Source organism: Ricinus communis, chromosome 3 (assembly GCF_019578655.1).
Source record: "Ricinus communis isolate WT05 ecotype wild-type chromosome 3, ASM1957865v1, whole genome shotgun sequence".
NCBI lineage: Eukaryota > Viridiplantae > Streptophyta > Magnoliopsida > Malpighiales > Euphorbiaceae > Ricinus > Ricinus communis.
Window position 1 is genome coordinate 23,554,710 of NC_063258.1, and position 72,089 is coordinate 23,626,798.

Sequence of the window (72,089 nt, forward strand, 5' to 3'; positions counted from 1 at the left end):
GAAACCTGGGAGCTGGTCTGGTCTCAAATCTCAAGTGAAGTGCGTCTGAACATTATCCTGGCAACAGCTATTATTACATAAACTTAAACTTGGGTTTAAAGCAACTGTTGCTTGTTTTGAGTAAGGATCCCGCCTCAGCTAACCACGCAGCCGCCCTATTATTTATGTTTTCCCCCCGCCCATGCATACATACATACATAATAAGCACCCAAACCCTAACTTGTATTGCCTCTTTCCCGATTTCAGATCTATAAAATTTATTTATAAATTTAAAGTTTATATATTTTAATAAAGTAAAAATTAATTTATAATCCTACATAATTAAATTTATAAAATTAGCTATAATTAATATAATTTCTAATAAAATATATAAAATTTTCAAAAAAATTCTTCATTACCAAATCAATATATTTTATAACATTAAAATCTGTCAATTTTATTATTTTTACTTTATTTTCACTCACATATATTTTTAAATATAATAAATTATTTTATAAATTTTAACTAAATATAGCATTAAATATCTTTAAAAATTTAAACAAAAAATTCATTCTGGTTCTCTTTTAATTTTTAATTCTCCTTCAACTCAAACAGTAAAAGGGAAAGTAAGAAAAATTTCGTATTGTCTGACTCTCAATTTTATATTCTTAAATTATTGGCTAACATTTGTAATTGGTTATTTCATTATTAATAATTAGAACACACTTTTGCTTTTTAGTTGTTCCAAAAGATGCCCTCTATTTTTGCCAAAAGAAATGCAGAAAGAGCTGTTAGATGACAACAACCCATCATAATTCATGGGAAAAGAGATTCAGTGCTTCTGTCACCCCTTGACCCACCAACCTAATACTGTGTGATTCTTGATCATAGCAACCTTCCCTCTGTGTCTCTTTATATAAGTAATCCAATAATATCCACCCTTCAGAATATTTCAATAGCAAAGCAAAGCCTGTCTAGAAAATGGTCAGTCCCAAGTGGGAAATGGGTCTTCTTCAACTTTTCATAACCATCTTCTTATTATTCTCAGTCAATCTTTATGTGGGTGCTAGTGTTTTTGAATCAACTTTGACTGACCCAGTTGCCCAACAAGGACTAGACAGGGTTCTTGAGCTTCCAGGTCAAACCTTCAACATTAGCTTTGCACACTACTCAGGGTACGTCACTGTTAATCAAGAATCTGGAAGGAATCTCTTTTATTGGTTCATGGAGGCTGTTGAGGATCCTGATTCTAAGCCCCTCATTCTTTGGCTCAATGGAGGTCAATCTTTCATATCTTTATTATTATATGTTAATACTTTTTATTATTCTAATCAGTGTTCCTTTTTTGTATTAGATGTTAAAGTTTCACTGGTTTATGTGTAAATTTGACTTTTTAGTAGTTTTAATTGTTTGAAATAAAGTCATTACTTTTCACCACTAAGTGAGGGTTATTTGCTTGTGTAGTTCATTTCTGGTTATCCTATGTTTAAGTGGAAAAATCTTGGTGGTTATTGCTATATTTTCTCCTTCATTGAGGCTGTTGATGACCCACATTCAAATCTTTTCATTTTTTGGGTTTCTTTTCTTTCTTTAATTGGATATCCGAGTTAATCACTGTCAAGTACTGTTCCATTGAATGCTGCTGTCTTCTGTGTTAACTGGACTCAGAAAGATAACTTTGTGATCATACGATATGACATATAGCTAGTTTTGATTTCTGAATTTTTGAGTGTTTGTTTCTTTTTGTTATTCACGTCCTTAGCTGGTTAAAATGAGCAAGTCAATTATACTGGAAATGTCCTCAACTTGCTCATTTTTTATTTACTGTGTTGAAACTATTCAGTATTTATACTCTGTTATATACTTTATAATACAAAAGTTTCCTGAATTAATTTCTGACGCAAGAAAGTTCCTTTTAGGACCTGGATGTTCCTCCATTGCTTATGGAGAGGCAGAGGAGATAGGTCCATTTCATATCCAGAGAGATGGGAAGACCCTTTATTTGAATCCATATTCTTGGAATCAAGGTAAAATAGTAGGTTCATTCTTTTCTTTTTTTTTCTTCTTTGTGGTTTTATGGAACCTTGCTTTAGCCAATCAAATGTTTGTACTTCCCCAAACACATCCATGCTCAAACAACTTGTAAAAGAAGTATATGTGGAATTATATGAAGGGCCAGCACATCCTTTTTGTTTTTGGAAATATTGATGTGTTTCCTTCTGTTCTTTACAGTTCAGCGTCTTGCCCATTTTTCCATTTTCTAAATGTAATTCCTGGCATATGAAATCATGCTTAAATAAGTTCTCTTTTTAAATTGATGTCTCTTCTGTTCAGGTGGCTACTTTAGGTGCATTAGCTGTGAAATTTGGGTTTTGGATTTTTCAAAGTGAAAATACCACTACAAAGTCCTTGGAAATATAATCAAGCCATCATGTCTAAGCACCTTCACTCTTTTGCAGTTGCAAACCTACTGTTTGTTGACTCCCCTGTTGGAGTTGGGTTTTCATACTCAAATACTTCATCTGATTTGCTGAACAATGGCGATAAAAGGACTGGTACTACTTCATCACTTTGTAATTCATATCTTAACATTGTACTTTTGTCTTTATTGCCAACTTGTCCACTTATTCCTTCCTATCCTGCTTGCAGCTGCAGACTCACTTGCGTTTTTGCTAAAGTGGTTTGAGCGCTTCCCGCAATTTAAAGGAAGGGACTTCTATATCACAGGGGAGAGCTATGCAGGTAGGTGATCACTTTCTTTATAGGTGATCACATCCTTTCTCTCGTCTCTTTTATTTTTATTTGAAAACTTATGTGGCTGTATAACGACTAAATTTTGTTTCTAAATTATTTGTAATGGCTATAATAATGATATAGATGAAAATAATGATTTTCTGTAGTCCTATCTTTGTAGGCAGAGGATTCATGCGCTTCTTTTTATGGTTTACTCATTCATTCATTTTCAGTTAAAAATTGTTTGTGACTTTAATCAACGAAAGTGTGAAAAACCAAGAAGCTATAGTGCAAAGAGAAACAGAGAGATGGATATATTTTCTTCTTCATTTTCTGAGTTGTTTTGAGATTGTAGGAATGTAAGAGAGAGAGAACTGTTACTATTTCCATAACCTTGTAAGTTATGTGCTTCCATTTGTCTGCTGCACTTCTGTTTTGTTATTATTATTTTATTTTTGAAGAATGTTGCACTTCTATTTGATCCATCTAATTTTAAAAATCCTATTTGCCTTCAAAAGCCAATTTGTATAAAGTGGTACTTTTGCCTTTTTTAACTGCATGAATAACAGATTGAAACATTGAAGACACTTCTCAGTCCTTGCAAGTTAAACAAGTTTTCAACTTATCAAGTATTGATGTTTCTGATACATTCTCATTGCAATCACAAATGGATTCTACAAGGCTCAGAGTCTATTTTGGACTGAGTCTAAATTTATTTGCGCTGGGCTTGCTATTAGATTAAATGTGAAGCCCAGCCATGAAGGATAGAATTGAGTGTCTTGATTCAAATCACTCAGATATTTTGAATGCTGCAGAATGTGCCAATGGTGCAAGTCAAAATGACTTTCAAGTTTAATAAGTTCAGTTTTCTTTTTTCTTTCTAATTTTTTGAGGCCATGATCGTATTGTGATTCTAAACATTGAAATGTGTTTTCCAGGACATTATGTTCCTCAGCTAAGCCAAGCCATTGTAAGGTATAACAAAGCAACAAAAGGGAAGGCAATTAATCTGAAGGGTTACATGGTATGGACTGTGGATATTCTTGCAAGTAGTATTGCTTAGCTGAAATCTGCAGCATTTGGAAAAAATAAAAATTTATAAATCATATAAATATTAAGTGCAGGTGGGAAATGCTCTTACCGATGATTACCATGACCACTTGGGGATTTTTGAGTTTATGTGGGCAGCTGGTTTGATTTCTGATCAAACATACAAGAAACTTAATCTTTTCTGCGATTTCCAATCCTTTATCCACTCTTCAGATTCTTGTGATAAGATTTTAGACATTGCCAGCGAAGAACTTGGAAACATTGACCCATATAGCATATACACTCCTCCCTGCACTGCCAATGTAAGCGGGTCAAATCGGTTGCTCAAAAAGATGCATGTAAGTGCGCACTTCATCAATTGCCTACTCAGCTTTTCCTTTGTTCTCTATATGTGGAGACATGATTTGTCACACAAAAAGTATTGTATATAACAGAATATGTGAAACAAGAAAGTTAGTAAATGGACTTGTTTCTCAAGCCATTTTACATACTTTGTTTTTGATTCCCTGGCTTTTCACCTCATTGACTATCACTTTATTTCTGCTGTACCATATTCTGGTGGTCCTTTTCCTTTAAATGTAGCAGATGTATAAGAACTTCACCCTTGAAGGAAGCTTCGATTTTACTGTTTCCCCTGTTAATAGAAGTAACCCCGGTCTGCACTAAGTCAATTGTCCTATATGATTTAGCATCTTCTCAAACAGGCATCTGTAAACCCATCCAATTTAAGTCTTAACCCAATGCCTTAATTTACTACCCGTCTCATGATAAAGGACTCCATAAATCTCCACCTATGTAGTCTATATTTTAAATGAATCTAGAATTCATGTTTCATTCTTGTTCCTTCTCATTGCCTAATTAATTGGCCAAATTAATGGTTAAAGTGTAGTTTCACAATGCACTGAACCATAGGATTATGATTGTATTGTAACTAATCATAAATCCTTTTGTTACATGATAAAATTTCCTTTTTGAAGATTGTTTATGCATCATAACATTAGTGCAATGTGTCATCATTTTACAGAAGGTTGGTCGTGTCTATGAAAAGTACGATCCATGCACTGAAGCACACTCAACCGTCTACTTCAATCTGCCAGAGGTTCAGAAGGCTCTACATGTTTCAAAAGAATTTGCACCATCTAAGTGGGAAACTTGCAGGTAACATCTGTTAAAATAAGTGAAAAATATGCAATAGTTTTCTTGTTACGTTTATCTGGTAACTAGATTTTGGCAAATATACATGATCTTTAGTTACTTGCATGCTGTTTACATGGATGGAAATCATGAGACTGATTCCGCAGTGGAACCAACATATCTGCATCTTTCAACTATGGAGTTCATTATTCATAGGTTTCTGATCAGCATGCGACCTATGTGTGTTTTCTACTACAAATATACACTAATAGAGAGTGTACAGTTTGAATCTGATAAGATTATTCCGGTACAGGTGTAGAGCAATGGAAGCACAAAACTGAACGGTGTCTAACTGTGATTTGATGTCTGATCATAAGGGAAATTTCAGTGTCCTAACCAAGATGGTAGGGAGAAATTTCTTATTGATTAGATAATATAGAAGACAAGTTTAGTGATAGTAGGAGTAGTGGAAGTGGTGGAGTTACCTTGGATGGGGTGACAGTGCCTCCTAGTACCCACTTTAAATATCTGGGCTCAATCCTCTAAAGAGATGGTAGGTGTGAAGAGGATGTTAATAAGAGAATTAAAACAAGATGGTGCAGTGGACGAGCGCACAGGAGTTTATGTGATTGCAAAATTCCGAATAAGTTGAAACACAAGTTCTATTGCACTATAATATGGCTTTATATGATGCATGGTAGTGAGTGTTGGGTGATGAAGCAGCAACATGTCTCTAAGAAAAGCATTGTCGAGATGAGAATGCTAAGATAGATGCATGGGCATACAGGAATGACTGAAGTTCGTAATGAGCATAATAGGGATATGGTGAGGGTGGTTTTTATTGAGGATAAATTAAATGAATGTAGATTGAGATGCTCTAGCCATGCGAGCCTGTACCTATTGATGCCCTGTTTAAAAAGATCAACCATATTAAGGTAGATAAAGTGAAGAGAGAAAGACCTAAACTAACATTGAAAAAGATGGTACAGATGCTCTAGTGGCTTTGCATCTTTCCAAAGTATGTGCCACAAAATTATTTGGAGTGGAAAAGGAGAATTCATATAATTGATCCCAATTAAGTTAGGATTAAGGTTTATTTGAGTCGAGTAGAGATGCTGTAGAAATTTGGACTTTAAAATGAATAAACAGCTTCAATTCATATATCCTTATGTTACACCTTTCTTGTATGCTTTAATTTTCTAGAATGAAATATCAAGTATGATAAATGCATGTCCCTATAATATTTCTCTTTGCTTCCTATTTTACAGTGATCTTGTAAATAATAACTGGAAGGATTCACCTAGGACAGTGCTGGACATTTATCACGAGCTCATACATTCTGGAATCCGTATATGGGTATTCAGGTATCCACTGCAAACAAGTTGCTTTTGACTTATAATTAGAACTATCATTTCTAGTTTCTATGCCTCTTATGTCATGGTTTAGCATGGGAATTATCGCATTTTGTATGAAGTTTTCGTACTCAAAAGTTCTCACTAGTCTTCTTTTGTAGATTATATGAAATATCAAATTATGTCATAGGAAATTCAATAGCCATAGGCTTAGCTCTAGCTTTCATTTGATACATTCTGCTAAAGTACGTGGCTGCTTTGTTCTGCATTTGAACATGACCACGTTTCTTTTTCATGTGCTAAAGGAAAGCATAAGCATATTCCACCAGCATGAATTAGTGATGCCTCGATCTAGTGGAGGCTTAAATGTGAAGGGCTTGGGGTATAAGCAAGAGCATATCCAAGTCCCATATTCAGTTAAATCAGATCTAGTAACGCTCACTACTTGGCAGTGATAAAAGGTGCATGGAACTGTAGACTGGATATTTGAGAAATGAATATAGGATCAGACAATGAGATTCCAAATTGTGGACCGGGATAAGAGAGGGTTCTTTGAGTGGTATTCTCTAGACACTTTCTCTTCATTTTTTCTGTCCTCTTTTGCCTTTCCAACTCCAATTACTTGCATTCTTTTTAAGCAATTAATGGTACTTGTGACAATGGTTTGGAGTTGGATGTTTTCAGTTCTATTTTCATTTGGTATTGTATTTCTCCACCTTGTTACATACTTAGTTGCAAGAATCTCTTGTTTTCAGTTTCTTTTAATAATTAATTATTATGTTCAATTGATGAGGAGGAATGGGGGGAGAGGGGGATCTCTTGCACTTTGGGCTGGCCAACGACTATTTTGCTATTGGGCCAATGGTTCTTTGGGTATATATATGTTGAAGATTACCTTGGCTGAAAGAAAAAGTTTATGCCATTCTGTGTTGACATAACTGACATTGTGATTTTTATTTGTTGTCACTTGAGAACCTTCATAATGAAGCATCAAATTTCCGTCAAATTATTATGAACATTTGCTGTTGGTGCATGTCTACAGAATTAAGAAGCATTCAACAATGACAATGAGATGACTATTTTTTTTTTCTTTTTTTACTCTTTTCCACCTTGTATGACAGTGGTGATACGGATGCTGTTATCCCAGTAACATCCACTCGGTACAGTATAGATGCTCTCAAACTTCGAACAACAAAGCCTTGGCATGCTTGGTATGATGATCGACAGGTAACTTATTTTAGAAAAATGCACATCACCCTTCACTCTTCATCTATATGGACATTCTAACTTCAACTTCGATTTAGTTACCATTGCATTTAAACCGAAAAAAATTACTGGGAATTTCTTCTTCCAAGTTATGGCAGTAACCTGTAGGAACTAATGTGATATGTATGAAACAGGTGGGTGGATGGACCCAAGAGTATGCTGGACTTGCATTTGTCGTGGTGAGGGGAGCAGGGCATGAAGTCCCTCTTCATAGACCTAAACTTGCTCTTACACTCATCAAAGCTTTCTTATCAGGAACATCAATGCCAACCCTTGAGCCAGTCAGTTCCTCTTGATTGTCTCAATATTAGGGTTTAATTTTCAGAACCTGATGGATGTGCTAAAAGGAAGTTGTAATGCTTGCAATTTCTGGAATTTCTTTTCTTTGTTTTCCAAACAATAGATGTGCTTTTCATTCCATTTCTTCAAATGGCTGCACTAGACTAAAATACCTTTGCCGGAAGAGATAATCAGAATTGTAGCTCTGAAGATTAAATGCATCTCCAATCTATAGCATGATTATGGAAAGAGAGAGGCTGCTCCAGTAAGCCTAGAAATTGGGAAAAGAAGGAGCAATATCTCCTCCAAGCTCCATTGTTCCAAGCTAACTCTCCGTTGAACCCACTTCCTAGAGCAAGATCAGAGAACCAAAACACCATTTTACTTTCTTGCACTGCAAATTCTGAATCCCCCCTTGCAAAATCTAAAGGTTCCATCATAGGGAGAGAAGGCTAATACAAAAGCTCCATGTAAAACCTTGACTTGTGTGTTTCAGGACGTATGTTCCTCAGCTAAGCAAAGCCATTGTAAGATACAACCAAAGCCAGAAAAGGAAAGACAATTAATCTGATGGGTTATATGGTAGGTACTGATCTGAGTACTTTTCCTAAATTATAATTTTATTATTAATATTAATTACATTACATAATTATTAAATATTAATTACATATACATAATTATTACATTAGTTATTAATATTAATTTAATTACATAATTACAAGTTTTTATGTACATAGTGAAAAGATAAAGTATTCTAACAATTATAAAAAAAGGTAGTATTTTTTATCTTGATAGAAATAAAAAAAGAAAGATGATTTTATCGGATCTTTACTGGATCAAAATAATTATTTTTTTTAATTTTTATTTTTATTCAGAATTATTAACTAGTGGATTTTGGAACTTATTTATTGTCTTTCATTATGTTTATAGAAAAGACTATCATATTCGAAACTTTTCTTTTACATAACACAGCTTACCTGTAATTGTGTATCATCTGAAGAAAAAAAAAATATTTAGGTAATTGATTCGATGTAAATACTCATGTCATATGCATTTTAAGTTATTAGATTTATTAAATTTAATGATAACCGTTGCTAATAGAATAATAGATTGCTTTCATTACTGATACAAATAATATTGGTAAGAAGTTCAACAATACTGATTATATAACTTGCTAATAAAATAATAGGTTGCTTTCTTTACCGTTACAAACTATATTGGTAAAATGACAACATTGATTGTACAAAAGCGATAAAAGAATATTTTTCTTATCATTTTTTTTTTAAAATAAAAGATAAAATTTAAACAATCATGCGGTTTGGTGCTTTTACACCTAAGAGACAGATGTTTTTTTTGTATTAAATGATTAATATGTATTTCATTTTTTTAGCCTTTCTTTAGGTACATTCAATGTTTTTTTTTTCAGATTTTAAATATTAATTGAAATAATAAATATTTTTTTATCATTTAAACATCTAATTAGATATTTTGTGATTATAAAGAATTATTAAAATATATATATTTTCAATTTTAATCAAATTTAAGAAATAAGTTTTTAAAATAAAATTTTAATATGTTTATGAATTATTTGATGCATTATTAGATGTCATATTACTTATAGAATCATAGTTCATATTAAATACATGCAAAATTATATAAAAAAATAATAAAAATATAGTATGTACCTAAAAAATATTAAGAAAATAAAACACGTGGTATTCTTTGATACAAAAAATACCTTTGTCCCTCTCTCAAGTGAAAAAATTTAAATTATAAAATGATTTTTTGAAATTTTACCCTAAAATAAAAGTTCATTGAATTAATACATTTTTTTATTAAATATTTTATTCCAAATTATTATATATTTTTCAATAACAAAAAAATATTGATTTTACCTTCACTAATTTTGTGATACATTGTCATGTGATACCAATTTATGGGTAAATTGCTAAAACCGCCTTGGAGTTAATGGAAATTCATTAATCGGCCCCCTTAATTTTAAAAACAAACACATGATTTTAAAAGTGGTATTATTAAACAGCAAACAGCAAAGGCTGTGTAACTTGCAAAGTGAACCAATTCCTTAATATTTTATGTCTGTACTCAAAAGCCTACACCGGCTTTAGATTTTAATTTATTAACTAAAAAAATTCTTTCCTTAGAAAATTAAGAAAATTGGTTCAAAAAAAAGAAAATTAAGAAAATATTTAAAAAGTATCCTTAAAATATTATACTATTTCCCCCTCAAATATAATGTTAATATAGTCATAGGTTCTTATAATTCTAAATTGAGACTAAATATATATGTGCGCGCGCGAAAATAAAAATACCTACTCATAAGTTATATTATTTTATTTTTTTAGTTGTAATTCCGGACAGCTAGTTATCTAAAAATTTATATTTTTTTTGAGTTTATTTTAATTTATCACAAATTACTTTGATAGAGATTAATTAATTAATTTTTATTTGACATGATAAATTAAGTTTTTTTTTTTATCCTTAAAAAATTTTGATAAATAAGGATTTTAAATAAAGAACTTCCTAATTTCTTATAAACTCTCCAACCTACCTAAATATACAAGAAAAAATTAAACTATACCTAATATATAACCTATAAATCTAGGGACTAAAATGCATTTTCTTCTCAAAATTAATAAAACCTCATACTCTCCTCCCTCTAACTCACGCCATCTTCCTCCTCTCCTGTTGTCCCACTTCTTTCTCCCCTCCCTCTGTAATACCTATTTTTTTTTTCAAAAGAAAATAAAAAAAATAAATAATAATAATAATAATAATAAAACATTCTTCTTCTTTCTTCCTTTTCCCTCCCCTCTCTCTCTCTTTCCTCTCCTCCTCTTTCTTTTCCTTCCTCCCTCTCCTCTCTTGCTCCCCCCTTTTTTCTCCTTCTCGCCGGCTGCCCCACCTTCCCCGCCGCCTGCATGCCGCCGCCAACGCTCTCCTCCCCTCCCGCTGCTCAGCAGCTCCCCCTTCTCTTTCCTTTCTTTCCGCCAGCGTCGACAAGGGTGAGGAGGCTGCCATCGTCGGTTCGGCCTCCTGCTGACGTGCTTACGGCGATCCGACGCCGGAAATGGACTCCCCACCCCCAAAAACCCCGGAAACGACTCTCCCCCGTCGGAAAACCCCCGCCGGCAGCCTCGGGAAGCGTCACCGGTGCAGCCTCTTTCCGGCCCTGATCCGGGGCCTTCCGGCCGAAATTCTTGTACTTCCGGATTCCCTACAACTCGAACTTTACGTAGGCGCTTCCGGATTCGAATTCCGATACCGTTGGTAGGATTGGCTTCCGGACCCCGATACGCGCGAAATATTACAATTTCGACTCGATAGTCCAACCTTCCGCCAGCTCCACCTGAGGCGTAGGAGTGGACTGCGGAATGCGTTAGAACTGTGAGTTAAAGTCATATAATCTCTGCACAATTGATAAGTCTAAATTTAATATGCTATTTTATAAATTATGTTTAACATGATTATTAGTATCGCAATATAAATAATTTTATTTAATTATTAATTACTGAAAATAATTTTAATATTATTTATCAGTAATATTATATCATTATTTTGATAGTTAATATTATATTAATACAATCATTATTATTATTTCCACACACAAAATGCATGTTTGCTTTTTCCGAGTTTCTAAATCTTTATTTCGATATGTGTTGAATGATTTTGTTAGACTATGATTATTATTATATGTGTTGATTGTGATGTTGGGATGAGGCTTCAATAGAACATGCCACCTGATGGGTTACATCAGGAACGCGTACGCACTGGTAATGATTAAAGATAGGTAACAAGGTTATTATGGATTTTTGCCCTGGTCGAGTATAACTCTCTGTGCGATGAAAGTTGACTGCCAGAAAAAAGTCCTTGGTCGAGCAATGCTCTCTAGGCGCCGGCTTAGTTGGGAATCAAGTGTTCAGGCTGGATGTAAGGGCCCTGGTCGAGCTTCACTCTCTGGGCGCTAGACCTGTTAAAATTAAGAGAGTCTAAAGGCTGCTACTAATTGGAGTTAGGATTCTACTGAGCCACTTGTCCCATAAATATGAAAATGTATTTTATTTTTAAGATTATGGTATGATTATAGTATGACTCGTATTTGAAAAAAGGGCATCTGATTCGCACTCTTCTGACAGGAGAACCATCGAGATGGCTGGATTTTCCTTGAAGGGGATAGCATCTCAGTGGTTCAGAAATTATATCCGCTCCTTTCTAGAGGGATTGTTGTGGAGGCAGTTCAGAGACAGGTTTGAGGAGTACTTCATTCCTTTTAGTGTAAGGCAGGAGTACAGAGAGAGATTTGAAAGGCTAATTAAGGGAGACCTATCGAGTGAATACACCGTGCAATTTGTTCACCGAGGTGTATGCGCCTACGTGGGAATCATGAGCGAAGAACAACAAGTACATTTCAAGACTCGGTCCAGAGTTTGTCTCCTTGGTTAAGTCTAGGAGGAGCAGCTTCCTAGAAGTGACTAACATGGCGAGACAGATGGAGATGATCCTGCGAGGATTTGGTCAGGGGACTGACGATGGTAGGAAGAAGAAGACCAGGGTTGAGGGACGGTGGAGGCTACTCCGAGGTTACCGATCAGCAGACTGGACAGAGAAGCCACCGTATCCGTAAAAGGGATAGGCACAATCAGAAGGGTAGCCAAGGATTCAGACCTGGTCAGGGCTTCAGTAGTAGTGGGCATTATGAGTTTCTGGTGATGTCGTTTGGACTCACTAATGCCCTGCGGCTTTCATGAATTTGATGAATCGAGTGTTCAAGCAGTTTCTGGATCGTTTTGTAATCGTATTCATTGACGACATTATGTTTTAATTTCTAGTAGTTTAGAGGCTTACTTGCTAAATAAATCTTATTTTTTGTACTTATTTTCAAATTGATCATATAGTTTTTATCTTTGTAACATTAGCCATATATTTTAATATTAATTTTAATTTTAATCCCTCGTAGACTTATCAACTAAAATGTACCCATTAAACCACAGATTTGGTGATAAAAAATTTGAGTTAGCATTAAAAAAATTTTCTTTTACTATTGTTGCTTGAAATCCTAAGAATCTAAGGTTTGAATGCTCTTTGTCGTTGTAATAAACTGATAAAGAGAAAGAAAAAGCTGGAAAAGGATAAAATGTGAGATTATTACATTTTCTTCTAAATTCAAATAAAAATAGGTAAAATATTTAAAAAAGATATTTGTTATTAAATCATCTATTTATTTACTTAAATCTAATTACATAAGGTCTTTTTTATTATGGAATGAGTCAATAAAACTCTTCCTTTATATTATTTTCAAAACTATAGCTACATCAATGAATTTTAATTAATAATTCTACCAAAGACTAAAATCAAAATTATTTTTAAGATTTTAATGTTATTTAATTATAAAGTTACTATATTATGCATTTTAAAACAATAAAAATAACTGAAATTATATATTATACTATAAAAATATAAAATAAAATACCTTATGAAAAATTTCAACATACTTCAACTCCACCAAAAGAATAGATAAGTGTTACCTTTCTGAGTAGTAAAAAGAAATAATTTATCATTTTTTGTAAAAATAGAAAGAAAAGAAAAAGGAGAAAGAAAAGGTAGATTGTTATATATGTATGTATATAATATATAAATAGAAAAGGAATAATCCATATTTGCACCTTGTACTCTTTTTTTTTTCAGATTAGGTTCTTACACTTTTATTTGATGACATTAAATCCTTATACTTTTATTTTCATAAAATTTAAATTATTTACTAACAGAAAGTATATAGTATGTTAACTCAATGTGCACAATATGCTATTTTGTCCTTATATTTTTTAATCTTACTTATCAAATCCTTATATCTTAATATTTAACAAATCCTTATAAATTTAATCTTACTTATCAAATTCTTATATTTTAATATTAAACAAATCCTTAGAAATTTTAACCAATTAAATCCTTAATTATTTTATTAAAGAATTTTTACTGAACACTAAAATATTTAAAATTAATCTAAAGTTAGTTCTATAATTTAGGAATTTGACTAAATTATGTATTTTATTTGAAAATAAAAAATAAAAAGTTCATTTTTGAGATTTTGTAATAATGCAAAATTCTAAATATTTATTTTATCATAAAAATTCAAATTCAAATATGAAAATTTATAGAAATCTATTTTATAATAAATATTTAAAAATTTTGTCTTAGTTCCTTTTATTATTTGTTAAAAATTAGAATTATTTTATATTTATCTCTTTATAAATAGTTTATGTTTTTATTTCTATTAATTTATATTTTATTTTTATTAATTAAAAATCATATTTTAATTGATATAATTTATTTAATACAGTAAATTAAAATTTTAATTTAAATAAATTAAGATCAAAGTAGTATCATTTCAATTAAATTAATAACTTATTATTAAAATAAGAACAAATTAAATTTAAATTACAATAAATTCTTATCATTCTTATAACTTCAAATTTAAATAATAATTCTCAAAAGTTAATATTAATAAAATAAAAGTACATAGGTCTAATGTTATGCCTTTTATTTAGATTCACTCTCATAAAATCAAAATACAAAAATTTCTTCTAACATCTGTGCCTTTTAACTGTCGTGACAAATGGTGCAAGAAGAGTCAAAAGGCTCTAAAGATATTCTCTTAATTTTGCTCCACTGCTTCAACTTCCGTTATCTCTCTCTTTCTATCACAAAGGTATGCCACTCCTCATACTCTTAACTCTTTCTTGAATTTCTTTTATCTCATCTTTGTTCCTATTAAATACAAGAAACTTGAGAGAACAATGGCTTCACTTAGATTAACCATTTCTTTAGATACATTTGATTCAAAGAAACCTAATTTCTCTAGAAACCCACTTCAATTATCCACTCATACTTCACCTTTTTCAATTTCTAGTTCTACTCCTTCACCTGGAGCATGTATAATCACTACTTTGACCACATTTAGTCCTGTTAAAGTCTCCAGAATAGAAACCGAGTTGTTTGAGGATGATGTTGTTTTATCCACAAGTAATGATTTGCCTCATGAGTGCATAAATGAGGGTTTGATTGACCGAAACCCGAATTCTAAACGTGAAATTAGGAAGAAGTATAGAGGTGGTGCAAAGAAAAGGGGGAAAAGAAAAGTGGGTTTTAAGTTTAATTACAAAAGAAATGGTATTGAACAAGAAATTGAGGACCTTTTCGTGGAGGGTGGTGAACTGGATGTTAATTACTCTGTTATTCATTGTAATTTGAGCTTAGAACATTGTAATTTAATTTTGAAACGGCTTGAAAGGTGTAGTAGTGATGACAAATCTTTGAGGTTCTTTGAATGGATGAGGAATAATGGGAAGCTAGAAAAGAATTTGAACGCTTATAATGTGATTCTTAGAGTGTTGGGTAGGAGAGAGGATTGGGGGACTGCTGAGAGGATGATTGGGGAAGTGAGTGATAGTTTTGGTAGTGAGATTGATTTTCGGGTTTTCAACACTCTCATTTATGCTTGTTCTAGACGTGGGAATATGCTGTTGGGTGGGAAATGGTTTCGAATGATGTTGGAACTTGGTGTTCAGCCCAATATTGCCACCTTTGGCATGCTTATGGGGCTTTACCAAAAGGGTTGGAATGTTGAAGAGGCAGAGTTTGTGTTTTCAAAAATGAGGAGTTTTGGAATTATTTGTCAATCTGCATACTCTGCAATGATTACTATTTATACGCGTTTAAGTTTGTACAACAAAGCGGAAGAGATTATTGGCTTAATGGGAGAAGATAAAGTGGCAATGAATGTTGAGAATTGGTTGGTCTTGCTCAATGCTTATAGTCAGCAAGGCCGGTTAGAAGAGGCTGAGCAGGTCTTGGTTGAAATGCAGGAGGCCAGCTTTTCCCCCAATATTGTTGCATTTAATACTCTAATAACTGGGTATGGAAAGTTATCAAACATGGCTGCTGCTCAACGCCTCTTCCTGGACATCCAGAATGCGGGACTAGAGCCTGATGAAACAACTTATCGTTCCATGATTGAAGGTTGGGGTCGAACTGGCAATTATAAGGAGGCAGAATGGTACTATAAAGAGCTCAAGCGGTTGGGATACATGCCTAACTCATCTAACTTATATACACTAATAAACTTACAAGCAAAACATGATGATGACGAGGGTGCTATCGGAACACTTGATGATATGCTGAAGATAGGATGCCAGCACTCCTCAATCCTTGGAACTCTACTGAAAGCATATGAGAAGGCCGGAAGGATAAATAAGGTCCCTCTTCTTTTGAAAGATTCTTTTTATCAACACGTTCTTGTAAACCAAACTTCTTGCTCCATTCTGGTCATGACTTATGTGAAGAACTGCTTGGTTGATGAGGCTCTGAAAGTATTGGGGGATAAAAAGTGGAAGGATCAAACTTTTGAGGACAATTTGTATCATTTGCTAATTTGCAGTTGCAAGGAGTTAGGTAACCTTGAGAGCGCTGTTAGGATATACACTCAAATGCCCAAGTCTGAAGATAAGCCAAACTTGCACATTTCATGTACTGTGATTGATATTTACAGTGTTCTTGGTTGCTTTGCTGAGGCAGAGAAGCTATATCAGCAACTAAAATGTTCGGGGATTGCCTTAGATATGATTGCCTTTAGCATTGTTGTAAGAATGTATGTCAAAGCTGGATCACTGAAAGATGCTTGCTCTGTTCTAGCAACAATGGAGAAGCAAGAGAACATAATTCCAGACATTTATCTCTACCGTGACATGCTCCGTATTTATCAACAATGTGGAATGATGAGCAAATTAAAAGATCTGTATCATAAAATCTTGAAAAGTGAAGTTGATTGGGACCAAGAACTGTATAATTGTATCATAAACTGCTGTGCTCGTGCTCTACCAGTTGGTGAACTTTCCAGACTTTTCAGTGAGATGCTTCAGCGTGGTTTTTCTCCTAATACTATCACCTTTAATGTCATGCTCGATGTTTATGGAAAAGCTAAGCTTTTCAACAAGGCTAAGGAATTGTTCTGGATGGCCAGAAAGCGAGGCTTGGTTGATGTAATTTCTTATAACACTGTCATAGCTGCTTATGGACACAATAAAGACTTCAAGAATATGGCTTCAGCCGTACGGAATATGCAATTTGATGGTTTTTCAGTATCCCTTGAAGCCTACAATTGCATGCTGGATGGCTATGGAAAAGAAGGTCAAATGGAATGTTTTAGAAATGTATTGCAGAGAATGAAGCAATCGAGTTATACTTCTGACCATTACACATACAACATTATGATCAATATCTATGGAGAGCAGGGATGGATTGATGAAGTTGCTGGTGTGCTGACAGAACTGAGAGAATGTGGATTAAGACCTGATTTGTGCAGCTATAACACATTAATAAAGGCCTATGGAGTTGCTGGAATGGTTGAAGATGCTATTGATTTGGTCAAGGAAATGAGAGAGAATGGGATAGAACCTGATAAGATAACATACAGCAATTTGATTACTGCTTTGCAAAAGAATGATAAATACTTAGAGGCTGTTAAATGGTCCTTGTGGATGAAGCAATTGGGATTGTAAAACACACACAACTGGTATAAATACAATTTTTCTTTTTGGATGTTCTCTTCATCAATGCCTCTCCATACCCTGAAGAAGGCTGCCTTTAGATACTTGAGATTTCTCAACATTTTACTGCCTTAGGTGAGGTCTTATATTTACGCATCCTATACATCTCTCTCTCTCTCTCTCTCTCTAAGTATGAAATTATCATAATAAAGTGACTTTATTTCTGTGCTTTTGATTCTAATATTAAGTACATCCTCATTTCATCTAATAATTGCGTTTTTGTACTTGCATATCTGCTGTAATGGAGAGATCTATACTGTTGGCTCAGGGTTTTAAAATGTGCCTTTGGTAAACCTCAAATTTGAAATCATGTTGCTTCATGCTTGCAATTCTACAAGCTCCTTGTACTGGATTCTTTCTGATAGAAATCTGGATATTACTTTTCGACAAAGTTGCTAGTCTTCATGGTATGCATATTGAAATATGTGAAGAATATTTTTCTGATAAAATTTGTTGGAATCTAGTGTTTCTTCCTTGGAAACCATCAGCATAAACTTGAAAAATTCTTGACACTTCTCTTAAAATTGTTATTTCTGCAAATTACATGGCTGGCATCAGATTTCTTTATCAACCTTCTTTTGATATCCCTGTTTGTATGGCTAAAATAAAGCCCTCTCATCCCAGAAAGAAGATTGACTTTACTGATTCATACAAACTCCGGATTGTTTGTTTTATTCTTATTCAGAGGTCTAATTCTAGCTGATACTTTAATATTCTGAAACAGATTAGAGAGATTCTGGAGGATCCTTGCCTGCCTTACATGGAAGTGAAAAGGCGCGTATCTGCAGTCTGCTGAAGTAAAAATTGTCACATTCAGCACATACAAGAATCAAGGACGTGCAGCAGCATCAGGCATTTCAACTTTGAAAGCATGCTTTGTTGTATAGTAGTAGTGTGAATAGTCCAACATAGGTGTTTGCACTTATCAGATTCATGCACATATAATGCCGAAATTTCCTTTCACCTTTTTATCTTTTGGCAAAATATATACGCAGAGAATCTTACTATCCCCTCCCTCAAATCCTGTTGTAAATGGAAAAAAAGAAAAATTCCAGTGAACAATAATATTAAAGCTAAAATGTATATATTCTTAAATTTTTATTTCATAATTCTCATATATAAAATAATATTTTAATTAATAAATACTTTATAAATTGTACAAAACATGATAAAGTTGGGACCCCTCCTGCCACTAGAACAAAACAAATCCAGCTCTTGGGAAAATCCTTGATTACTTCCTGGAGCGATTACAAGGGAGAAATGAAATCCAACAACACGGTCCAATGAATCCCAAAAACAAGAGAGAACAAAATGATGAGATCAAAACTCAATACACTTTTTTGTTATTGCATTAGTATCAAAACTGTTCCGGGTTTGCATTTTTCCACATAAGTATTACATTTAGCATCCTGTTGGTAAAGAGAGGATCTGTCTCTTCCTACGCTGATCAAATATCTACAGAGGATGATACAAAAATTGAAAAAGATAGCATCATCTTATTGTGACGAGCTTCGAGAAAAGGATAATGGCTGCTGCAAATACTATGCATGTATTATATACGTCATCTTCATAATAAGGAATCTATGATCATATTTCTGCAGCCGATGCAGTGGCAATGATCAACGATCTTGTTTTAGGGGAGATTCCTTCAGTATATATACTTGAGTGGATCAGTTGGGACTTTGTCCTCCCGGGTAGGATCAGTCCTCAAATTTCCTGTCTTTGGGAAAACCTTCAAGATTGTAGGTTTATCAGAACCCTTCTGGGTCTTGGGAGAAGCAATGTTAGGCTTCCAATCCCCGCTTCTATTTTCAGCTCACCTCTGGACAGATATCCTGTAGAACTCTCGTGGTGTTTCTGGAGCTGAAAGTAGAAAATCTAATGCTTCTGATCAAGGTATACCAGGCTGCTGGTTGGTGGAGACTCAGTTGAAAAAGTACGGAGATCTGAGAACTTCTTCCAAGTCAAAGTTGCCTCTCTCTGGAAGAGGAGGAAAGTTCAGTGTTGGATATGATGTCTGGAAGTCCTCAAGCAACTGGGGACGATCAAGTCATTGTAAGTTTAAAGAAATCAAATAAGTAGAACAGTAGAAGCACTTAAATAAAGTTAGTGAACTTGTATCTGAAGGATACAAAAGAGCAAAAATAATTAAGAGATTAGATTTTTGGGAACTACATGTTTGAGCCCATCTTTTAGGTTCAATTTACTATTTTTACTTTTAGCAGGCCGCAAGAAAGCAGATCCAGAAGTCAATTTACTATTTCCTTCAAAGACCCCCGAAAATGTTTCTCTTTGAACCATATGTTTAATCAATAGAGAGAAAGGTAAAAACAAACTCACATTTTCAAGTATTGACATGCTATAAAGCTCCACAAATTTTTCCCTAAGAATTCGATTCATCAAATCCACATCACAGGCATGTGTCCAGAAGGAGTCATGCACACCTGCAAAGTGACTCATTTGATAAGGATGTCAGATTCATGAAATATCTGAGAACAAACCCAAGATGCAGAGATGCCAAACAAATGATGATAACAGTATTCCATTGTAACAAAGATTTGTTTCTCAAGCGTGTCACATAGGTTTTATGCAAGACAAACCTGATGCAGCATAATGGCATATTATTGTCCAAGTCAAACATCATGCAAAAAAAATGGCATTTTAACGGACATCATTATGAGACAATGGACATATGCAACAAGTTCAAATGAATAATTGTGAAGATAAATAGGCTGACTAGCAAGAGAACTGAAGAAGCTACCGTGCCATGGTACCATCCTTTTCCAACATTATCAAAGTCATCAGTATACCAGGCATTGTCATGAAACTCTGACGGTATTCATGGCAACATATAGCAAGTTCAAGGGCATCAAGCCTAGAGGTAAACAGGATAACCAGGCGTTTCAAAAGAAGAAAAAAAAGGATAACCAGCACCAAATTGAAAAATTCATCATCATCCTTTGGTTGTTCAGAAAAGGCAGGAGAAAGTATTGCACTGATGTAAATTATTAAGGAACAATATGAATTTTCCATGGAAACCAATTTAAAAAAGCCAGGGAAAAAATAAAAGTGGCACTGATCCAACATCAGAACCTTCAATAGCTTCTTGGGAAACAAAATCAATGGGATAAATTTCTTGTTGAGCTCAAACAGGTTGTATATTCAGATATGATGGACTCAACAAAGCTTTGATAACTCCAGAACAGAGATATACTTATTCCTTACTCGATGCATTTGCAACAACGCAACAAAAATAACAAACATGAACAAAAGGTTCAGAACTAATGTCAATAGATATGCTGCAGTCTATCTGATAGATTTGACATCTACAGCAGACCATAAGACAAACCTGCAAATCGCAAATCAGCATCCCGGCATGCCACAGCAGTCATCATCATGTGTGAACCATCAAGGGAGTGCACAAAATTTGGAGGGAATGCAGTTCTCTGTTTTCTAACCTCTACCTGGTGCATGAAATTTCTTGATATGGTAAATGCTTAAAATAACAGGAAGGAAAGAGAGCAGAAATAACAAAGCAACTTACCGAGCTACCCTCCCGCTGCAGGGCCAAAACCTGAAGGGAAGTTCTTATCTGCAAAATTGAATTTAATTACAAAGTGCCACTAGATGAAGTCGAATGAGAATTCTGAAAGTTTTCATAGATTAAATGTGGTTTTGGTACGAGTAATCAGTTTCCATTACAGCAAATGTAGAAATTACATATATCCTCTGGAAAAGGGTGCTCTCTCTCATAGAGTAACAATGAGTGTCGCTCTCCTAACTCCGACACACCCCAAAATATCCCACCCACCCCTCTCTCCCTCAAAATAAAATTCCTGGCTCTGCCCAACAGTATGTAAGAAAAAGTTAAGGTGGCTTCACTGTTCAGGTCATGTGGAGGAGAAAACATAATCATGTAGCATAATGTTTAATCTTTTGATGGTAGCTAACTCCCCAGCCACATGGCATGACTTCAGAGCCAGCCTATATTCATTGGAATTATTACTAAGAAATCTTTCCTTAGAGCAGCAAGATGGGATCCCGATGAATTTCCTATTAAAGAATTCTTTTCACGACCAAAACTTCCTCTCTACTGCAAAATCCTCAATACCAAATTCATGTTTCTCTGCATCTGATAATTGAAGCAACAAGAAATACTGCCCCATGCATGAGTATCAGATTTTGATCAACAAAAGCACAGACACCATGCATGTAAGGAATATGACATAATTGCCTGTTAAAGGTGCAGATTCTCAACATCATATTGAGATCAGACATAAGGATGACACTCACAAGATGTCTTTCGCTCTTATAGTAGGGTTGCACAACAGGAAGACCTAAAGGCGTTGTCCACTGTACGGGTTGATCTTCTGAAGCAATAACCTGCAACATTTTCATAATTGAAGAACATAAGCCATCTCGAGCAAATGATTAGGTCACCAAGTTGATTCAATTGGTTTGATTTTCACATGTGAAACCCATACCTTTGCACAATCACCTAGCCAACCCATTATGTCACGTGCAGCTTGGAATAACTCTCCCAGGGCAGTCAATGTTACCTAAAGAAGATTTGATATAAACTCATGAGTAATCCACCCAACAGAAGCATTATTTATATTTTAGGTGGATGCACCATATTAACATAAATTAGACAGCTGCATATGCACCTGTGACAGCCCAAGCCCACGTAGCCTGAGTAAACTTGGGAAACTAGGTCCAAACAACTTGAGCTAAATGGCTAGCCAAATTGAACCTAGTAGTTGGGCTTAGGTAATATAAATCACATACATTCCCCCCACCACCCAAAATTGTGGGACTCTTTGAGCTGGTGGGGTTGATGATATCAGATGACTAAATAAATTAAGAATAAGATCTATCAAATATATTGACCTTGAATCACCTGATTAACTTTCTAATGAAAGCCAAGTTAATTTACTAATTAAATATCACAAGCATAACCTAAGATAGACACTATGCTCTGGAATTTCAACCACCTAATTCTGTTATATTAAGAAAATGGTCACTTACTTTAGCAGTATAACATGATGCACTGAACAGCAGTCTGTCGTCTGTGATTTGGCCCTTCTCCTCTAATCTTCTTTTTATTTGTTCACGTGCCCCAACATAAGTGACACCATATACTGAAGTCATCACTGTTTGTTTGACCAGTTTCCGATCCACCTAAAAGCTCCAAAAATGTCAGATCTGGTCAAAACATTTATGCCACATTCATTTATTAGGAAAAACAATAATCCAAAACCCAGAGTAACAGAAATAATACCAACCTGATCAATTAAGAGCTTGGCTAATAAAGCATTTGGATTTGTAGCAGGGTCCTTGTTGCTGTCTCTTTCTATTAATTCATGGACCCTGCCAGAAAAATCACTCTTATTATTTCCAGAAAGAAATACTAAATGCACATCCAGATATAAATCAAAAAACACTTGCATAGAGAATATATGACTGTAATTTTCATGCTCACAGAATATATTATAATACCTGGCAGCAATTTCCGTATAAACATCAGCAGGCTTCTCTCCAGCAACTAAGTTAACTGCTGCTGCTTCCGGCTGCAAAACACATTCACCAGAAGGACATCAATCAGTTTGTATCAACCATCAAAAGAAAGGGATTGGATGCTAAAACTCTAATAGTGAATTGAATATTGGAATTATGATGACGCAGCAGGTTCATCATCACATCAATAAGGTCTTCTGATAGTAGGAGGAGAGCTTTCAGGGGATGAACTTTTGTCCTTATTACCCAGTTCTATATAAGAAGCAAGGAACATAATTTATTGCCCAATAAAAGAAGCCGTGATTGGCAAGACCCATTTATAACAACACCCCCTCCTAATATATAATTATATCATGTGCTGCAAGCAAAGTTATTTGAAAGGAGTTTCAGGCGGTTCAAACTTAAATATCCTGTTTGAGTAGTTTAAGAATTTAAAAATCAGGTATGGTGATTTTCTGAAAGGAAAACCAGTTCCTTCTCCTTGATGAGAAAAATCATCAGCACATAAGCATGCCGTCATGACATAGGCTACAAATTGACAAATAAATAGGAATTTGGCATGACACAATCTTTAAGGCCCTAACATTTTATTACGAAAAAAATGAGTAATATGAGAAAAGCACAAAAGGTATTTAAAAAAAGAGTGCCCAAGTTTGATCAACAAATTCCCCTTTATGTCATGCCACAAGAACAGACTACTATCAGGATGATTCATGCACCACAAGATCAAACAAGACTATAAGGGATAGGTGAGCCTTCACTGAGGTTAAGAAGAATTTTGAACAATAAGAATGAATCATGATGATTTGACCAACTAGGTTTTCTAAGAATGATGCAACATGAAAAATAAACAAAGACATCCAGAGAAAAACTCAGTGATTAAAAGAACATTAAGCAGAAAGAGAAACAAATGCTGGTGAAAGAGCAGACATACACTGTTTCTTCCCAAGGCTGCATAATGCTGTAAGCCATTGCATGAACCATCCTATTTGAGATAGAGAGAGAGAGAGAGAATTAGTGCTCCATTAGAATCATAACACACAACAAAGGTAAAGCAAGTAGTAAATGGAATAAGATTCAGATATGTGCAGGCAAAATCAATCCATAATCCCTAATGCAATGGGAGAAGTCCTTGCCTAATGTACTATAATCATGCATTTCATAAGAAATTACGATCGTGAGTTTAGCATAGATTCTTCACACGGCACTATAGAGGAGAATTATTATAAATGACCAATACTGAACTTCATGAGAGGTGTGTGTGGGAAAGCTACAGAACTATCAAGTGAATATATAATTCAAATGGGTGAGCAAATATCTATCTAATGTGAAGATATAAACATATATCTGTTTCCTTGCACAAATCAGGTGAAAAGGATGTTGACTTTGACATTGAGTGTTAAAACTTGGCAGGCCTGGGAGTGTTGGGCTCAACTCACAAGCATGGCCATTCAAGATGCCGTTGGAACCTCTCTGCACAACAACAATTGGCTTGTGCCAAGGCCCAATCTTCTCCACTTAGATGCCACTCTACTTTTTTGTATTCATTCCATGTGGCATTATTTTCACTTCCTATCTTCAATATTCTCCAACCTTAAGCATCTTACGCTTATAAGGGACATGATATTCTCATCACATGCAGCCAGTATATGGTGTTTATAATAGGGTCATCACTCTATTTAGATGAGAATTAAGAAAACCAATACTAAAGCAGTGAGGCCTTTGGTGCAGTTGGGAATGATATTCCAAGAAAATATCTTGAATATACACCATATAATGCCTACATATGGATGCTTCCAGCAATTTTTCATTTTTCTTTCAAAGTTTGATGAACTCCATCACTAGAAAAGCTCAATAAGATAACTTAGTTTCTTTACTCAGCAAGTAGAAATAATGCAAGGATGTCTTCCAGAAATGGTATCACATGCTAGTTCAAACTTATTCCCATTAATTCAGGCATACTTAAGTGAACTAGCCAAATCAGAATTGCATAAGGATTTGAATCATCCAAAAGTTTTATGCCCTTGAACAAGAAATTTAAGATACAAATCTGATGGATTTTTCCTACATGATTGAGCTCTCCATCAAGTTCTTATAAGTACAATATCAACACGATTGGAATAGTTTGGTTGAAAGGTAAGGGGAAAAAAATGATGCCTACTACACAAAGGGAAGAACAGGTACCTTGGACTTATAGTATGGAGTCAGAAGATTAAATCCCTTTCAAATTATATTTCCTACATGCTAAAGGATGTCAACAAGTCCAAATGATATTTATGACATCTTTTACTCTACTTTAGAGAAGAACTCTATTAAAAGCATCCTCTTAGCTAGTTAAATGAGGCTGAGTTCAGTTGAACAGAGTTGATTTTGACTGAATGAAGACCATATATAAAGTTTCTAAAAGCTGCAAGTTTCTTTGTGCTGCTAAACAATGTTTCTGATTAACTGTTTACCTGATGGATTGGCAAGTGGGAGATGACAGTATGTGGTGATGAGCTCTTTAAGGCTTCTGAAAGATTAATACAAGCAGCTAAACACTGGAAGGGATCCTCTGCTGTTAACCACCAGTGGTTGCCATTGACAGGGTTTTCTGCTGAATCAAATATGTCAGCCAAATGATCTTCCACAAATGCAAGGCGCCCATCATGAGACAGTTTTTCAACCCCTCCTGAATACAGGTTTGCCAAATGTATCTTCAGCCAACGTAACCCAGACTTTCCTAATGGTCGTCCTTCTGCAAATTCAAGAATTCCTCGACAAAGATCAGAACTTAGATGAGTCAAATGTGGATGCATTGGGTATGCACGTCCGCGAAAATCAAGATTGTGAGGATAATAAAAGCCTTCCTCATCTTTCAGTTTTCGAGCCACCTGTTTCACAAATACGTTTGTTTCAGAACACATGGTCATGCTATGACATGTAAGCATATGCATGAAAATTACTAGGCAAGCCTAACTCAATCAGTGATTACATGGTCAATTTCCATGGGTTATTAAGTGAATTTGTAGTTACAGATTGATCCCTAGAAATAGACCTGTGAATGTTGGAAATATGATGACCTAACTATGCTCATACATATGCTCTCATCGTCTCATTTCTACCTGGTCATTCCATTCAACAATTTACTCAATGCTGCTTATCATCCTGAAAAAAATAGTATAGAAAAAGATCTTACAGAAAGCTTAAGTTCAGTGTCACATCGTTGAGAATGCCGCTCACGGTTTGTCTTCTTTGCCTTCCTTGCACTCCATCTCCACTTCTGAAGTTCTATTAAATCCTCAGAGAGTGGTTTCTCTGGTATCGGAATCTGAAACCCAATTGCAACAAGAAAAATCAGGGAACATAAACCTAGTATATAGGGAGATACTATCAGTCTATATTAATAGCTTTAACAAAGTTATTAAAAGAAAACAAAAAAAACTACTGAAATCTACATTTGTAAGTAGCCAACCAACAACACTCAAACTGACAGGCTGGATAAATTTATCAAGGGAATTGACTAGATGGCAATTAGCTTGCAGCATTATATTCATCAAGCTTGACACATGAAAGTTATTTCAGAAGAAATCATATTCCATATGGTACCGATCGGTTTTCATAAAGAGCATAAGAACTGGTAAAAGAGCTGACTGGTGGCAGCCTGCCTGTCCCAAAAACTCAAAAATTGCTGTTGAAGGTCAAACAAATAATTCACGATATTTAATTTCTAAAGATATGAAACTTCAAGAAATACTAACATCTTTACGGTCAACCAAGCCTGCAATGTTGCCACCCCTTGCCCATATGCTCTCCACCACATCAAGGACTCTTCTGTTCACCCTCCATTTAGTGTTTCCAAGTGTATCCAAGGCCTGTCCACATGCCATTTTAGAACCACATAAATTCATACTGCAATTTGTCATGCACCAAAAATTAATATCATACTTGAATTGAATATTGCAATAAGATTCCAGCTATGGTCAGAGGATATGAACACCAAAATGTCTAAAACTGCATACCTCAATCCTGGTGTAAATTTACAAAACTCAAAATGTCTATATTTATGCACCTCTGATAGAAAGAGTTATGTTCAATCAATAACCCATGAAAACTCAAAACCAACGCTAATCAAGGAAGAAACTATATCAACATTCAACCCCAAAATAAAATAGTGACATGTGCTTACCGTAAGATCCCTAAGAGAATTGAAAGTTATTAGTAAATTATAAGACTTTTGATGACTTGATTGATTTGAGCAGAGGAAGGGGGAATGGAGCAGAGTTAGAGAGAGAGTTAAGAACTGATTAGTACCTCCTAAGATTAGAGAACTAATTCAAGTCAATTTTCTCTCAATGTTAAACAATTCTGACAAGTGTCATCATCAAAACATACAAAAAAGTTAATAATAATTGCATAAACTCCAAATTTACTTGAATGCTGTGTATGCTCTCTTGCCAATAATGCTCTAATAGAGATTTCCATATAAAGTTGTGCCAATATTAGGATTAAGAACACTACTACTGATTAAAGTACTGCTTTTGCACATATGCTTACAATAACTCAAAGCTAACACTCTTGCATGCCCCAGAAAATGTACGATATATATATCTTTAAGGAATTTTACTTATTCCTATAGTTGGGTTTCAACTGGCTAATGATAAACAGTAGCAGGAACTGGGTGGTAAAGGAACACCATAACCATAAAATTAGCATCAGAAATAAGGATGCTAAGATGGCCGCATAGAAAGACAAGGACCGGATAGATAAAAAGCTGGAAGAGGCCAATTCAAACTACTTGCGGTAAGGTGATTTAAGCATGCCCATCATAGACTAATGGTGTGGAAGATAGAGTATACTGAAATTGTAGAGGGGAAAAAGATGAGGAGGCATAAGATGACTTGAGGCAATGTAGTGAAGAAGGATGTTATAGTACTACACTTTAGACCTTTCTATTGATGTTCTCACAAATTAAGATTCAAGAGAAATATCAATACAACTGACCCCAACTAAACTGGGAATAAGGCTTAACAGAGTTGAGTTTGAGTTATTACTTAATTACTAAGCAGAGTTGATTTTTTCCTTCTTAAGTAACATTATTGAAGGGGAGACTTCAATTCGAAACAACCTCTTTAACTTACTAAATAGACTCTATTCCTTGTTTTAACTTTCCACCAATCAACAAGCGAGAGATGTCCCCTTGTGATGCATTCACCAAGAATCCATAAATTTTAGCTCAAAAGCTAGCCAAATTTATGACCAGCACCAATAACCACATGGGTGAAAGGTAAAAGAAAAAAAAAAAGGGAAATAAGTAAAGAAAGAAGCCAATATTTTGTCACCTCAAATACTTTCTGCATATGATTCCTTGGAACATTCTTAAGTGCATCTTGTTGCTTCCTAGATCCATGAGTACGCATAATATACGAAGGCAAGAAGAAGTGCCCACCCTTGTTGTACCTGCCAGGAGTTTTAAACCACTATAAATAAATCTCCAAACTGCATCAAAGATACATGTTGCTCAGCATGGCCAAGTATAGTCCACATTCTACCTCTTGTTTTTCCAGTAAGAAACAATGTGGAAAGTTTTGAAGAAATAGGGACTAGTGTTGAGGTTATGACTCACATTCAGTCAAACCATGAGAGTTACACTATTAAAACTGTGAACTTTTCTTTTTTAATACGATAAAAAAATTACTTGAATATAGGTTAACCAGAATATTAATTAAGCATGCAACTTTTTGATGCATCTGTCAGACCAAGTAAGTTTCCTCTCTCTCTCTCTCTCTCTTTCTCTCATTATTATATCGTTACTGTTATCGTGCAATACACATGCTCTGTTTCAACCCTTCAAGAACTAGCCTCTACTGTGACAACAGTGTATTCCTTAATACATAGGAGACATATTTAAAAACAGATAATTAGGTATTTCCTGTAATCCGCAAAGTTATTATGTTTATTTCCTTTACTGCTCCAATTTCTGCTTCAGCCCAATGCAGGTGTTACGCAAGTCAAGGAAACTTAAGATATACAGCAGTACATGAGTACGCTCCTCCAAAGATAGGGCAGACTTAATAAAATATTCAACATACCCATGTCATATTCATATGTGATACCTATATTGAACCCAGGCACCATAGGCTATTTGATCCCCTTTCTTCTCCCGCCCCTTCTTTTTCTTCTCTATAATTTCAACTATCATGGTCATGCTCATGTAATCAGCTTGTTGACCTTTAAAGCCATTAATAGTAAGGGTAACAGCAGTCTGTGAAAGAACATGCAGTATCTACAACTCTACATCACCTATACACTGTATTTTCATACATACCCTTTCCATTTTTTCGGAGGTACCAGCATGGGAAAGTAAGGAATCAACATATGCTTAGCCTGCATTAGGTAAAAGGAATTATATTAGTCGATTAGCAGAGAGTCAAGAGATAGAATACGTATCAATCCCCTATACTTGTGCTATACCAACGAAATTTACAAGCAATAATAAATGCACAATGACTTTGACAATCAGAAACGAAGATCTGAGAACTGTCAGACCACTTATATGCACCCAAGAAAAGTCACTCTGCTCGAAATATTTTTTTCCCATGCAGTAGGAAACATAAAAACTCATGATGACATATGGTTAATTATTTCGGATGCACAAAATTAAAGTGAGATAACAATAAGAACCATGAAGATTATAACAAGGAAATAACAGATATGTTTGCTCAAAAACATTTAAAGTAAATTGAACATGCAGGCTTCGAATTAAAAAATGCAGTTAAGAATTACATGGCAGTGTAAAAATCAATTTTAAAAGGACCAAATGAACAAGTTCAAAATGAAAGAGATGTCTTAACTCACAGATCCATCAAGCCCCTTAAGGACGAGGGGATTACATTCTATAACTCCGTACTTCTTCACGATTTTCTGCCTACAGCACAAAATGAAACTAATCATGATAACAGTTTTAAGAAAAAAGAAGTACAGAAAATTGCATCATTCAGATCCCACATAAACGCAGGGGTATGACAAATAGCTAAGAGTATGGGCAATTTCTTGAATGAGACAATGCTCAAAAGGAAATCAATTGAAGGGACCTAAGAATCAGATACTGGAAAAGGTTCATTTCCCAAGTAATTCTCCAATTGAAAAGAGAAACAAAAAATCATACCAAACACTAGGATAAAAATAACTTTCTGGAAGAGATGGGAAAAGAAATCTGTTACCCTGGATTATTTTTTACAATTCTAAATCTGTGTCTAAATGCTGGTCGAACATCTGGTGGAACATCTGCTGACTGGTTAACTGGAGGTTGTACAAAAGCTGTTTCAGTTAACAATTCTATCAGGCGACTTCCCAGCTGCAGAGTTGCATTTTGCATCAAAAAGGAAAAACAAGGAAAGGAGAAAAAAATTAACAATCCAGTATATGATCAAGTCCAAACAAAAATAAAAGCATGGGTCAATTAGATATTTCAAAAAGACAAATAGAAAAGGCCACAAACCTTAGCCTGTGTATCTCGACCCCAAGGTTTCATTTCTTCATTTTTCACTAGCTTCTGCACCTCAATGAGCTTTTTCCTTCTAATCAAGCTATTAACACGTTTTCTGAGTATCTCCTTCTCCTTACCCAGAGACTCTTGTGCACCAGATATTGTCTTCTTCCTCTGATAATTCTTGGTTTTTTCCAAGAAATTATGAATCCTAACCTGAGGCATACAAAAAAGATGATGCTTAATACTAGGATAAAATTTAATAAATTCAGAACATTAAGTTCAACTTCTACGATACACGAGAGGAGTTCAAGCTAGCTTGTAATATATTAAACCTGCAGTGGGGAGTTGTCATTTAAGTCTAAGAGACACATGACACTCTCAATAGCACATAACTGAAATGGCTTATGTTTAGATAGGATGATGACACATAAACAACCAGTGGCCAATTTCTGGAGCTTATTCAGGGTCCATGCAAAGGCTTAAAGATCATTTGTTGCTGGGCGACATCAGACATCTGATTTTATTTTATTTTTTAAAAAGGGCAGGCTGCTGCCCCAGTTACACAATGTTATGTCCAACAAAGAAAAAGGACTATATTGGATTTTGACAAGACATGAATGCGTCTTTGAACGGAACCATAGTATTATTTCAGAAGTCTTAACTCTTAAAGTGTGAACTACCTAAAAGAATTGAATCAAACTGACAAGAAAATAATTATCAAACTGGCAAACTTCCATTACAGAAACTGAGGAAGTCAAAGGTCGCTTACACAAGGTTATTTTATTAAATTAGCATGCATGCTTCATATGCATCAATAACATAAGAGCCAATTAAGCATCACATAGTCAATTTGATAAATTAAATTGAGAGGTCATGAATGTACATCAAATGTAAACCAAGAAGACTTCAAATTTCATAACTCACTTTTCAAAGAATCAAATTTCAGATTCATACTGTGCACAACCGAAATGCTATGTATTCTACAAGGCTCAATTACAAGAGTCCAGCAGACCATATTGATTAGATAAGTAAGCCCCTTTCAGGTTAGCTATGCCATTACCAGGAGGGTTCTAGCTACAGTGATCCATTACGCAGATATTGATTGAGGCTCTAGCAAATCTGGCTACGGCAGCTATCAGAACCATGAGGTATTTCTAATAAAAATTTAAACTGAGCATTCAAAGTGCAACATAAATTAAGCAATGAATATGACTGATGGACAACAAGTTTCCTTGAAACGACTCTCCTCCTATTACGGCTAAATTTAAGTTACCCTCTCTCTTTTTTTCTCCCTAATGAACAGGTTGGCATGCTCCTAGGCACATGCTACAAGTCAATCTCACTAATCTGTATAACTCCCTATATGGCGTTGTTAAACGATCACTTTCAACAGATCTAACCACAAATTATAGCCATCTCAACCAACTGAACAGGAACAAAACAGAACCACGTTCATGCTAATTATAGTTTTATTACAAATTCCTAAGATCTAAGTATTTCATTTTATTCACTATCTAACTATGAATTTATAGCATTGTTCACTCGCCGGGTGCACTACATACTCATAACTGTTCACATACTAACCACTCAGCCTTGAGTAAATATTTCTCAAACCTCCAGCATAAAGTCACTTATATATAAAGTCAACTCATTCAAAAACCCTATGTACCTCTACAAAACAATTGAGAAACCAATTTCAGAATATCAAACCTATTACTCAATAACACTCACCTCCTGCTCTATAGCCATGCCAATTTGAACTGCAGCCTGGACTAAAGGCACACACCCATCTTCATGGCCAACCATCAACAGTCCAACCATCTTGTGCATAACAATCACAGCCATTTTATCAGCTGGCAACAACTCAATATGGGGAGCGAATGCTGCCTTATTCTTCTTTGATCTCTGCAAATTCTGCTCCGATTTTATACCTTCTTTCAATGGCTCAAACCATCCTAGAAACAATCCCTTTACATACGGCAAATTTGGAGCCAATTTCCTCTCACACATTTCCTTCACTAAAGCCTTATATTCCTCCACCATTCTCTCCCATGCTTCAGTTTCTTCTCTAATTTGCCTCCTCCTTAATAAATTATACTTCCTTTTCTCAATATCTTTAAACTCCAGTTTCACTTCTTTATTAGGTATTTTATAAAGACCCTTTAAAAAAAGAGCTGAAATCCAAGGTGGGTCTTGGATAAAAACTCTTCTAGATGATTCTTCGGGCAAAACTTGATGATTATGGTTAGTGGGTAAATCTAATTTAATCAAAGTTTCAAGCTTTTGGTGGTTTCCAATTGCGTTTTCTACTAGGTCTTCAAGAAGATGTTCTTCAACAGCATCGTGTAAGGGGTGAAAAGGAAGTAAATTTCTAGGGAATTTGGTGATTAGAGGGAAAGAAGAGGAAGATAGTGAATTGGTGAAGAGAGAGTGAGAAGTTGGCACAGAGAGAAAGTGGAGATTTTTATGATTTTTTTGAGTTTTAGTGATTTTTGGAGGTTTTGTAGGCCAATTTTGGTACTGGAATTGAGCTCTGTGGCTCATGGGTACTGAAGCTGTGGAAGCCAGTTTCTCTTCTGCTTTTGTTTTTGTTGTTCAAGAAGATAAGGGTATGAACAGAGAAGAGAGTGAAGATGGAGAAAGAGATGAAGTGAGGGAGAAAGAAGGGGAAACCTCTCTTAAACCTCCCCCAAAGGAGTTTGTGGTGGCTATTCTTTTTTTTTTAATAGGTGGTGGCTAATTTTGTCCCTTTTTCTGTATAAAAATCACATTATATATCAAAAAAATAAAAAGAACAAATTGACAGATAGATATAAGATATTTATGTTGTTCAGTTTTTTTAATTAACTGTTTTTTAAAATTTATATTTGAAAAGAAAATTAATTTATATGTTTTTAAAAGAGTAAATCTAAATATTTAAAAATAAAATTTAAACTTGAAAAAGTATTCTTCCAATTTCAATACCCAACACATTCTTAAATGCCACATATTTTATGTATTTAAATAAAATTGTATTTCTATTTATTTTTATAAGTATTATTGTGTGAATTTTGAGTTTGCAAGTGTACCACTGATGGAAACTACAAGAAATGTTGTAAAAGTGTGCTTGTTTAACTTCTAAATTCTTAAAATCATCTTATTACAATTTATTTGAATTCTAACTATTGCAATATAAATTTAAATGCAAACAATAAATGAAAAGTATATGAAATATTGTAAGAATGTGCCTCCTTTTAGCTCTTAAAATCAAATTAATTTTGAATCCTAAATTCTTTTACCTCAAGTTTGTTTGAATTCTAACTGCTGCAATATGAAAAAGAAAATGAATGCTATATGCATGGTGGAGAAACTGAAAGCTAAGGAATTAACAAATATGCAATATGTGTTTTGCCTTTGGTTTTGTCTATGTCTATTTGGAGCTCCAATAATAATAGTTGCCACTTTCCATGATGGCACATCCAAACAAATTCCCCAAAATATGATATCCCCATTTTCATCTGTGACTGTAACTACTCTTAACTTGCTGCAATTTCCCTCTGTTCCATTTCTTTTAACCACCCTGAAACCAAATAATTTCCATTTAATTTATAATTTAATGGCCAATATATTATATATTTATCATTTATTTTTAAATCTAGTACGTAGTTTTTATTTTCACTATTAGCTATGTATTTTGATATCAATTTTTAAATTTTAATTTCAGCCTCCGAGAAAGTTATCAGCCAAAATTTATTAATAACTCATAATATATTATCTCGTATCAAAGCCAAAGTAACTTTTTATTAATATTACATAGTTACATTTGATTAAAAAAAATAAAACTTTGAATGCTGAAATTGTTAACACATTCCTAGATATTCTTTTAAAATTTTTTATTGTCATTCCTGTTTGAAATCCTAGCAATCTAAAGCTTAAAATGCATTCAACTCTTTCAACAAATGACAAAAAAGAAAAAAAAAATGTTGGATTGTTAGACTTTTTTTTGAATTTTAATAAAAATAAGTAAAATATTAGAGAATAATTAGTATTGGTAGTCATTTATTTATTTTTACTTAAATAACATTATTTTCTAGTTATGGGATGAGTAAACAACTTTAATACTAACTCAATCTCTTTTCTTTTATTATTATTATTATTAAAAAATATAGTCAAGACAGCAATTTTAATTTTTTTAGGGTCTTTTACATAAATATGTGTTTTAACCATTTTAATAATAAAAATACCTCAAAAAGAAATTGCTTATAAAAATACTCTTTCCAAAGTAACTTGTTTGCAAAAGAATACACTAATTTATTTGTTTGCTTAAATAACATTATTCTCTTGTCCCTAAACTGTGAGATTTTATTTGTTTTTATCAACTTCCAAGTTACTATGGAGACACTAATTTATCTGATTACTATATTATTATAGTAGTATATATTTTATCTTAATTAATATTAGAGAACTAGTCTTAATTATTTATTATTATTCTCTTTGACAATTCTTTTTGTACATATAAATCTTGATAATAATCAAGAATCAATTTTCTCTTATTTGTTCATGTATTTTTCTTTCTCTAATTTTTGAGATTTCATTCAATTATTATTTTATTTTTAGATTTATTAAGCTATATCAATAAACAGTTGTTGCAATAAGTTGGATCTTTGTGATGTAAAAGCTAGTGCGTGTAACCAAAAAATTTAAAATCTGGAAGATGCTTCTCTTGCTTTAAAAAATTAAAATAAAAAATTGGTACTAATGAATTTATATATGTTTAAATAAGAAAAATGATATTTAAAAAGATTAAGAAATACACCTATTGGATTTTTTTCTCGATTTTAAGAGTGATGGCGTTTAGGTAATTAGATGGATTATGAGGGTTAAAGATCATGTTATTATTGTTGCTGTTTCTTTTTTTTTTTTTCGTTTTCTGAATTTAATGATGATTCGACCATAAAAATTTAATAAGTAATTCATTAGTGTAATTCAATAAGTAATTGATGATGATTTCATAAAAATCAACAAGTAAACCATCAGTGCAATTCTACAAGTAAATAATAATTTAAAAAAAAAATTGAAGACAATTCCTCATAAATCTAAAAATAAATCAAACATTGAGAAAATTGAGAAATTATTAAAAAATTTATTATATATATAATAAAAGATTATTATTGGCTAAAACTGTTTGCTAATTTCATGGCAAGACAACTCCTAGAATATCTAGAATTAGTACGTGACTTCACTATTTTCTTTTATTCTTTAATCGTTATCGGTATTAATAAAATAATACATAAAAATCCAAATAATCTTATCTCAAAATGTTCCCTACCTTTTTTTTAATTTTTACCTTTGAATTATACCGGAATAGAATAAAAAATGCATAAGAAGCCAAATATTAATAATTTAATATTTTTAATCTTTTCCAATAGGTAAACGACAATTCAAGAAAAATAAATTAAAAATAAATCTTTATATATCTAAAAAAACCAACCGAATATTAACTAAATATCAAGCAGATCTAGGTTAAAATCAACAAAACATCAACCAAATATCAAGAAAATCGTTTAATTACAAAAAAAAAAAAAAAAAAAAAAAACTAAACTTTTTACTGAGAGTGATATCAACAAAATTTAAGAAAGTTTGTTAAGAACAATATTACATAAAAAAATTTGAAATAAGAGACATCAAAATAATGAAGAAAAAAAAAGTTGGGACGCACAAAAAAAAAATATAAGAAAAAGAATTAAAGATAACTTTTTATAGATTATAAAATCAACCAAACATCAATTAAATATAAATTATACCATCTTAACATCAACTAAACATCAAACAAACATAAATTATACTATTTTAACATCAACTAAACATCAATCAAACATAAAAAAAAATATATTCAAAATAACTGTGTAATATTCTAAATTTTTTCAACTCATTATATATACAGGACTTGATTTCCAAATCAAATAATAATATATTCGTGGTGAAATATTTTAGTAATTACATTATTCCCAATTTTATAACTTCTGTATATAATTAAATTAAACAATTAATATATAATTTAGTAACATTAATGAAAATGAAATATATAATTTTATATTATTAAAAAAAATTTAAGTATGATTAATATTAAATTATGATAATAATTCATATAATTAATTTATTGGATCTTTTGATCAAATTAAAGCAATAACTGCATTAAAGTAATATTTAAGATTTGAGTAGTATAAACTTAATTTTATGATTGGCTTGGTGCCTTCATAGTTGTAGACCAGTTAATTAGTTGATATAACTCTTTAAATCATGTGTTAGAGATTTCATATCATTAAAGAAAAGAAAGAGATTCAACTAATTTACCAATGTTAAATTTTAATTAAATGATAGCTTTAGTTATTTTCATATTACTTGGAATTAATTCCAATTCCGTTAGTAAACTCTGTATTTACCTGATTTATTGATTTTCTAATTTTCTATAGGGATGGATATGTAATTCCTTAATTTCTTGACTTTCTTTTTTGAATGGTTATCCAGTCTCAGTAGTTTAGTACATTGGTATATTTATGTTTCAAATTAATTTAATATTTTAGAGGAAAAATTATAACTTAAATGACAACTGAATAGTAAAGTTAAATTTGCACTTGATGCGTAAATGTGGAACTCTCATATGACTAATAGATAAATAGTAAAATTAATTTATAAATGCTAAAGTCTAATATACCAAATGACTAGTTTTAATCATTTTGGTATTAATTGGACTAAAATGGACTTATTTTAATATGCTACACTCATCCACTTAACTCCTCCATTAATTGATTATTCAAATTCTGATATTATAAATGTCCTGTCTAATAATACTAATTAAAAATTCTCTTCAAATTAAATTAATAATTTAATTAATATCTCTATTTTTATTTATAAAAAATTGCAAATAAGTTTTAAATCAAAAAATAAATAAAAATATTTTTTTAATTTTTTTATAAAATAATATTCTTTAAAGGATTTGCTCCTTTAGACTATAACAAATATTAATAAACATATTCTATTGCCTTTCCTCTCGTACTGTTCCATTGCTCTTTTCCTTATACATATGACTTGCCCTGTAAAAGGAGAAAGCATAAAAGAGTAAGATAACAGAGTAAAAATATAATGAAGTAAAACAATGAGTATTTTTATAATTACTTTCAAAAAAAGCATATGGAGTACAATGTTTTTTTTTTTTTTATTCATAAAAAGTCCAATGGATTATAGGATACACAATAAGAAGCAGCCATCTATTTAAACTCTCGATAAGGACGTGATCTCGTTTAGTATAAAGGTGGAGGTTTGAACTCAAGACTTTCAACCCCAAAACAATCATTTTTATCCCTTAAAGCTATATCTTAAATGTCAAAGTCAATAAATTTTAGTTAACCCTCTTGAAAGAAAAAAAAAAATAAATCTTAATTGATAATTTCGTCAGAGACTAAAATTAAAATCAACATAAAGTATTGACTAAAAATTTTAAAAAATTAAAAACTACATGCGAGATTTAAAAATAAATGCAATTTACAATATTTATTTGACCATTAGGCCTTAATAAATTAACAAAAATTTCCTAATTTTATAAGATTCATTGTCAATTATATCTTCATTAAATTGTTACAGTATATATTCAATTTAGTATTAGTGATCATATAAATATTTTTAAATAAAAAATCAATTTACTTTATGGACTAAAATATTTATGCCAAAATAATTGCAACCACCTTGCAATCGGATATGCTTAATGTAATTTGGTGGTATTGGCTAATAAGCGAATATTGTATATTGTCATAGTTACATGGCCAATTACTAAACAATTTCATTTACTTATTTAAGGTTAGAGAATAGAGGGACTTTATGAAGAGGGACTTTATGAAGTTGGTTAATCATGTTCGACACATCACTTTCAGCAGTTACTTCACCATAATTCACACTCCTATGCAATGGATAAACCATAAAAGGATGGCTTAGTCTGACCAAATATCAAATGCCTCACTGACCCGAAGCTAGGTCTGGTTGTGGGTTCGTTCATACTTTGAGTCGGATTGCTAAAGAATGACCAAAATCGGTTAAAATTCAATTCGAGCTCATACCGACTTTGAATCAGTTTAGAACTGATTACCCTCAATTGAAACCAAACCCATTGGGTCCATTTCATGAACTGATAGTTTCGGTTCTAAATTATTAGAAATTTAATCATTTCATTATTTTTTTAAAATTAATTAAAACCAATCAAAATTAGAACTGTGAATCAAAACCGGCCAATTTTACATGCCTGAAACTAGTGAACTAACAGTTCCTAAGCCAAAATTGTCGATTCACGAACTGTGACAGACTTGCTTCTGTTGACGAACTGTGGCTGCCTACTTGAAGCATTATATATTATGATACATAAACCTAAAAAAACCGATGGTTCTATTCACAATTGGCCAAATTATATCCAGCACCTCGGTCCACCTTGTAGTGTGGGCCGAGTGCAGGGATGTGCATGGGACATCAGTCCCGCTTCTTCAATTTTTTGTTTTACATTTAAATTTATAATAAAATTAATTATAAAAAATTAATATTACATATTTTAAAATATACAATAAATAAATATTTTTATATTTATATTCATATATTGTATAATTGCCATAATTATTTTAGTTTTAAATAATAATATAAATTGAGTTTATAAATAAAATCAAAATAGAATTTTTAACACTATAAATATTTATAATTTTTTTACAAATAATAATAAATTAAATTTCTTAATTTTTTATTTCTTTTATACATAAATTTAAATTCTATATGTTAAAAATAAGTACATATGTCAAAAGGTGTCAAAATATAATAATACATATTAAAGAAATTTTAAATCTCAAAATTATATATATATATATATATATTACAGGTAAATGAAATTTAAAATTTAATATAATCAGTGACACATTTTTTTTTTCATGTAGTCATACTCTAGAGAATTAAAAATCGATATACTTTTGATAAATAATAAAATAAATTATCTATTAAAAATTAATATAATATAATTTTTTAAAATTTTCATATACTAAAATTTTTATATTATTAGTGAATAAAACTAATTTTTTTGAAAATTTTAAAATTTTAAAATTTTTATCTATATGTAAATAATAATTTCATAACTAAAAGTGTTATATTTTTATAATGGATATCAATATTCATCATTTATAAAATAAAATTTATTGTTTACTATAACGATATTCATTTGGTATTCCATCAATTTTTAAATACTTATTATTTTAGTGAAAAATATTCATCATTTATGATCTGCATGTTCATTAATTTATATTGTCAATTCAATAGTTATAACTTTATATATATTTCTCAAATCATTATAAAATATTTATTTTCAGATGAAAATGATATTGATTCTTTACGAAATTCAGATTTATTATTTTTATGATGTATATTAAAATATTTTTATAATTGATATAATTTTTAATCATTTATGGGTATAATATTTATATTTTATTAATAAATATTTATTATTAATGAATATCATATTTATTAATTTATTGAAACATACATATATAACATATACATAATATAAATCGTATTTACAGTTAGTAAATAAAAAAAAGGTCAAGCTAAAATTATCTTACAAATATTTATATTGTAATACAAATATCTTTGTAATAAAATAAAATAAATAAAAAAATACACATTCAATGTTTAAATGATAAATGTTTAGTATATGTTTAATGAACATAAATTGATGGATATTCAGTACTGAATTAATGAATATAAATTTAAAAAAAAAGTATGAATCGTAATTATGACACATACACATCAAAATTTTAATGTACGTCCCGGATCTAACCGGACCATTATTATATGGTCGGAAAGCATGATATAAGGCCCCAAAATTGAGCTTTACAAAGTCACCCGTTGGGGTGACCAGTCCACTTTTAATTGGGTTACATATCTATAAATGTATTCAGACTTTGCGTTGAACTCTGCTAGAAAACGTAAAGCTAACTAGAAGCGAGCAAACCAAGGAAAAATTAAACTGCTTCAGTTTTGTTCATTTCTTTTTTCTTATAAATGAGATATGTATTTAGTTTCTTTAGAAATCAAAACTATTTCAATGTTCATTTGAGAAAAAATCAATTTAATAAATTGAAATAACCATTATTTAATTTATTACTTAAAGCATTAAACATATTAGAAAATTTAATTTTTTAAATAAATTTTTGTAATTCGATTTATTTAGTTCATTTTTTTTATTTAGCCTCGTAATTAGTCTAATTCAAATTTATATTTCTATAAAAATTCAGTTAACTCGATTTGTTTTGATTCACTTAAAAAAACTCAATTTATTCGGCAAGTCTGATATAGTTCGATTCAATCAAATACTGAAGCTGACTACAAAGTAGTTTGGATTATTTGGAATTTTTTTTAAATCTATTTATTCAAACTCAATAATTAATTAGTTTTTGAATAGTATATTTGAAATCTAATTCAAGTGGTAAGAGGTTTTACTTTTGAGAATAAAAGCTATTTTGTTCGAATTATTTTCTCTATATTAAGTGAATTTTCGTCTATATAACATAACGAGCGTAAAAGGATGATTATTTATATGAACTATTAGTCCTCTTTTTTTTTTTTTTTTTTTTTAAGTATTCTTCCTGGCAAATTATACCCTACACCTCAAATCACTTTGTAGTGTGGTATGGAGGTAGGGCCATACGTGCGGGACAACAACCCTGCTCATTTAGTTTTTTCTTTTTTAATTTAAAATTATAATAAAATAAATTATGAAAATTAATATTATCTTAGAAAATTTGTATATTATGTAAATATCTTTATATTTCTAAAAATTAATTTTTACCTACATGTTGTACAATTATTATAATTATTTTAATTTTAAATAACAATATAAATTGAGTTTATAGATAAAATTAAATAATTTTTTAATATTTTATAAGTATTTATAGCATTTTTATACATAATAATAAATTAAATATCTTTAATATCTTTTTTAGTTTTTTTACATAAACTTAAAATATATATATATATATATATATATATATATATATATATATATATATATATATATATATATATATATATTAAAGATATGTGCATATATCCAATGTGTCAAAATATAGTAACACATATCAAATTTTTTTTATATCTCAACATATATATGACAGAATAAAAAAAAAAGAATAGGTGCAGAGACTCAATGGAAGCTGTTCTAACAAACGGAGTTGACTGCGTTGCATTAGTAAAATAAAGAAATTTTTCGGTCAAAATTCCAGATTTCAGAAAGGATAAAGTAAAAGATAACCATATATCCATACAAATACGTACTGAAATAATATCTCAGATGATTAATAGGGGGCTGAATCCGTATTTTTTATCTTTATATGAAAAAAAAATATTTTGATTTGAATTGATTCTAAGTTGAAGAAAGGACTGAATATTAATTGATCATATCATTATCTCCATAGTCTGATAGATAACTGATAGATCATACGAGAATAAAGATAGAGTTCCATTCTATATGTCAATATCGACAACAAGAAAATTTATAGTAAGAGGAAAATCTGTCGACTTTAGAAATCGTGAGGGTTCAAGTCCCTCTATCCCCAAAACAGGCCCGCTCGACTCCCTTATTATTTTTATCCTATTCTCTCTTTTTGTTAATGGTTCAAATTTCATTATCTTTCTCATTTATTCGATTCTTTCACAAACATATCCGGGCTGGATTTCTTTTCACAAGTCTTGGGATAGATATAATATACATTTTTAATATATATATATATATATAGGTAAATAAAATTTGAAAACTATCACTCTTAGTAACACTTTTTCTATTTTTTTTAATTAGTCATACTCCAAAGAAAAATAGTTTAAAAAATAAATTATCCATTAAAACTAATATAATATAATTTCTAACAACTCTTCATATACTAAATTTTATATTATTAGTGAATGAAATTAATTTTTTGCATGTTTGACAATTTAATAATTTTATTAATCTATAATTGATAATTCCATAACTAAATGTGTTACAATTTTATAATAGACACTAATATTTATTATTTATAGAATAATATTTATTATTTACTGTAACGATGTTTATTTGTATTCCATCAATTTTCAAATGCTTATTATGTTATTGAATGATGTTGCACGCGCAAGAAGACTGCTTGTGACTCCCACTGGCACATATTGACAGATCAGTTACACTCTACTATTAAAAAAATGACTGATCAAGCAGACCCCGCTTCGCTGCTCTTGTCTCTGTCACTAGCTTTTCAGATCTATATTGCCATGAAGGAACATCTCTACAGCACGAGAGTAGCATATATTTTGGGTCAAAAACATCTAGTCCCTGTCCGTTAAAGGAAAAGAGAAAGGAAGATTAGGCTTGTGAAAGGATTGCTGTCATGTTCATCATTTATGATTTTATTAATTTGTTATTGTTAACTCAGTAGTTATAACTTTATATATTTCTCAAATTACCATAAAATATTTTTTTTAGATGAATTTGATATCGATTTTTTAAGAAAATTAGACTTATTATTTTAATGGCGCATATTGAAATATTTTTGTGATTGATATAAAAATTCATAATTTATAGGTATAATATTTAGTAGTTTGTTAATGGATATTTATTATTAATGAACATCATAATTATTAATTTATTTAACGGACATATATAATATAGACATGATATAAATTGTTTTTACAGTTAGTAAAAGAAAATGTCAAACTAAAGTTATAGTATAAATATTTATTTTATGATACAAATATCTTTTAATAAAATAAAATTAATAAACAATTAATATTGAACGTTTAAACAATAAACATTTAATAATATATTTAATAAATATAAGTTAAGGACATAAATTAACCGGACCATATTCCAATATGGTTGGGAGTGCATGATATAAGGTCTCTCCTTCCTTGGTGTAAATATATATATATATATATGTTTTTGAATGATTTCTTGTTTGGGCCTCACACTTAGGCTCATACGCCATGATTTTCTTAGTGTCTAACATACCTATAAAATTAAAAGATTTGGGCCTCGGCTAGATTCTTTCAACAAAAAATGCAAAAGAAGTGAAGAATGGACCAATTCGTCCTTTTCTTTTGTTGGGAATATCTCATTTTCAAAAACTTTTCCTTATGTTTTAGTAGTGAAGCAATTAAAAAGAATTATGATATATTTTGATCTGGATAAAGAAAATTAAACCCAAATCTTAAGGAAATGTTTCATGAAAATTTCAAATAAGCTATTTGATAGACTATTAATTTGATCTTAATTTTTTAAATATTACGTCTTTAAAGAAATTGCATATGAAAATTATTTCCTACAGACACTTATAAATGCAGTCTTACTTCTATTTTTTAAAAAATAATAGTCCTATTACTACTTGGATTATCCATCTTTGCTATTATTTTAAAGTTAAGTAATTTTAACTTACATCCATAATTCTCTATTTAAATCATAATCTTTTCATATATGATTGACTTGATTATCAGAGTACAAGTTAGACGTTTATGTTTAATTATTTTTATTTATTTATTACGCATCTTATTATAAGGACAATTATAAAATTTTCGCCTTAAAATAACAAATTTTTATGCTTTTCTATTAATAAAATTAACTGTATTTGATCAATCATTGCTAACAAAATTTTAACATATATACACATGGGTATTAACTATTATAGCACATATATAATTAATCTTGTTGATGGAAGGAATTTCTTAACATTTAAGCACTGAGAGTTTATTGTATTGGCAGGAGCCAGACCAAAGCTTCCTTTTCATTTACCATTATGAAGAATTCCAACATTCATTACATTTGCAGGCATGTGTTCTTTCCCAAACAAGAATGGACCTTACACAAACTTATGTAATTTATTTTAATTTATTTTTTTCTAACAATATTGTATATTTATATCGAAAAATAAGTAATTTAAGAGACGATTTGGAAGAGTCTAATAGATATATGTTTTTTTTTGTCTTAGTGTTTCTTGTTAGTACCATATGATATTCCACTACTTAATCATAAATAAGACATCTCTTTTTTCTTTTCTTCATTCATAAAATGAACTTTTCAAAGATTTCAATGGCCAATTTTGGCATGACATACTAATATTCTCAGGTGTTTTGAAAAATAATGAATAATATGATTTATATATATTTTTTTTTCAATTATTCAGTGTAGCGGGTATATTAAAAACTTATTATGATGTCGGTATTGATATCGCACCAAATAATGATTCATATATTATATTAACAACATTTTGACTCGAAACACTTTGTCAACACTTTAAGATTCATCATAGGATGACGACTTATTATACATCTTATCTTATTACATAATGAAATTTTGACAAAAATAATGAAAAAGAATTAAAAAGAATTGGTCGACATGGAAGTCAAGAAATACGAGTTGATGAGGTAAAGATGGTGGAGCAACTCTCTTTGGTGGAGCAACTCAAAGAGAGTGTGCACACAACATGACGGTGTCAAGCTTTTTAGGGTTTCGAATAATATATAAATGAACTCGTGGATCACACACACAATTCACATTTTATATATCTATATGAAAATAAATAAAATAAAATAAAATAAAAAAGCATACCTTAGTTTTCCAAACAAATTAATATATAAAAATTTGTGCAACTTGGCTTGGTTACATAAGCACTATACAACCCTATTTGATGTGCTTTTTTGTTAGTATTTTTTTTCTAGAGATATAGTTCATATATGTTATCAGCGAATAGAATTTTACAAATACTAATTTATTATTGGTCCTATATATATATATATATAGGATCTGAATCCTACATCTATCTAAGAGCATTTTTAACGGTATTTTTTATTTTAAAAAACATAATTTCTATAATAAGCAATATTTTAAAAAATATTCACGTATAAATAGTGAAGTTTGACTCTCTATATATAGAGAGCTAAACTGATTCTCTACTTTATATTTAATAAATAAAGCGTGTAATACAGTGTCATTTTATAATATAACTCCTTAAAACAAAATAAAAAATATATTAAAAATACTCTAACACTTTAAGAAAATTCCTAAAAAATGGTAGGATTTAAATTAATGACCTTTAAATCATGGGTGCCTATCTTTAAGCACTAGACTAAGGGTTCATTGGCTTTTTCTTTTTTTTTTTTTTTTCCTTTTCAAGTGTGAATCTTCCTTTTTAAAGCATTTGAATATCCTAAGCACTAGTTCCCATATCTTTATAACAATTTTATGAGTATCTATGAGTGGTCATTTTTGGCTCCTGTAGTGGTGTTGTTAATTTATAGTTCTCCCTTCCCTTTTATGCAACTTGATCATAATTAATAAGAGACTAAAAATGGTGATTGTAATTAAAAACAAAAAAGTCCTAATTAATTTATTAATGCTAGCAGCATTATACCATGTATCTGACTAGCCATATATTATTAGGCCTCAAAGCACTGTATTATTATTTTACAATGTCACTAAAAAGCATTAAATTCCCATCTAAGAAATTCACAGTTCAATGATGATGATGATTATGTTTTGCTGAGATTAGCAATTAAATTAATTATGGGAGGATTAATTAAGATGCAGCATATCCCGGCAATAGCTACGAAGTTATTCTGAAGAAATGCATATTTTCTTGTGTTCAAATATAGCGGCAATATATATAATTAAGTTTTTAATTACATTATTTCAATTTGCAAGTTGCAAAGCAAAATCGCTGGATAAACAGAGATGGCTTTATTGCTTATTTCTGAAAATTAAAAATGTCTTATATTTTTATTTTTCATCCACTGTCCATTAATAAAATAATAATAAAATATTTATATATTTATAATTAAATATATAATAATAAATTAAGTGATTAGAGCGTTTAATTTTGAGAGTGAACAGTTTTAGATCAGTTTTCACGCGCATCATCTGTTGGCCATCTTCTTTTAAGGTATTCCGTTTTTTATATATAAAAAATATAATAAACTAATGATTAATCTTTTTATCTTATAGTTCATAACTAATCAGAACTCCAATGAAATAAAAAGGGAAAAAGGTAGGGATCATAAAGTGGTAGGGCTAACTAAGCACATGTCATTTTATGGCCCCTAGAGTGCAATTTATCACTTGAAAATAGCTATCAATTGGGTATTGCTCTAATATGATTATATGATTAAAATTTATGTTATTGATTTTATAATTAGGACGACTTAATTTCTATTTTGTCGTTCTAAATAATAACAAATACATCATTCACTAAAAAGAATCCTTTGAAAATAGAGTTTTCGAAATTAGAAACAAAAGTATGTTTTTAATTTATAAAAGCATTGTTTTTAGAAAAAAAAACAAGCCTTTTAATCCAAACTTTTTATCTATATATTTCCTAAATCTCGTTCCAATTTAGAGTTTTGTTCATAGTAGTAATTGTTTATTTATTGGAAAGTGAACAGATAAAAAGTAAAAATAGTCGAGTTGGAGAAAAATAACATAAATTATAAAATTAATAAACTAATAATAAAATCTCATTTTATATATTTATAAATGTAAAATATTTTTTTAAATATAATTTGAGATCATTCGTTTGGTTGGAGCAACTCAATTCATACTAAACTCAAAATTTAGTTATTATTAAGTCACAAATAGAACTATAAAAGAGATAATATATACTTCAACATTGTATATAAGGATGAGTATATCATTTAATCAAAGCACAGAAGGATTCAAAACCTGTGTTGCATTTCTCTATTCAAGTAAAGCATGGTTAATCACCTGGCATTTAGTTTGGCAGGTAGGGCTCTTACATTTCGAGACCCACTTATCTCCCTCTCCAATTGTAACGATGATGGACTAACCACAAACTAGGTCATGATATGCTCTTGAGGTATTGTCTTGATCCTTTATAAAAGAAAGAGCACTCGGAGAAAGAAATAGTATTAAACTTTATAAGGCTCAAATCCTTCAAACTCTTAGTCGATATGAAATATGATGTCATCAATAATATTAAAAAAAAGCTAAAACAAATTTGAATTTATAATATTAGTAAGAATTGTAATAAAAAATGAGATAATTAGAACAATGGCTGAAATTCGAGTTCTTTCTCTTTTATTTATAACTAAAAAAAATACATTGTGAAAAAACTATTATTTTTCTACAATATTAGTGACGTTATCCATAAGTTCTTCATTGAATTCAGGCTTTGAAACATTATCTTTTTCTTGGAAGGGTAAAGCCTTTATAAACTTAATTTCCTACTATTTTACTTTCTAATTGCATCATTAGTTGTAATTAAGTTCACCTAAAATATGATTAAAAGTAGTAATTAGTGAAGTGGTAGAGTTAATTAGTTCTACGCTTTGCTGACTTTCTTGTGGGTAGCTGAACCATCATATCAAGAACAAAGTCAATTAAAATGTTGAGAAATTCTTCCAACTAAAAAAGTGAGTATATGGTGAATTAATCATACTTTTAGTCATGAATAGTATAGACAATAATTTCATTTGATACCCTCATCCTCTACTAATTAATCATTATTTAACAATTATAAAAAAATTAATAATAGTGTCCCATATAAATATTTTTGATATATGTAATGCTAATAAGTAGGTCCAAATTAACCAACCTCATCATTATTACTTTCAAAGAAAAAAAAAACATAATATTATTTCATTTTAAAAGTTTTGATAATTTTTACTACTAATACATATTTAAATACTAAGAGCTGGTGCAAATTAAGTAACATTATCATAGTTAAGTACCTAAATCTTATATATTAGTCGAGTCTGGATTAAGAATTTCTTATGTTCAAGTCGAAGATGACTATTATGTTCATAATCTTTATTTCTTTTTTATTTTAAATTAAATAATTGAGATTTTATTAGAAATTTTTGAATTTAAATTTCTAAAACTAAATAGTTATTTCTTTGAATTAAGAAATATTAACTATTGATTATTGGTTAAGATTATATAAAAAAATCGTAAATCAAATCACTAAAAATTCCCAGCCGCCTCTCTATTCTTTTATCTCTTATTGTTGTTCACCAAAATCTTTTTATTTTTGGCAACTCGCTGATCATCATTTAGATTGGCGGTGAGCTTTTTTTATTTTTATATTCTTCTATTTTGATCAATAAATACATATCTTTTATATATGTTTATTTTTTTCTTTATTATTATTAGGATTTCCTGATTTCTTCTTTTATAGAGTTCTTTATTTTTTGTGTGGAGATTTTGATATCTATTATGGAAATTTTGATAACATCCTTTTTGTTTAAGATTTGAATCTTCCTTTATGAATGCATTCATGAAATTTTATGAGCTGCAATGTTAATAGTAAAAACTTCTTTTATTGATGTTCTCGCAATTGAACTCGTTTAAAGGCTAAGGAGTCGGTTCTTGGTGTAAAATAATCACTGTGTGGAGTGCATAGATTGCTGAGTCACAAATTAAAAGAGCTCTGTGAACGTGATTGAAGGATATGTTACTATTGAAATGAGATTTTGCTTTTATATTTCTTGATTGTAGTATTTTTATTTTTATTATTGATTAAGTTGTACTTTTTTTTTTAATAGATGAAACATTCGTGATTTTTATATAAAAATAAAATAATATAAATAAGATCTATCATATTAACAATAGCATAAGATAATTGTAATATTTTTTTATATAAAATCATCAATTTTTCATTCAATTCCTTGGTCGACTTAATAAGATACTAGCATTATATTTGTAGTTATTTTAAACCACAAACCGACTCTTTGATCTTTTAATGAGTTCGATTGCAAGAATATTAATAAAAAAATTTAATTATCAATATTGCAGCTCCATAAAATTTCATGAGTGCATCCAATAAAAGAAGATTTAGATCCCATAATAAGTATAATCAAAATCTTCATAAAGGGAATCAAAATTTCCACAAAGGGAATAAAAAACTCCATAAAAAGAGATTAAAAAATCTTAAATATAAAAATAAATATATTTGAAAGATCTGTATTTATTGATTAAAATAAAAAAATATAAACAAAAAAAAAACAACCGTCATTCTAAAAGATGATCTTTGGTGGTAAAGGTCTTTTTAATAGAGAACAATAAAAAGGAAGAAAGTAGAGAAATAACCAAGACAATTCTCATATAGTCTAAAGTAATGAGCCTATTTAAGAATAATAAAAACTATAGGCTTTTTGCTTATCTAATTTATTAACCAGAGTGATGCTATTATATCAACTTATTGTATCACCTAATATAATATTATAATATTGATAGATATTTTTCTACAATAAACTAATAAATTTAACACTTTTAAAAAGAGATTTTGACAATAACATGATATCAAAATTGAATATCGGTCGAATCAATATTTTATTTATTTTTATTATTTAAAGTACTCTAAAATTGAAATAAATACTATAAAATATTATACACAAATCTTGACAAACAGTGCAAAATTGAAAAAATAAATATATAAAAATAAAAAATTATTTTCAAATAATATAAAATTACTATATAACCGAACTCCGATTATATCCGTCGTATGCCATACTTAAATAATAATATTTTCCAACTAGGGTCAAAACATATACATGGTTGTACTTTCTTCCACAAACACACCAAATTAGACATAAAAGAGTTGAAAATGAAGCTTCCACTAGTCATTAATTTCTTTGAGGTGTTCCTAAGTTGGACACTAATATTATTGCAAGCTTCACCCCTTTAATTTAGATGTGTTTTTCTTTTAGAACATACAAAATTCCAGTTAAAATTCTATGCTTCAAAAGTTTACCTAACGTATTTATAAATATGATCTCTCTTCCATTAGTTTACATGCAACACGTAAAAACCTCTCCCCCAAAAATGATGTGTTTTTCTTTTTTTCTGGTTCTAGGGTTAAGTTGCATGGTGGAGTGCTATATATGTATATCCTTGAAAACCTAATTTAAGTGCTATATTACCCAATAAGGCTTACATTTGTATTGACATATCATTTCTCTTTTCTTTTTTCTTTTTTCTTTCCAAAAAGAAATTATATTATGGGCCCATATTTTAGTGCATCAAGACATCATCTAGTAGACAAGTATGCCAAAATCCCTCAACACCTCATTGCCAATTTCACTTTAATAATTATAAATTTTAGTCTCAATTTACAATGTTATCTATACATAAAAATTATTTATGTAATAATATATGGATATTATTTGTTAATTATTTATATTTATAATTAATTATTAAATTAATTATTTTTAACTATTGATAAGAGAAATTTTATTTAAATTTGATATATATATTAATAATAATATATATGTATATATAAATTTTTATATTTTAATATTAATAGTTAATATATATTTTATTATTTAAAATTAATAAATATATATAAATAATTATCGATTTAATATATAAATAAAAATATATAAATAAATTTTTTTAATAAACAATACCAACGTACCACTATATTATTTATTTAGCCTAGAGATAATGCTGAACTAAATTTATTCAAAATTCTCTATCTTTTCAATTCAAAATAATAACTCATCATCCACTACAAACACCATCATCTCTTAAATATCTTACATTATATGGACAAAGCAAATTAAATCAGCAAGAAGATGCCAAAAAGTTGTAACATGTTAGGCCTAGTAATAGTGCTGACATGTCCACCACTATAGGCATACATGTGCTGTATTTTTTGCTTACGTGTCATTTAACACGTGTAGACACATGTTAGCCAACCATTCGCCGCGTTTCATAGTCAAACATCAGCTGCCAAACGTATATTTCACATCCTAAATGGTAGTTAGGCACCAGAATGGAAATATATTTGAAAACTTGTTTAATCCCAAGTATTAGTCTTCTTTCTTCACACACATATATATATATATATTGAGCACTGTGTTGAAGCTGTTTATCTTCTTTAAGGCCATGCTAGACTGGTGCCTGCACATTCTCAGCCTCTTTCTTTAACCATTTTTATTATTCAAAATGGGTTCTTGTAAATTTTCCATGTTTAGTTTTCTTTGCTTATTGGTCATTTGCTTGTTGGTTGTCTCTGCCAAAGAAAATTCTGAGAAGATTTCTTTGCTTGCTTTCAAGACAGGAATCGTATCAGACCCTCAAGGTGCTCTTGAGAGCTGGAAATCTTCAGGTATTCATGTCTGCAACTGGACAGGAGTTAAGTGCAGCAATGTAAGCCACCACGTAGTAAAGCTTGACCTTAGTGGACTGTCACTTAGAGGCAGGATTTCTCCTGCTCTTGCCAATCTTTCTTCTCTGGCAATTCTTGATTTGTCAAGGAACTTGTTTGAAGGTTATATTCCAGCAGAGTTAGGAAATCTTTTCCAACTTCAGGAAATCAGTTTGTCATGGAATCATCTTGAAGGAAAGATCCCATTTGAGTTGGGTTTTCTTGGCAAATTAGTATACCTTGATTTGGCAAGTAATAAGCTTACTGGTGATATTCCTGCGCCACTTTTTTGTAATGGGACCTCCTCTTCTTTAGAGTATATAGATCTTTCCAACAATTCTTTAACTGGTTCAATCCCTTTAAAGAATGAATGTGAGCTTAAAGATTTGAGATTTCTTTTGCTTTGGTCAAATAAATTAGTGGGTCAGATTCCTCGAGCTCTTTCGAACTCTAAAAAACTTCAATGGCTTGACTTGGAATCAAATATGCTAAGTGGGGAATTGCCATCAGAGATTGTCAATAAAATGCCAGAATTGCAGTTCCTTTATTTGTCTTATAATGACTTTGTTAGTCATGAAGGTAACACCAACCTTGAACCTTTTTTGTCTTCTTTAGTTAACTCCTCTAACTTTCAAGAACTTGAATTAGCAGGAAATAACCTTGGTGGAAAGATACCTCCTATTATTGGTGATCTTTCTCACCTTGTACAAATTCATCTTGATGAGAATCTTCTTTTTGGCTCTATACCTCCTCAGATTTCAAATTTAGTTAATCTCACCCTCCTAAACTTGTCTAGCAACCTTTTAAATGGTTCTATCCCACCAGAACTATGTCGTATGGGAAAGCTGGAGAGAGTTTATTTGTCAAATAATTCACTCTCTGGTGAAATTCCTGCAGCTCTTGGTGACACACCCCATCTTGGTCTTCTTGATTTATCCAAAAACAAGCTTTCTGGTTCAATTCCAGATACTTTTGCTAATCTTTCCCAGTTGCGAAGACTCTTGCTCTATGATAATCAGCTTTCAGGAACCATACCACCAAGCCTTGGAAAATGCATCAATTTGGAGATCCTAGACCTTTCTCACAATCAAATTTCTGGCCTAATTCCTAGTCCAGTTGCAGCATTGAGGAGCTTGAAGTTGTACTTGAATTTGTCTAGCAATCACTTGCAAGGACCTCTGCCATTGGAGCTAAGTAAAATGGACATGGTTCTAGCAATTGATTTATCTTCAAACAATCTTTCTAGCACCATTCCACCGCAACTTGGAAGTTGCATTGCCTTAGAGTACCTCAACCTTTCAGGAAATATCTTGGATGGTCCTCTTCCTGATTCAATTGGGAAGTTGCCTTATCTTAAGCAACTTGATGTGTCTTTAAATCAGTTGCATGGCAAAATACCAGAATCACTGCAGGCATCGCCAACCCTCAAGCATCTGAATTTCTCTTTCAACAACTTCTCTGGGAATGTATCAAAAACTGGCGCATTTTCATCGTTGACGATGGACTCATTCCTAGGAAATGACGGTCTTTGTGGCACAATAAATGGCATGAAAAGATGTCGGAAGAAGCATGCTTATCATTCCTTCATTTTGCCTGCACTCCTGTCGCTATTTGCCACTCCCTTCTTGTGTGTGTTCTTCGTACTCAGGTACAAATACAGGAAGCAGTTGGCAATATTCAATCAAGGAAACATGGAGGATGAGGAGAAAGAAACAAAAGAACTGAAGTACCCAAGAATTTCATACCAGCAACTCGTTGATGCGACCGGTGGGTTTAGTGCTTCAAGCCTGATCGGTTCCGGCCGATTCGGTCATGTCTACAAGGGAGTCCTTCAGGACAATACAAGAATAGCAGTGAAGGTATTGGATTCAAAGACAGCTGGTGCAATTTCAGGAAGCTTCAAAAGAGAATGCCAAGTCCTAAAAAGGGCTAGGCATAGAAACTTGATAAGAATCATAACAATATGCAGCAAGCCAGACTTTAAGGCTCTTGTCCTTCCTCTAATGTCAAATGGGAGCTTGGAAAGGTACCTATACCCAAGCCACGGATTAAATTCTGGCTTGGATTTGGTTCAGTTGGTAAGCATATGTAGTGATGTAGCTGAGGGAGTGGCCTATCTGCACCACTATTCTCCTGTTAGAGTTGTCCACTGCGACCTTAAGCCTAGCAACATTGTTCTTGATGATGACATGACTGCTTTGGTAACTGATTTCGGAATTGCAAGACTAATTAAAGGCATTGATTATGAGAATAATAATAGTAATAATACTCCAGCAAATGATTCAGTGTCCTTTAGCTCAACAGATTGCCTGGTGTGCGGATCACTTGGCTACATAGCTCCTGGTATGTAAATATTTCATTTTTTTCTTTCTACAATATCATATATATGTAACATAATCTATACACATATTCTGATAACTAAAATTTTAATCTTCAGAATATGGGATGGGAAAGCGAGCTTCGACACAGGGAGACGTGTACAGCTTTGGAGTACTTCTGCTGGAAATCATAGCAGGAAAACGCCCGACAGATCTCCTTTTCCATGAAGGCTCAAGCTTGCATGAATGGGTAAAGAGTCATTACCCTCATAAGCTAGAGAACATTGTCAAACAAGCAATTCTTAGGTGTGCTCCTTCTGCCATGCCATCTTACTGTAACAAAATATGGGGTGATGTTATTCTTGAACTGATTGAGCTTGGTCTTATGTGCACCCAAAACAATCCTTCAACAAGACCAAGCATGTTAGATGTAGCCCAAGAAATGGGTAGGCTAAAGCAATTTCTTTCTAACCCTCCATCTCTGCTCACTGAAGAAGCATTCTCCTAAACTTGGTGTGTGTGCCTCATGAAAATGCAACAAATAGACATGTCAGAATTTTTGTGACCATTTTGTTTATTTGTTTCATTGATTTTCAGATGGTACATCAACTTGTGATCAGCATCGGGGGCTTCAATGTAATAATATTGCAATTCTTTTAACAATTTTGTTCCTCATTCAGCTTTTTTTTTTTTTTTTTTTAAAAAACTCTTATCTTTAATATGTTTATTATGATTGCTGCATAATTTAGATTATTGATGGGAAATTCAAAACCCTCAACATAATAGAATCTGAAAATCCATACAGATGGTGGGTTTTTAATGAACTCCTTATTCTAGTGACTTAAAATATTGTTTCAACTTTTTATTTTTTCTATAAATACCTTTTAAATTCATTGTTTTGATACAACTACAAGAAAATTTGCCTACAAGAAAATACCTTATATTTAAATTTTCCTACAAGAAAATACCTTTAGATTTCATATATGCATGCCAAATAAGAAATATAAACAAATTCATGGAATTATTAATTATGAAATTTAGATTCTTACAGTTTATTAATTTTGATAAAAACTTTAAACTCATTTCAAACAAGACCCTAATTTCTTTCTATAAAATTTTATTATATTATTATTAATTTAAAAATTATATAAACAGATGTTTCTTCTATGACCATTTTGTTCTTTTTAAAAGCATATGGAGAAAAATAATGTCAAACTGGTATTTACAGAAACAATATAAATGAAGTAATCATAGAATTCTTGACAAGGATACATATATATTACCAACCATATCCAATGAGTTAGCTTTGTAATAAATTATTGATTACATTTTCTAAAATCAACCAACAGAATGCTGCCTAGGGTTGGTTAATGTATATTTTAATATATTTCACAAGATTTGTGAGCTATGAATCATAGTTCAACTATGAACAATACATTGATTCTTAAGCCTATCTTGGTGTTAGTATTAGTCTATTTCATTCTTAAAATATCAGCATTTTCTTTTGTGGTAAGAAGCAAAGTGATCTCAATAACCATAATAATTTAAAAAAAAAATGCACTGAAAAGTCTTCTTTTAGCCTACCCTTCTGATAATAATTACTAAAAAAAAAAAAAAAAAGAAAGAAAGAAGTAAGTGGTAGCTAGGTGATAACAATAATCAACCTATTTTTACATACAAAGCACTTGAAGCAATACAATTCCTGTCACTTACATTAGAATAAGGGAGAAAGTCCCCCAGACCACAATGTTTGCTGCAGTAGGTCAATTTGTCCCTGGAAATAGAATAAAAAACTCAGAAAGAAGTTCAAACCAGAAAAGAGTTCACAATTTGACATTCAAATTTGTCAAATTCTGAGGCCCCTTGATTGTACACACCTGATGGGACTGTGGTATCCTGGAGACAGATATTTCCTGGCAATATATGCTGTTCAGATTAGGTTATTTCCTGATAAACTAAAATAGTGCTTGCTTGCCTGGAAATTCACATACTACCAATCTCCTCTTATGGTTATCCCTAATTGGTAAATTAAATATTACTTAAATTTATCATGTGCACCTACCATCATCACCTTATGTCAGTCTATCCTTTTCCTCTCCAGTTCCAAATTTATTATTTATTATTATATATGATGAGATTCAGAGAAATTGATTTACAAGTAGGCATAAAAAGTTTCCTCCCCATATTCATTCTCATTACAAAAGCAACAAAAACAATTGAAAAGATGCATTAATTAGTTGGCACATGTACCATACACCACTACCACAATAATATGCTTTCTTGTTATTCAGTTTATGGTTTAAACCTCTAACGTACTGGATTAATATGAGATACAAACTCGATCACATAATTTAGCTATCTCTTACTATCAGTGAAACATATACTTTTACCACTTCCACATACTAAGAAATTCTCCACTGTCGTCATTAACCAAAGAGAAAAATTCTTACCTTTTTCTTTTTGAAATTTGAATGGTGGGTCGATGGGACAAAAACTGTGTGATCCTTCGAGTTATTATGAATAATCAGAGCGACGAACGGAGTCCGCATGAACATTTATTGAATGAATAGGTTCTTTTCGGAACTTAAGAGTTATTGCAGTATTAACTTTAAAATTATTACAATTATTCGAATAGTAAATTCTATCAAATAAATTATAACTAATTTAATGACCTATTCGCAATTTTGTGTTCTAAATTAGTTCATACTTATGCATGTATGAATTAGTCTCATCCAACTAGCATTTTTTGTGACATCAGCGCCTGCATACTAAACTAATAAATAACCGAGACATATTTATTAACTTTAAATAACTGAGTATGTGTCAATCATTATATATCATTTATCTATTTGTTGTGGTGTATGCACTTAATGTAGGCAGAGATTATTCAGAGATACAATAATATTGATATTGGATGATTAATCAAACTGCTATCAAGAAGAACAAGTCAATAGAAAACTCTCGTTGGATTTAGAGATAATCAGGCTTGAACTAATGACACCAAGTCAAGATGACACACTATAGCTGAGTTATATCCTTCCCTTCGCTTTCAGATATAGGGCAAATATAGCTTTGAACCCAAATGCATTACCCACTAGAAGTAAACATGTCAGTAAAATAATTTTGCCATTGAGTTTACCTATTGTAAACAAAACGCTTACAAAACACGATTAGGCCAAGGTGCTAGTTAATTAGCTTCTAATAATTGTACGTAATGGATAAATCATTTAAAGAAAAAGGCTAAAATACAATTGTTTTAATGAATATTATGCATATAGATCATCCCACCGCCCGGGGGATGAGGATGAGTGGCCATCCTTTACATTGTACTACTATGTAAAGATTAGTAGAATTAGATCATGTGTAGACAAATTTTGTCTTACCATGAAGAGAATAGGAAATCCCTTTCTTTTTCTTATGCTTTTATTTTAATGAGTAACATCATGTGCCAACTTTTACATATTATGTATGACTGAGTGTTTCAGAATTCATATTGTTTGATATTATTATAAATATATACATTTATATTTTTACATAAAAAAGAAAGTATATGACCTCTTTGAAGTTCACCAATTAACCTTTTAAATATTTAATTTTATATTCGATTATATTTTTATTTATTTATGGGAGGGTCAACTGGCTGTGGACTAAACAAAAAGGAGTAGTCATCTCTTTACACTCGTTGTAAAAACAACTCACTTAATGCAAAAAAGAAGACTCGAACTCAAAATATTCGATTATTCTTTTTTATTCATGTGAGGGTCAACTCGTCATAAACTAAATAAAATAGAGTAGTCATTTCCTTACACTCAATATAAAAACAACTTACCTAATACAAAAAAAAGACTCAAACTCAAAATATTCGATTATATTTAAATAACCAACTTATTATTTTCAAAAATTCTATCCAGTGCTTATATTTGTTGTATCATAATTTTTCTTAATCTAGTTGACCCCTAATAAACCGACCAGATGTGGTTAAAAGTTTCACAAACAAGGGAGTTGTTGCACGGATCAACAATTATCAAATCACTATCTCCAAAAATGGTAAAAAGATATCAGAATAATTATTTGCAGAAGCAAAAAGAGAAAAGAAATTCTATCAATTTTATGGCATCATTTACTTAGAAATTGGGTCCTGATCAACACAACTTACCTGAGAATCAATCTAATCTTAATGCTCATTTTGTTTTAAGAAATTTTGAAAGCGTACCTAACTTCCTGAAATTTGATTGATAAATTTGATTAATGTTTAATTAATGTTATGTTTGGTTGAAACCCATTAATGAATATATTTCATTTGAAGAAAAATATAAGAGAGGAACTACAATAGAAATAATAAAATGGAAGATGGTATTTTAATGTTATAGAATATATTGATATGCTAATGTGTAATTCATTTAGAAATTCTACCTATTTTGGTAGAATTTAGTTTAGTTATAATCAATTTTATATAAATTTGAATATTTATTTTATCCAAAGCACATAAATTTTGAATTTGTAAATAAATTTTATAAATTTTATAGATTTCAACCAAATACAATATAAATATCCAACATTTCGACTATACATGGTTAACTTCTTTTATAGAAATTATTCGATAAATACTTAAACGGAAAGTGTTGAACTATTAAGTTTTTTCACTTCACAAACCAAATATGAATAGAGAGACTTAAACGAAAAAGAGTTAAAATATTTAAGTTATTTTCACCCCGCAAACCAAACTCGAAAAATGGTATATTTGAATCAGCTTAGCTCATTTTCAATCCTAATTAATACAGAAAATTTTGTTACTACTCTCTTACTATAAAACAGGTTAAGATTTCTGTATCAAATTGAGGACGGAGATGGACCATCTCTATTTTAATTCAAAAGGACCAAATGAAGTTGTATTTTAAGTTTAATTGTTTTTCAACAGCAGTCCAACTCTAAATCTTATGGCAATGAAGACAAATCTGATTCTTTTTGAGCTAAAGTGATAGCTTTAGCTCCGATCTAAGTTATAATATTTTCTAGTTGGTCCTTGGAACATATATATAGTGTTTAACCCACTTGCTAAAAGGGCACGTAAATTATTACTCCATGCGCATGGAAGAGCTGGAAGGCCAAATTTGGACATGGTGCTCCTCCATGATAGCGACCACCATAACCCAACATTCTATTTTCCTCTAATTAATTAAGTTTTCCTATACGCACCCTGACATGAGCTTGAAGTTTTCTTCGTAACTTCCCGAACTTCTTAGTAGTTTTTTTGTTTCATGTCTCATTTTATAGGGTCCGAGGATAATTCAATAATTAAATTTTTAATTATTACAATTAAGTATGTGAATTTATAAATTAGTAATATTTGATTCTATTTAATGGGCGATTCTTAGATTTTTCTGAACAAAAGAATTCACGTGAATAAGAAAATTAAAAAAGAAACCCAAAGGATCTTAATAATAAGAAGAATAAAGAGTTTGATCCAATTTGATTCAATTTCTTTCTTTACTCCTTCAATCATAACCACTGCCACCAAACTCACTGCCACTATAACTGCTGTCACCTTACTCTCCGCGGCCATCGGCGCCATACTCTTTGCTACTGTTACCATACTCAATGCGGTGAATACATCCAATTACTCCACCAACATGTTTTAATTTATGAATAAGTTGTCACGATGCAAATCCCAACTTACGAACATTACTTTTCCACTGAAAAACTCAGATCATTATACCAAAGTTCTCGTGCATAAGCTCGAACAATAGAATTTTAGAGGGAGATGCTTCATTCTGAACTTTTATCGAACATCTTACATGCAAAGACTATTAATTTACCAATAATTTCATTATTTCTTTGTTTGAATTTCTCAACAACCAGATATTCCATAACGCACAAAATTAAAGAAACTTGATTCAAAAAGGAAAACAATAAAAGCAAGAGAGAAAGATGTTAAAAGCTGCATCAAGACATTTTAAGAAAAAAAATTTCCACATGCTTTATCAAACTTATTATAATTTGAATTGATTTAATTAAATGAGAGTTAAATGAATAAAAGAATGTTAGAGTCTACCAAATAAAATTTGTTGAATCCAACCAATACTAAAATGACTAGACTAGCCACTTATAGAGCTGTAAATGAACTAAACATCTCGTGAGTTATTCGGAGCTTGGACCAATAAAAAGTTCATTCGTTAATTTAAACAAACCGAGTTTGAGCTCGATTTCGAGCTCAATAATTTTATTGAGCTGAGCTCGAACTTGACAGAGTTTGATTCGTTAGCTTACGAACCTACTCATTAATTGGCTTGCGAACAGGCTCATGAGCTCGAGCTCGAGCTCGATTCGTTTATAAAATTCACAAACAAGTTCACAATCTTGCTTCTTTACAAAGTTCGTAAACATACTCTTTATAAGCTCAACAAGCAAGCTTGAGCTCAAATCCATAATAATAATAATAATAATATAACTATAACATTTAAGTAAAGCTATTATTATTAGTAAGAACTGCAATAAAAATAATAAATATATTTTATAGCAATTTAATAAAATGAGTATTTTTCAAATTAGATAAAATAAAGTTTACTCATTATTATAGTTTTTATTTTACTTATAAATTAATGTATATTATAAAATTTAATTACATTTTTATGACAAATATTCTAAATACATAATCTAATTATACTAATTTAATAAAAAATTATTTATTACTAAAAATCTTAATTAGTCTATAATAGATCATGACTAATCATGCACTAGCGTAGAAATAAAAAAAATTAAACATTATGTTTAAATGAATATAGTCAGTAGTATTGTTATTATTGTGAAACCTTATATATATTTTAACTTTAACACAAAATATTTGCTTTTCAATCTCATACTCTTCAGTTTTTAGATATCTTATATTTGTCCAACTCGAATCTTGGAGTTAATGAAGTGGAGTACTGGTGTTGGATCAAATGGTTTTTAAAAGAAAATCTTAATTTAATTAAACTTTTAATTTGAATTTACATTGAGGTAATCAAATTGAAAACTAAATTAAAATAAATCAAAACTGTAATTTATCTAAGTTAATATAGTATTTTAAAATTTTTTTGCTACTTTATTATATTACACTTCGACTAAATTTAAATATTATTCACAAAAATGTGAGTGCCACTAAAAATAAAAATTGTGAGGCAGATTTATATGCTTTTTAAATTAAAACAGATTTGTGATATGTGTTAGTATGGTCCTTTTGTAATTTTTATACATTGTTCATCTTTACTTTTATCATTTATATTGTTTTAGTAATATTTTTTTGCTTATTTTGATATATTTTAGACGCTAATGTCGATAGTTTTTGCTGCAATTTTTTTTTGTTAAACTTGATAAATTTATATTTCCTTACTATATATTTAGATGTTGCTATTGATTAATTTAATTATTGAAAAATGCTTAACGAACTCGAGCTCGAACTGAGATCGAGCTATTTGCGAGTCTAATTATTTTCAAATGAGTCGATCTCAAGCTCCATTATAAAAGCTCAAATCAAGCTTAAGCTATTGCCAAAATTAAACAAACCAAGTCCGAACTTATTAATATTCGGCTCGGTTCGGTTCGATTAGAGCCTTAGCCACTTGGTTGGTTAGACTTTCACTCTCATAAATTGTTAGTATCTCTTATTTCTTAACAAAGTAGAATCTCTAACAAAACTTTCAACTATCTCGATGATCTAAAGCATTAAGATACTTGTAATTGTTGTTTTTATTTATTTATGCTGTTATTGTTGCTATTTGTGGTGGTGGTGGTGGTGGTCTCAAACTATGATTCTTGTTGGCAAAAGTGTAATAGTAGTAGTGGTGTTGCCTATTTGAGAGAAAAGGGATATTTTAGTAACTTTAGCAATTAGGAACACTGTTGTAATTTTAGTTGCTAAAAAACCATGATTTTTTTGATAAAAAAACTATCCATGTTAGCTTTTTTATTTGGTAATCTTCTGCATATGCACAAATGTCACTAATTTACAAGTTCATACATTTAATTGTCAAAAATGAAAATTTAAACACTTCACATCATCAAATTTATAATTCATGAGGTTCCCTATGAAAATAAATATTCTAAAAATATTCCTTCACTAATTCCACGTTGTGAGTGACACGTATAAGAAATAGTTTATAATATTAAATTAGTTAGCAATTAGACACATAAGCATTGTTGAAAACTCTAAAACTAATTTATTCTATTCTTTGTGTATTTATAGAATCAATGAGACATGTAAAAAATAGTTTATATAACAAAATGTAGTCAACAATAAAACAAAATTTCCCTTCTTCTTGTTTTTGTTTAATTGTGTTGAATTGTAAAAGAAACAGGTTCTGACTGAAAATAAGTGAAAAAGAGAAGAAAAAAGTAAATTAGTTTTAAAAACTACAATTATAGTTATGCGTCTAATTTGCTCGAGAATAGCATGCATTGTTAAAATTAAATTTTAGTAATTATTTAGTTACAAATCAAAAATTTAGTATTCTTTTTATAAAGTATAAAATTTGGTAGTTATTCATATAATTTATGCATACACTAATGTTTATTAAAATTAAAGTTTATTAGTGATTTAGTTACAAATAAGAGATTAAGTATTTTTTTTGTTACAAAGTATAAAATTTAGTAACCGCTCGTATACTTTACCCATCAAAATTATCCTAACAGGAAAAAAGAAATTGCCGACTTTCTTTTAACGAGAAATATGATTAGTATAAGAAGAAATTTTTAACCAGACAAAGTCTATCACAGCAGTCAGACAAATCCAATAAAAATATGCCACGTCAATTATTGAAGTCATCTAAAGTAACTAGATTGAATTTTACCTAGATAATTTATCAAAAAATAAATCCTTCTTCTTCAAATCTCTAGTTCCTACTCTATCAATCTTAGAACGAAAATCACCTTTTAGGTAACCTTAATATTATTTTTGCTTCTTCTTCTTTATACTTTCATGTGAATTGTTTTTTCTTTTTCTTTTTTTGTGTTTTGGCTTATTTATATGATCTTCCTGTTATCTCAAAGAACTTAGCAATATTAAGAAGCCATATATATAAAATTAAGCTCTGAATTTAAGAGGGAAATGAAAAGAAAAGAAATAATTTGTAGGAGAATTGCTTTTTTTGTTAATTATAATATTTCTGTAATTCCATGTTTACCATGTAGATTCGATGTCATTCATTTTGTTGAGCTTAATTTCTTTTCTGAGACAGGAATTATATGCAGCATTATTAACTTCATCTATAAAGCTGTAAGAGATAAATCAAATTGGGATATTAAGAGTTTATCCAGCTCATAGTAATTACTAAAGCTTTGACCATTATTTCAGACAGAAACATTTTAGTGCCATTAGAATGTACATGTGGTTGCTAGGTTCAAGGTCTTTGGTAAGAGTGTGAAGAATCCATTGCTCTTTGAAGTAACACCTATTAAATGATGCAATAAGGTAACTTTTGCTAGATATTTTTACATATCATAGTCTCTGTTATGGTGAACATATTTATCAATTGAAATTGATATATAGTGGTGAAGATGCAGACTAAGTTTGCACTTCTATTTTTCTGAAGTTTCTATCAGCTAGTGTTTATATCGTTAGTTATTGTATGTGGTTGGCCAAAGGAGGTTCCTTGTGCAGAGGAATTTCCTTTATCTAGAGCAAACCCATATGGAGAAACGAAGGCCTATAACATATTACTTAGGCTTATGCTATTGCGATTTGAAATATTTTCCTGTGCACTTCATATTCCTCTAGCATGTGTCGCTCCTTACAGGACCAAATTTAGCATTAATGAGATGTGCAAGGATTAAAGAAAAGCAAGAACCCTTATGGCTATGGACTTGTTGATAATGTGAAATAAAAAATGAGATATTATTTGTTTAGACTATGATTTAATCTTTCTTAATGAGTAAATTAATCTTGCTAAATTATTTATAGATTTCATCTGATCAAAAAAATCATATGATCAATTTTAGATTGACTATCTCGCTATTGTTCCTTCACCATCAAGTTGCATAGCCTAATAAAACAATTCTCCCTCTTCACTTGCCTTTCTTCTGGAATGATTAACCAGACTCTAAGAATCTCCAACTTCAATCACTTTATTCTTTTGGATATGAATGTAATTATAACAATATTGTTTTGTGAATCCAAGATTTTCAACACCATCACCTTCTTCTGTCATATATGCAAAGGCATTTGTTTTTCTTATACTAGTATTTACCATAGAGTTTATTAAAGGTCACCACCTTCTTCTATCTCTAAAGTTTTAGAGAATTCTCTCTCTAGAATTTTCAATAATTAAAAAAAAAAAAGAGAAAGAACCGACTTTTAAAGGAAGGAGCTGGCAACAAGGGGGAGCTCACCACAACCATCAGTTAGAAGACAAAACCAGTTGTCGCAAGAATGGTCAGTGCTACAACTGTGGCAAACAAGGTTACTATGCTCGAGATTGTCGATTTAAAAGAGCACAAGGGAATGTAGCAACATCCACTCAACCTTAAGTTGAAAGTGAAGATGAATGGAATTTCCAAGCTTCATGTGCCATTGCGAAGTGGTAACTGGCGACTTTGATGAGTTTACACTCTCCATCACGACTAAACTAAAATAGAAGCAAGCGCTTATCACGGTGAGTGCTAAATCTATCAATTATAATGATGATTGGATATTAGACTCTAGATGTTATAATCACATGACAGGAGATAAAGAAAAATTATCAAGCATGAGTATGGAGGGGGATGAGTTGTTGTCATTCCAAACAACTCAAGGTTACCTATTACTCACATTGTCAAAACGATAATAATAACTAGATATAATTCCAGGCAAGTACCATTGAAGAGTGTATTTCATGTACCTGGAATGAAGAAGAACTTGATATCAGTGTCACAACTCACATCCTTGGGGAACTATGTGGTGTTTAGGCCAAAAGATGTGAAAGTATATCGAAGTCTAAAGCCAACAAGTGTGCCACTTAAGGAGGGACGAAAGCTAGAGTCTGTCTACATGATGTCAGCACAAACAACTGACGCGGATAAGACCAGAAGAAGTGAGATAGATGATTTATAGCAAGCATGGCTAGGACACATGAACTATCAGAAGTTGAAATAAGTCCATGCTCAAGGGACTTCCTTAGCTTTGTTTTTCAAAAGGATATATGGTATGTGTTGGATGTTAATATAGGAAAGCACATCAGTTACCTTATGATGATTCTAAGTACAAAGCTAAGGAGCCTCTAGAGCTGGTCAATCATACGTGTTTGGACCTGTGAAACAACCATCTATCAGTGGTTTTCAGTATATGATAACCTTCATCAACGACTTCTCAAGGTACGTATGGCTATACTTTATGAAGGAAAAATCAGAAGCCTTAAGCAAGTTTAAGGAGTTCAAGGAGACAGCTAAAAAAGAAGTTGGTCAGAGAGTTTTATGTCTATGTACCGATAATAAAGGTGAATATACCTCATATGAATTCTTAAAGTACTTACAAGATTATAAGATATGACGATAATTTACGTGTCTTAACACCCCATAATAAAATGGTAGCAGAAAGAAAGAATAGGCACCTTGCAGAGATATGTAGAAGTATGCTTCATGCGCAGAACGCTCCACGGTGAATATACCTCAATAGGTTGCCATAGACGCAGCTTGGATCGATTTCACCTTTTGAGAAGTTGTGGAACATAAGACCCATTTTAAGTCACTTTCAAGTTTTTAGTTGCGTATGTTATGTTTTCGTACCTAATCATTTACGCACCAAGTTTGATAAGAAAGCAATAAGGTGCATTTTTGTGGGTTATGATCATCAAAGAAAACAGTGGAAGTGTTGTGACCTTACAACAGGAAGATGTGATACTTTAAGAAATGTGATATTTGATGAAGCGTCATGTCGGTAGTCTCTTTAAGCAGTGATTTTATCAGAATCAAAAGAAATAGAGGAGAAAATACAAGAAAGATTTGAACAAGAGGAAGCAGTCGAAGGAAGCACTTCAGAGGTAGAACCAGAAATAGAAATAGCCAGTGATAAGTCACCTAAAAAGGCTAAGTCACCCGAGAAGGCCATATCTCTATGGCGTATGGGAGTGCATCAAACACCAGAAAAAGCATGACCAAGTCAATTTAAAGAAATTCAAGATGATGAAAGTATAGATTAAATTGGGCTACAGTTAAGAAGGACAAGAAGGCAATACAAACAAAATTCCAAGTATGCTAATGCAACACTGTTGAGGATGGCAAAGCAAATGAGCTTACAACATACGATGAAGCATTCTTAAACAAAGAGTGGAGGAAAGCTATAGAAGAGGAAATAAAAGCCTTGAAGCAGACCGAGACTTAAAAATTAGTTCTAAAGCCCAAAGAAGTGAAACTGATATCCTGTAAATGGTATATAAAGTAAAGAGTCGTCCTCACAGATCAATTGATAAATATAAAGCTCGGTTAGTGGCTCGTGGATTCTCACAGATTTATGTGTTGGACTATGACGAGACATTTAGTCCAATAGCAAAGATTACAATGGTACATGTTCTATTAGCCTTAGCTGCTTGCAAGGATTGGAAACTCTGGCAGATGGATGTAAAGAATGCATTTCTGCATGGAGAATTGTATCAAGAAATATACATAGAGCAACCTCAAGGGTTTTGAGAGCAAGACTCATTTAAGTTATGTATGCAAGTTAAAGAAGGTACTTTATAGATTGAAGCAACACCAAGAGCTTAGTACGAGAAGATAGCGGAGTTTCTGATTTAAAGTGATTATATAATGGCACCAGCAGACTTCAATTTATTTGTAAGAGCTCAAGGTGGTAAGTTGGCCATAATACTAGTCTATATAGATGACCTTATCATTACAAGAGACGACGAGATGGAGATATGTCAAATCAAAGCCAATTTATTGGTACGCTTTCAAATGAAAGCCTCGAAAGAGTTGAAGCATTTTCTTTGTCTTGAAGTGAAGCAAACTAAGGCTAGATTCTTCTTGTGCCAAAAAAAGTATACTAAGAATCTCCTCGAGAAGTATGGGATGCTAGAATGCAAGATTATTTCAACTCCAGTGGAGGTACATATAAACTTATCCTCAATCGAGGGAAAGGATTTAGAGGATGCTATAATGTATAGACAACTAGTTAGCAGTTAAGTATAGTGAGCCGATTTATGCAAAAGCCGAAAAAGCCTTACTTATAAGCTGTAAGGAGAATTTTACGATATGTCCGAGGTACTATTGATTATGGTATACTGTACAAAAAGGAAGGAAAAAATAAGGTAGTTGGGTACTGCGATGCACACTATATTAGAGATTGCGATACAAGACATTCAACGATAGGATATATGTTTTGCCTAGGATCGGGGCATGTTTCTTGGTGCAGCAAAAGACAAACTACAATATCGTTGTCAAGTACTGAAGCAGAGTATTGGGCAGCAGCTATGGCAGCTTAAGAGTGTACATGAATGATGCAGCTTATAAGGGATTTTCATCAAACTATTAATCACTCGGTGCAATTGTATTGTGATAATCAGTCAGCTATTCACCTGATTGAAAATTCAGTGTTCCACGCAAGAACCAAACACGTGGAAGTACATTATCACTTTGTACGAGAAAAATTCTTGCATGGAGAAATAGAGATGAAGTATATAAAGACTAAAGACCAAGTTATAGATATATTTACTAGATGAATCAGTGGTACAAAGTTCGAGGACTTTAAACAACAACTTGATATGATGAATAGACAAATGTTAAGAGAGACTAGTTGGTGAGGGGGAGTATTGAAGGTCACCGCCTCCCTTTCTCTTTAAAGTTCCAGAATTTTCAATAATTAAAAAAAAAAAAGAAGAGAAAGAACCAACTTTTACAAAGTCGGTAATAACTGACTTCACAAACTATAAAAGGAGCTTGGCTCCTTAACATGGGTACATAGGTACTAAAAAAAAAAACCAAAATTAAATGAAATGTGCAAGAGCGTACCAAAAAGAGTCCAAAGTTAAAGTGAGGGGTGTGTGTTTGTGAGTGAGTGAGTGAGGTGTGCTATAATGTGATGTAGTACAAATACTTTGTACTATAATTTTATTTAATATAAAGTAGTTTTTTTTCTCTACAATTAAGTCCTCCTCTCCTCCCTTTATTCTACAGAGTTCAATACAACTCCCTTACAAAGGGAAATTGGTTGTATATATCTTGTTAGTAAGCTAGAACTGAAAGTATTTTTAAGAACTTGTAGCAATCATATGATTCATTGAATAGCCAAGCCAACTATTTATACAACAAGATTTTGAAATTAAAATGCAGAAAAATCTGCTACAAATCAAGATAATCTAAACTGATTATTGACTACCTTATTTGCCTAAAAACAAGGACTAATATTTTATTTGCCTAAAGAATAGGACAAAATATAACTAATGCAGCTTCAAAATCATAAAGTTAATACTCCTTCTTGATGTTGGAGCTGCAAACTCCAAGCTTTTGCCTTAAGAACTCAAATCTGGCTTTAGGCAATGCCTTTATAAAAATGTCAGCATATTGGTATTCTATATGTAATAAACCAGCTGCACTTCTCCTTCCTTTTGAACATCACGAAGAAAATAGAATTCTAGTTTGAAGTGTTTTGTTCTGCCATGGAACATCGGATTGTTAGCTATTGATATTGCAGCTTGGTTGTCCATAAATATTTGTATGCTTTCCTCTTGCTCCATATGCAAATTTGTCAAAAGTTTTCTGATCCAGAGTGCTTGATTTGCAGCAGCAGTAGCTGCCACATATTCTGCTTCTACTGTGGATTGTGCAATGATTTCTTATTTTTTCGAACACTAGAAAAAAAATTCCAGAACCAAGACTAAAACAGTAACTTGAGGTACTATGCATATCATCAGCACATCCAGCCCAATCACTATTCGAATAACCATGGAAACTGAAATTTTCAACTTGACTGAACTTTATGCCATAATCAACCGTTTAGATATCTCATAATTCTTTTTGCTACTTGTAAATGAATTTCACTAGCATAGTTCATGTATCTTGATAACAAACTCACAATATGCATGATGTCTGGCCTAGTTGCTGTCAAGTACATCAAATAGCCAATTAAACTTTTATATAGTTTATCATCAACTTTTTTAGCTCCATCTTCTTTCGAAAACTTTTCCTTTTGATTCATTAGAGTTGCAGTCAGCTTTCATGCTTCCATGTTAAATTTGTTGAGGACTTCTTTTGCATATTTTTGCTGGCTCACAAAAATTTCATTTTGCTTTTATGGTACCTACATACTAAGAAAAAATGTCATTTCTCTAAGATCTGTCATTTCAAAGACCTCTTTCCTCTTTGAACTTGCCAATCAGTTTTAGTATACTTACCGTTACAAGTAGGTCATCAACATAAAGAGACATCGCAAGTATTTCATAACAACTCTTCTTGATATACAAAGTAAATTCACTTAGGCATTTTTCAAAACCTAAGTCCAGCAAGTATGCATCAATTCTTCTATACCAAGACCTTGGCGCCTGTTTTAAGCCATACAGGGCCTTTTTCAGCCGATACACCTTCTCTTCTTCTCCTTGAATAGCAAAACCTTGTGGTTGTTCAATAACTATTTCTTGCTCTAGATGCCCATTTAAAAATGCTGATTTGACATCCATTTGATGTACAAGTCAACCTTTTTATGTAGCAAGGGCCAATAACATCCGTACAATATCCATCCTGGCAACCTGAGCAAGAGTCTCTGAAAAATCTACCCCAAACATTTGAGCAAACCCCTTGACGACCAGCCAGGCCTTGTACTTGTTTATAGAACCATCATGATTGAGTTTGGTTCTATAAACCCATTTCACTCCTATAGCTTTCTTGTGATTTGGTCTGTCCACTAGTTCCTATGTTTGATTCTTTTCAATCATGCTAACCTCCTCTTTCATTGTAGCCATCCATTTTTTATCAGCTGCTGCTTTTTCATACCCTGCAGGCTCCATCACAGTAACATTACACCTTTGATAGATATCAGAAAGTGATTGGGTTCCTCTAACAGGTTCATGATCTATGTCATAATCTTCCTCATGAAGCTCAATCTTTTTTTCAGCATCCCAGCTCCAGCTATCTAACTCATGAAATGGTACATTTGTGCTTATGACTTTATTGTGGTATGGAAAATAGATTCTGTAGGCCTTTGAGGATGAGCTGTAGCCTACAAAAATTCCAGGTTCTGCTTTTTTGTCCAATTTGTCTCTCTTAACCTGATGAATGTAAGATAAACACAAGCAACCAAAAGCTTTCAGATTAACAAATTCTGTTTTGTAGCCATACCACGCTTCAAATGGGATTCTTTTATGCAAAGCTTTAGTTGGAAGTCTATTCAACAGATAAACCGTTGTGTTTGCTGCCTCTGCCCAAAATTTCTTCAGTAGCCCTTTGTCATGAATTAAGCACCTTGCCATCTCCATAATTATTCTATTTTTTCTCTCCACCACGCCATTTCGTTGCGGAGTGTAAGGTGCTGTCAACTGATGCTCGATGCCTGCATCTTGACAAAATTTGTTAAATTTTTTGAAAGTATATTCAGCTCCATTATCAGATCTAATCACCTGCATCTTGTAATCACTTTGAGTTTCCACGAAAGCTTTAAACTTCTAAAAAATGTCAGCAACTTCAGATTCCAATTTCATGAAATAAATCCAGTAAATTCTTGTATGATCATCAATGAAAGCAATATAGTACTAATTGCCACTCAATGATGTTGTTCTGATGGGCCCTCATACGTCAGTGTGTACTAATTGTAATTTCTGAATAGCCCTCCAAGCCTTATTTTGTGAAAAAGGGAGCCTTGTTTGTTTCCCGTATCGGCAACTTTCACATGCAGGTAGCTTCTTTTCCAATTAAGGCAAGCCCTTTGCAAGATTATTTTTCTTCAATAAAAGTATAGCGACATGGTGGAGATGCCCCAACCTTTTGTGCCAAAGCAAAGTATTGTTATCTTCTTTGTGTACAACAGCTTGCTCTTCTTACATTAAGTCTAAGGCAAAGCTTTTGTCTTTCATATGGACTTTGAACGCGTCTCTCCTTTCTGCATCTTTGATTATGCAGTTTTTGTCTTCAAACAACACCTCATATCCTTTTTCCAACAGCTCAGCAACACTCAAAAGGTTCTGATTAATTTTAGGCACATATAAGACATCAGAAATAAATTTCAAACCTGTGACCTTCAATTGCCACTGTTCCTTTGCCTTTTACATCGATATGTGCCCTATTTCCAATTATGACTTTAGAGATAGCAGTCGGATGAAGCTCTTTGAAGATTTCACGATCATAAGACATGTGGTTTGTACAACCACTATCTATAAGCATCTTTCGGTTGAGCTGCTGTTGGTGAAGCAGGATGCCATAAACATTTGCTCGCCATCTTGTGGATTTTGAGCAGCATTAGCTTCTCCTTCTTGTTATGGAGACCTGCATATCTTTTCCATATGTCCTAACTGTCCACACTTATTACATTTCACATCTGGTCTCCACCAACACTTTTTTTGTGGTTGATTGGTCTTTTTACAGTAAAACTTGAGAATTGTTATTTTTTTGTTGTCATTTGTAGAACCTCCAGGCTGTTTGTTTTTATTCTGCATCTTTTTCTTGCTCTTGCCACCATTTCAGCTTTGTGATTTGGCTTGAAGAGCACCCTTTATTATTCCTCCTTGTCTCATGCATCTCCTTTTTTCCTACGCCTGCAAAGCATTCAAGAATTCTGCCAAGGTGATGGTTGACGGGTCCTTCATATTTTTCAAAGATGAGATTGTAGTCTTAAATCTTTTAGGAATTGTGACGAGGAGTTTTTGCACAATCCTAGAATTAGAGAAATCAGTGCTAAGGAGTCTTACGTTGTTGACAATGCCAAGCAGTCTATCAGAATATTCCTTGATCGTCTCTGATTCTTTCATCTTTTCCAACTCAAATTCTCTGCATAAATTCAATTCTTTCACACCTCTGACCTTTTCGTCTCCTTCATACTCCTACTTCAAGAAATTCCATATCTCTTTGGCAGTTCTCATGATCATTATTCTATTAAAAATAAAAGTTAAGACTACTGAAAACAAGCTAGCTCTAGCTTTGGATTTTTGCTGCTTCCGATCTTTGTGATTTTTGATCTGAGCCATAGTTGGATTGTTTGGTAAGGGAGGAATTTCATATTCCTGTTCTACAGCTTTCCACACATCAATAGCATCAAGATAGGC

At 31.6% G+C, this 72,089-nt stretch overlaps 5 protein-coding genes across 8 annotated transcripts in view; 3 read left to right on the forward strand and 2 right to left on the reverse strand.

Moving 5' to 3' along the window:
• Positions 1-718: 718 nt before the first annotated feature.
• LOC8265927 (serine carboxypeptidase II-2) lies at positions 719-8,014 on the forward strand. The gene is made up of 10 exons (XM_002528357.3): positions 719-1,258; positions 1,899-2,006; positions 2,439-2,534; positions 2,629-2,721; positions 3,651-3,736; positions 3,837-4,100; positions 4,787-4,920; positions 6,165-6,260; positions 7,370-7,475; positions 7,649-8,014. The coding sequence occupies exons 1-10, from the start codon at positions 961-963 to the stop codon at positions 7,808-7,810; spliced, it is 1,443 nt and encodes a 480-aa protein (XP_002528403.2). The 5' UTR covers positions 719-960; the 3' UTR covers positions 7,811-8,014.
• Positions 8,015-14,411: 6,397 nt separating this feature from the next.
• Positions 14,412-18,522, forward strand: LOC8265928 (pentatricopeptide repeat-containing protein At4g30825, chloroplastic). 3 transcript variants are annotated; one of them, XM_048372229.1, is made up of 3 exons: positions 14,414-17,488; positions 17,661-17,820; positions 18,138-18,522. In XM_048372229.1, the coding sequence occupies exon 1, from the start codon at positions 14,606-14,608 to the stop codon at positions 17,363-17,365; it is 2,760 nt and encodes a 919-aa protein (XP_048228186.1). In that variant the 5' UTR covers positions 14,414-14,605; the 3' UTR covers positions 17,366-17,488; positions 17,661-17,820; positions 18,138-18,522. The 3 variants fall into 3 exon arrangements, with proteins under 3 accessions (XP_015580376.2, XP_048228186.1, XP_048228187.1); XM_048372230.1 differs by having other exon boundaries at positions 17,661-17,701; XM_015724890.3 differs by lacking the exon at positions 17,661-17,820 and having other exon boundaries at positions 14,412-17,488.
• A 206-nt stretch (positions 18,523-18,728) lies between these two features.
• On the reverse strand, positions 18,729-33,129 carry LOC8265929 (DNA-directed RNA polymerase 3, chloroplastic). 2 transcript variants are annotated; one of them, XM_048372228.1, is made up of 19 exons: positions 32,133-33,128; positions 30,411-30,614; positions 30,133-30,266; positions 29,768-29,837; positions 29,238-29,296; positions 28,252-28,369; positions 26,671-26,784; positions 26,109-26,240; positions 25,387-25,803; positions 23,865-23,915; positions 22,913-22,983; positions 22,699-22,783; positions 22,442-22,594; positions 21,898-21,972; positions 21,707-21,796; positions 20,958-21,005; positions 20,763-20,877; positions 19,754-19,857; positions 18,729-19,448 (listed from the first exon to the last, which is right to left on the reverse strand). In XM_048372228.1, exons 1-19 carry the CDS (start codon positions 32,943-32,945, stop codon positions 19,338-19,340), a joined length of 2,964 nt encoding a protein of 987 aa, XP_048228185.1. In that variant the 5' UTR covers positions 32,946-33,128; the 3' UTR covers positions 18,729-19,337. The 2 variants fall into 2 exon arrangements, 1 of the variants encoding a protein (XP_048228185.1); XR_007215237.1 differs by having other exon boundaries at positions 19,382-19,448; positions 20,763-20,873; positions 32,133-33,129.
• Positions 33,130-51,329: 18,200 nt separating this feature from the next.
• On the forward strand, positions 51,330-54,574 carry LOC8265930 (putative leucine-rich repeat receptor-like serine/threonine-protein kinase At2g24130). Its single transcript, XM_015724886.3, has 2 exons — positions 51,330-53,926; positions 54,021-54,574. Exons 1-2 carry the CDS (start codon positions 51,382-51,384, stop codon positions 54,407-54,409), a joined length of 2,934 nt encoding a protein of 977 aa, XP_015580372.2. The 5' UTR covers positions 51,330-51,381; the 3' UTR covers positions 54,410-54,574.
• Positions 54,575-71,576: 17,002 nt separating this feature from the next.
• Positions 71,577-72,089, reverse strand: part of LOC107261994 — a 582-nt gene continuing 69 nt past the window's right edge. The window contains exons 1-2 of the mRNA XM_015724888.2: positions 71,943-72,089; positions 71,577-71,867 (exon numbers count right to left, since the gene is read on the reverse strand). The exon at positions 71,943-72,089 is cut by the window's right edge and continues 69 nt beyond it. Of these exons, the coding sequence (XP_015580374.2) occupies positions 71,577-71,867; positions 71,943-72,089 (438 nt within the window). The remainder of the gene's footprint in view (positions 71,868-71,942) is intronic.

Bases quoted from the DNA above. Each gene is read 5' to 3' on its own strand.
- LOC8265928 (XM_015724890.3), top strand. From the start codon at position 14,606: ATGGCTTCACTTAGATTAACCATTTCTTTAGATACATTTGATTCAAAG.
- LOC8265930 (XM_015724886.3), top strand. From the start codon at position 51,382: ATGGGTTCTTGTAAATTTTCCATGTTTAGTTTTCTTTGCTTATTGGTC. The intron at 53,927-54,020 runs GTATGTAAATAT...TTTAATCTTCAG, and splicing joins ACTTGGCTACATAGCTCCTG to AATATGGGATGGGAAAGCGA.
- LOC8265927 (XM_002528357.3), top strand. From the start codon at position 961: ATGGTCAGTCCCAAGTGGGAAATGGGTCTTCTTCAACTTTTCATAACC. The intron at 2,007-2,438 runs GTAAAATAGTAG...ACTCTTTTGCAG, and splicing joins TCCATATTCTTGGAATCAAG to TTGCAAACCTACTGTTTGTT. The intron at 2,535-2,628 runs GTACTACTTCAT...TCCTGCTTGCAG, and splicing joins CAATGGCGATAAAAGGACTG to CTGCAGACTCACTTGCGTTT.
- LOC8265929 (XM_048372228.1), bottom strand. From the start codon at position 32,945: ATGAGCCACAGAGCTCAATTCCAGTACCAAAATTGGCCTACAAAACCT. The intron at 29,838-30,132 runs GTAACAGATTTC...TTTGTGCTGTAG, and splicing joins ATTGTAAAAAATAATCCAGG to GCAGAAAATCGTGAAGAAGT. The intron at 21,973-22,441 runs GTAAGTGACCAT...AATCTTCTTTAG, and splicing joins CATCATGTTATACTGCTAAA to GTAACATTGACTGCCCTGGG.